The 72,089-nt window shown below is 39.9% G+C and overlaps 1 protein-coding gene and 2 pseudogenes across 1 annotated transcript; 2 read left to right on the top strand and 1 right to left on the bottom strand.

Moving 5' to 3' along the window:
* The window catches only part of LOC106968264 (centromere protein N-like), a 22,137-nt pseudogene extending 10,947 nt beyond the window's left edge, over positions 1–11,190 (top strand).
* Positions 11,191–18,714: 7,524 nt separating this feature from the next.
* On the bottom strand, positions 18,715–19,479 carry LOC106968256 (transcription initiation factor TFIID subunit 10). Its single transcript, XM_027054533.2, is given in 2 exon segments — positions 18,715–19,214; positions 19,216–19,479. Coding segments are annotated over 2 exon segments (696 nt in total). The 3' UTR covers positions 18,715–18,782.
* Positions 19,480–23,203: 3,724 nt separating this feature from the next.
* Positions 23,204–51,180, top strand: LOC128311569 (calmodulin-1-like; annotated as a pseudogene).
* Positions 51,181–72,089: the final 20,909 nt, after the last annotated feature.

Here is a 72,089-nt window from a genome sequence, read left to right as displayed (position 1 = left end):
CGTGGGAGTAGGATACCATCTTATACACATAGCAGATTCCAAGAAAGTATTTTGTGGAATGGGTGATGAGGCAAATAGTCTTCCCTTGGTTCTGGTACTTTCCACTGGACTTTTGCTTCCTGAGTCTGAACTTGCCTGTTGGGGGAAGCAAAGAATGTGGCAGAAACATGTGTCAGCAAGTGTATGCTTCTTTCAAGACAGTACCAAAGAATGAAATACGTAGGTCTGATGACTTCGAGTGTGTAAAAGTAAATGGCCCTACAAAGTGACTGGATAACACAAATGTATTTTCTGAGGGAAAGAAAAAGACAAGCTTCCTGCAGCTGTTTGCTGTTTGCTTGGAACAAAGTTCAGGTAGTCTTCATGCCTCCCTCGTGAGCGTGGAGAAAATACCCATCGCATTCCCTTTGTGTGGATCCATATGTGGACCGTGGAGAGCACATCCCATTTTTCTGCAGTGGTGGGGTGCGGTTTGCAGCGAAGTTAGCAGTATGGATCTTGAGCTAATGCTTCCCAGGCACAGTTGGAGCTTCCTAAAAGGTTCTCAGCCTGTGGGCTGCCGCCCCATTCAGCACCTTTCTCCTGACCTGCCACAGGAGTCCCTTTTAGCTTCTTACTTCTTTAGTCTCACACTTCTGTGGTGGTCATCTAGCCCTCCTGTGCTTCTTCTCTGTGCTTTCCTTTCAAAATAATCTGAGTACACTTAGTTTTATTGGGTTCTCATGTCGACCATGGAAAACAGAACTGTGTGTGGTGAAAGTGCCGTTCGCTTATAAACAAGTCTGTTGATTGTGTCTTTTGCCCATGTATTTACAGTCCTAGACTCTTGACTTCATTTGCATGTGTCATACACTAGTGCTGATGTCCCCCTAACTCCAGTTCAGTTTTCTGAAGCTCTTTGTCATTGTCCTGGTCAATAACACAGGGGGAGGTAACCTTTGTCCCTCCTCCATGAAAGACGAGGAAATGTCCGGTTAGTCTGTTTCAGAGAGCTCATGTTGAGCTCGGAAAAGACATTTTTTCTTCTGTAGCCGATGGAAGTGCAGTTACCTCTGAAAACAGGCTTATTTTGTTCCCACTCGGCGCGACAGCTTCAACCCTAGCTTTTCTTTCACTTGAGTCACACGCTAGGCCCTGCGCCACTCTAAGTCCAGGCAGCACGAGTGAAGCTTTCTGCACTGCTGCACGGGAGCCGGCCGTTCCAGTCCTCACCCCTCATGAGGTACTGTATTCATCCCTTCCAGAGTTTGCTAAGATACGGAGATTTCTGCCTAGCCTTCCCTTAAGTATAGAGCCGCAGAATAGGAAACCACTTAGCTGCAGTCCAGAAGCCCACAAGGGGGTATCCTGTAGCTTGCGGTGAAGACATTTGCCCCCTTTTGTTATCCTGTTGTCCTTCTTGGCGGGTGAGAGCAATCACAGGGAGCTGGCCCTCTTGCCTCATTCTTTTTTTGCTGGGCTTTTAGATAGTAAAGCGTCAAAATATAAAAGGAATATTTATATTTTTAAGTGTTAAATAGTTGAGCCTTTTCCTTTGCCTTGCATGTCTTTGTGCTTTCAGTGACTGAATTTATGACTAGTAAAGTTATAGTGCCCCACCTTTTAGACAAAAGGCCGCACTGGCCAGATTCGTGTCTAATTAGGTTTCCTAGCATCTCTTAGTACATGATGCCACCTAAGTGGTGGATGAAAGGGACAATATATATCCCATTTTAGGATGGATAAGTCATCTGGGATGTGTGGTACTTGAGAATACCCTGGCTGAGTCGTTGGATGACATGAAACTTTCCTGATCTGGCCATAAAGCAAGGGTGGGTTAGGAGGGATGAAGACTTCCCCCACATAAGTAGAGCAGTGCAGGCCAGGTTATGAGAGATATAGATCTCCTGGATCTGGTAGCCTGCCTGTGTCTACATGGTAGGTGAGGGGGAAGCATAAGGGTCCTTCTTCTGTCCAACCTCTTCCAAGGTGTGTGGGCCAGCTTGGCAGTAAGATAGATTCTCCGGCATCTAATAACGTATTCTACTTGTTGAAAAAAGTTTGGAGGGTTAGGTAGCAAGAGGTAAGATCAGAATCAGCTAATTGGTGCCTAGTTGTTGATAAAAGTGTCCTTGTGCCCTGAAATGGAATGAAAGTATGAACAACCTGTGTTTACTGGCGTCATTTCTTATCCCTGTGTTCCCTTCCCTCTTGTCCCTGGGCTTCCACTTGGAGAAAGTACGTGTATTGTTGACGCTTGTGTTGTAGTGTCTGTGAGAAAGTATTTATGATTTGTGTTTATGAAAAATGTGTCTGAGTGCAGCTGGGAGAAGTTGCAGTGAAAAGGTAAAAAATGAAAAATTATTGTGCCATTGAGATGCTGTCCAATTATGTGTAACTGGTATTAAAATGTGCTATTTTTAAAATTTTGAATATTTATATTGCATCAGAAAAATTTCTCTGATGTCCAAAGTTTTCAAGGTTAATAATATCTTGTTGATTGGCAAGTGGAAGGTGTCATTCTGTATAGCCTTGGATGCCCATCAGAGAGGAGGCTTACAATTTTCAACAAAATTGAGGGCATAGTGATTTCATACACAGAATCCCACATTAAAGAACAATTTCTGTCTTTTATGCACTCTAGTGTTCTATATTCCTGAGAGAATAGTTGTGTCTACTACAAAATTGGTCTAGAAGTTGTCTCTTAATATGAGGCACCACTACATGGGGCTCTGTCCCACCTAATTTTGACAGATTGACTCCATGAATTTTGTTTTTTCTTGCCTTGTCCTCCCCTCCCCTCCCCTCCCCCGACCTCTCCTGCCCTCCCCTGCCCTCCCCTGCCCTCCCCTGCCCTCCCCTCCCCTTTCTTTCTGAAATATAGTTGATACACAATGTTTCGTTAGCTTCAGGTGTAGAACATAGTGATTCAGCAATTCTATGCATTATGAAATACTCGCTGCAGTAAGTGTAGTCACCATCTGTCACCATACAGGGTTATTACAGTATTACTGACTATATTCCATATGCTGTACTTTTCATCACCATGATTTACTTATTTTATAACTGGAAGTTTGTACCTCTTAGTCCCTTTTGCCTATTTCACCTATCTCCCTACCCCCTACCCCTCTGACAACCACCAGTTTGTTCTCTCCATTTATGAGTCTGTTTGTGTGTGTGTGTGTGTGTGTGTGTGTGTGTGTTTAACTCTCTTCTCCTGGAAACTGATAAGGTCACAAAGCCCTTCTGTAAAAATATAGGTGACACTCAGCAGGTTGATCCATCCAATATGGAATGGGATCTGTGGGCCAGTAGCCAACCTCACGGATAAAGTGTTTGGTGACAAGGGATAGTTGGTTACATCAAAATGTACTAAGATCTGCTTTTTAAAAATATTTATTTATTTATTTTGAGAGAGAGAGAGAGAGAGCGAGCAAAAGAGAGAGTGAGTGCAAGCAGAGGAGGAGCAGAGAGAGAGGGGGAGAGAGAGGATCCCAAGCAGGCTCTGTGCTATCAGCACAGAGCCTGATATGGGGCTCGAACCCATGAACCATGAGATCATGAACTGAGCTGAAATCAAGAGTTGGATGCTTAACTGACTGAGCCACCTAGGCAGCCCAAGATCTGCTTTTAAATTGAGTTGCAAAGAACTGATATTAAGCATGGATTTGGGAAAACCCTAGTGATATTATAGAGGTTTTCTTCTTGACTCATAGGTGAGGGGCCCCTGCCAGTTACTTAGATGAGGAGTAATCACCCCATTCCCTATGACCAACCCCATGTTATAAGCCAGTTTGGCCGTGACCACATTGCTCATAATAGGAGGATCAGGAGGACCTAGACCCTATTCTGATATCTGTACCGTTCTGATTGATGTTAATGTAACACATTCAGCACCACCTTTCTACCCAGACTTTTCTGTTTTCAAGAATGAACAGGTCAAGGGCAGGGTTGTGGCCTCTCCTTCTCTAAATATCTGACACACTCATCCAAGTGTTTTGAGGGCTTGTTGGCATTTGAAGTTGTCACACTTTTCAGACCCTAGGGACACTGGGGCACAAGTCACTGTGGTGCCTAGAAGTCTCCATGGGCTCAGTCAGAAGTTTACTTTTGATGTGGAAGTAAGTCTCAGATTGCACTATGGACTGATGTGAGTTAATGGGTAGGCTCTTTTGAGCCAATATACCGAAAGTGCTGTAACTGATACTGCTGAATGTATTCTCGGAAGAGTTGTGATAAGAATGTGTAATTCTTCTTTTGAATTTTAAGGAATGTTCCCAATGGGGAAATGCTACAATTATAGTACTGGTGGTAGAGTAAGTAGAAAAATGGGAGCTACCAGGTTTTCCCATTGCAGCAATGGAGTATAAATAAAGCAAAGTAGGATACTGGCATGTGTTGGGGATGGTAAAAGGAGGTCCCTACACTTGTTAAGGAACTATTAGAGGCAGGAGTGTTTAAAGAGCCCAGACCATTCTACAATCATCCTGTGTCTAGTGATAGAAGCCATTGGTTCTTGACACCTCACTGCAGGTTGCCGTAAGCTCGGTGTGACAGCACTTATCTTTACCATTGTACTTGTAGATATCATGATGGTGATAAAGTCTGTTGTACAGACTGAAGGGCCTGATACACAGTGGTGAATGTGTCGATGCTTTCTTTAGATCCCACTGCAAGCAGAAGATCAGAGCTTATTTGCTTCCATGAGACTCAGAGGACAATACCTGTTCACACTGCATGCCTGTGACAGCCTGAACCCTCTAATGATTTCTCAGCAGTGGATAGGCTGAGACCTAGGGAACTGACATCTCACCAGGGGTCTTGGTACCCTCACATGATTACATTATCCTGATCGAAAGGACTAAGTGTAGCATACCACCTACCTGAGAGAGATGGGCTAATATCTGCATAACCAGGGATGGACTCTTAATCCTGACAAGTGTTGTTGGTCGGCTACCAAGATTAACTTTATGGAAACCATGGCCTGGTACCTAGAATTAATCTGAATCTATTCATGAACAAAAATGATGGCATTAAAATCTCTGGGAAATCAAAGGAGGGCAGAGTATTTGATAACTCCATTCAATATTGGATGCTCTTTATATTTCACATGAGGATCCAACTCAGCCCATTACATAAGATCACCAGATAAGCACTGAAGTTGACCAACAGCCTGCATTAGAAATGATCCATTAGGCTATACAGACAACCTTTCACTCAGGCTCCTCATCCATGCGGCGTGTTTTTAGGGAAATTGTCAGTGACCAACATTTAAGCAGAATGGATCCTGTGGCTAAAATATGTATCTTCTAAGCAATGGCACTGAATACCTATTTGTTCATGGTCCTTGCTTGAATCTGACACATGCTATACCCAATTTGAGAGACTCTTGTTAGCTTGTTGATGCTGGTGGACATCGAGAAAGTAACAAAACAAGAATGAGGATTGTTAAACCCTGGCTTTTATATTATGGCATTGGTCTTAAAGGAGAACACCAACAAAGTGAGTATTGTATAAGAAACCTACATTTTAGGTGAAAGTGGTATATTTAGGAAGTCTTAGGCTCTAATGGTGTCTCAGAGGTGCAGGAAAAAGTGTCCATTCACACTCCAGATGTAGCTGTCTCAGATACAGAGATCATGGCAGCACCTCAGGCTCTCGTGACTTCGATACACCCAGGTTTCTGAGGATGCCTGGGTCTGCTTCGTGAACTCATTGGTAAGTTCAAGACAGATGGGTCGTAGTGGGCTGTGGAAGCTGTCTAACCCCAAAGAAAACTGCTTGCAGCTATGGCTTAGAAAATGGAATTCTGTTCAGTGGGTAGAGATAGGGGCTGTGTTGCTTACTCTGGAAAAAATATCTTCCACTATACATTTTTTGCATTTTGAATCACTCATGGGCAGTCATCCATGGGTTGGCAGTCTAGTGTGGTGTCTGGGAGCGTGCTGACTGGATCATCATGTCTCAGCCCCTGCAGAGAGAAAAATCATCATCAGATTACCCAAGATACACATGTAGTTTTGTGCCTATGTGGAGATATATAGATAGGGACCCTTCCAAGATGAAAATTAATAGAATCATCAAGATCATAAAGTTCATCAGACCTGAATTGCCCAAGTGAGGGCCATGGTCACCTGCATAGACTCTCACACAGGGCCTGATAATCTATCTCCAATTCGGAATCTGGCCCCAAACCAAGACATAATAATTCCAGCACATGAGACCAAGGTGGCCTGTTAGATATCCTCAGAGCCATACACCAGTACAGAAGAGATTTCCATGTCTCATAGCCAGAAAAACTAGACCTGACACCCTAACTTCTCTCAAGTGTATCTCTGACCATGCATGCAGTAGATAGCTTCACAAAGAATGACACTGGCCTCCCTGTCTGTATCACAAATGGAGGCAGTATGCAAGGACTCTCATTTGGACTGTGTTTCATATTTTTATCCTCCTACCATATCCAACAGGACAATGGTGTCAGGAAAATAAACACAGTAGTCATCAGCTTTGTGGGACTTTCACTGGATCATTCATGCCCCGTGTTATTCCCCAGCAGCTAATGCTGTTGGAAAATTGCATGGATTCTCAGAGAAAAGACTAAGATAAGTAAAAAACCAATACTCCAGACCTAGTGGAGCACATAATTTAGAAAATAAATTTGGGCTCTAACTATGGCATATCCCCAGCTCATACCTTCTCTATAAATAGAATGTTAAATTGCTCAGTTAAGCAAAGGGAAGCAGGCCTAGAGTCAGAATTGGGAAGGAAATGCCTGCTACATTGACACCTTCCTTCAAGATGCCTTTCCTCCTTTCAACCCAAGTTTTTATGTCCTAGAAGTGTGCACTGGGTTAATGCAGCTGAACCATTTTTGGATGTTTTTGGTAACTAACGTACCTGAGGACTTTGCTGTATAATATGGAGTACTTTGATTTTATTGTTTTGGCCTTTGAAGTGTCAAGCAAAACTCTTACGTTTAAGGACCTGTTACTTATATCATCCTATTCAAGGTAGGTTTTTATAGATGTATCAGACCTACAGCACCTGAACTACACTCTTATTATAGGTAGTTGAGTGTATTTCCTCATTCATTTGCTTACCTCAGAACCAGAATGGGAGTAAGCCAGTATCCCTTTGTCCCCTCATTCGTTTATGGTCAGGGTGCATGCAAATACTGCCACATATGTGTCTGTTCCAGCTGTCTTTGGAGCAAATGCCTCCTTGTTGTTATTTACTAGAATTTCATATTGGATTATCTCCAGTTCAGACTTATCCTTCAGCTGTCATGTCGGGGTATATAGCTTCTTTTGGTATTCTCTGGGAGCCTCTTTTGTATTTTGAAAGCCTCCTGAAAAGAGTTGGCTGTTTCTTGGCTTTTGACCTTATTCCAGGTTCAGATAATAATTTGATTCTGGTGACTAATGTATGTAACCTTTCAATTTAGGGTATATCATTCTCTAGTTTTGTACTTCCTCTGCCATTTGGATTGTGATTTATATGGTCTCCAAATACTAAAGTAGAAGTATGGTCCCAACTTTTGTGTCAGCTGGTGGTGGCACTCAGGGAGCCCTATTTCCTTGTTTTACCCAGCCCTCTTTCCCACATGGTGTGGGTGATTAACTCCTCACTTCCTTTTGACAGATTTATTCCATGTGACTTTTAATTCCCTTTATCTGGGTTTCATTGCCCTTTTGGGGCAAAGATAGGTGAGACCTTGAAGGTTGAAATAGGACATGTTGCTAGTGAGAGGGAAGGAGGAGATGATGGATGTGCTCCCTGGTCATTCTTGGGCCAAGAGAACTTCGGAAACCATACTTATGGGAGAAGAGTATGTGGAAATGGATTCCATCGGATTTCTTTCACAGCTACGCCTCTGAAAGTTTCTTTTAATGACCGAAATCCTGTCTTCAGTCAGAGAGTCCATGTTCTTTTATATATATATCACTCAGCAAAATGAATGGGAACACAGGAGACATGGGGAATAGTGGAAAAAAATGAAAAGGGGAAAGAAGTGAGAAAGGGGTTGAATTGGGAGAAATCCGGAAACACAAAGATGGGTGCGGTGAGGAATCAGAGGCTTTATGCACTGGTCAAGACTTGAAGGTACCCATGATTGCCAAAGCTTTCACCTGTAGAGAAAATGGGGCACAATCCATGGAAGCATAGAAGTCCCCATCTGCATGGTTAATGTTTTCCTTGGACTGTGTGTGAAGATAATTCACAGTAAAATGAGGACTGATGTGAATTTATGGGTGAGTTTATCCCCTTTAGGAGATAAGCTGATAAAGACTGTTGTTGGGTCTAAATTTAAAATTGGATCGCCTCCAGGGGCACCAGGGGTGCCTCAGTCGGTTGAGTGTCCAACTTTGGCTCAGGTCATGATCTTGCGGTTTGTGAGTTTGAGCCTCATGTCCAGCTCATTGCTGTCGGCCTGTCAGCCTGTCAGCACAGAGCCCACTTCAAATCCTCTGTCTCCCTCTTCCTGCCCCTCCCCTGCTTGTGCTCTCTCAAAAAATACATATTAAAAAAAAGTGGATCACCTCCAGGCGACAGCTGCTGAGGAGACACATTACTGGTCATGTTGGACGTGCCAAAGAGATGGACAGAGCTGTTGCCGAGTTTATCAAGAGAACCATTTTGAAAATCCCAGTAACTGAAATGATGACAGTCCTCCAAGCCTGGGATTTTTTTTTTTTTTTGGTCTGAAAATCAATAGCAGACCACAAACTTCTGGAAGAAAAAGGAATCGCTTGTTCAGCGCTTGGTTATGCTTTGTGAGGAGAAGCAGGCAAGTGTCAATGATGCAGCCCTTGTAGACGTCATTTATACTCAATTTCCTCAGCACCGGAAAATTTGGGATATTTTTCAAATGAATAAAGGACCAGGTGAAGACATTGACCTGCTTTATATGGAACAAGTCAAAAGATCAGTTAAGAAAATTCTGATAAGTTTCAGAGATGCTGAGGAGAATGCAGTATGGATTTGAATCTCTGGGGAGTGCAGTATGGAAAGCCACACCAACACAAACTTGCTTATGTGATGTGTTATTCCCAAACTCTGTATGCCTTCTTTTTTCTCCCAGTTGAAGAACAATATACCCTTTCTGGGTGAGGCAGTGACAGTTGCTAGCAGATACCATCACATTGTGAAAATGGAGTTCAGAAGCTGGTATCTGGACTCTCTTAAGGCTATTTTTTTATTTTTTATTTTATTTTTAATATTTTATAATGTTTATTTTTGAGAGAGTGAGAGAGAACATGAGCAGGGGAGGGGCAGAGAGAGAAGGTGACACAGAATCCAAAGCAGGCTCCAGGCTCTGAGCTGTCAATACAGAGCCTGACGTGGGGCTCGAACCCACAAATCACGGGATCATGACCTGAGCAGAAGTTGGACGCTTAACCGACTGAGCCACCCAGGTGCCACTATTTAAAAATTTTTTTTTAATGTTTTATTTATTTTTGAGAGAGAGAGAGTGCGAGTGGGAGCAGGGGAGTGATACAGAAAAGGGGGAACAGAAGATCCCAAGCAAGCTCTGCAGTGATAGCAGCAAGCCTGATGCAAGGTTTGAACCCACAAACTGCGAGATCATGACCTGAGTTGAAGTCAGACACTCAACCGAGCCACCTAGGTGCCCCAAGGCTACTGTTTTTAAACGGTATAATCAGGCCTCTGAAACTTGCAACTCTACTACATCTCTACAAGAAAAAAGCCTTGGGCTAGATATAAACATGGATTCAAGGATTATTCATGAAAACAGAGTAGAAAAAGAGAGAGTCCGCAGAGTGACTCAAGAAACTTTTGGACTGGTGCCTGGGTGGCTCAGTCAGTTAAGCATCTGATTCTTGATTTCGACTCAGGTCATGATCTTGGTTCATGAGATCAAGCCCCACATAGGGCTTTTACGTTGACAGCACGTAGCCTGTTTGGGATTCTCTCTCTTCCTCTCTCGCTCCTCCCTTGCTCATGCACATGCTCTCTCAAAATAAAGAAATAAACTTAAAAAAAAAAGAGAAGCTTTTGGAGACTATCCTCAACTAAGAGTAGACTTTGTACAAAATAAGCTTGAAATGAAATTCAAAAGTAACTTAAATGGGGACATCTTGGCTGAGAGAGAAACCCTTCCGGTGCCTAATAAAGTTCTCTAGTCTGCATCTTCTGGAAGTGTTGAAACTCTTAGCACTGGCTGGTACTGCAGATGTACCACTTTCTCCATTGCTCACTTGCATACCCAATAAGAGAATGAATTATTTAAGAATTAGAGATAAGTTATAATGAGCACTGGGGTCATATGTAAGTGATGAATCACTAAATTCTCCTGAAACCAATATTACGCTATATGTTAACTAACTAGACTTTAAATAAAAATTTGAAAAAAAGATGGAAAAAATAAAATAAAATTAGAGATAAATAAGACACATGTGGTTTTATAAGCACAGTATGTCCTTGATTATATTGCATATGCATTTTAGTTAGTGGCTAGCTGGTTAGCTTTTGTTTATAAGCTTGTGTTTTAGAAATTAATCCATGATATTGACAGTTTAGAAATGTTCATTATAATTGTTGGGACTGTTTTTCCTTCTCCATTGTGTATCCCTTTTCCCCTCTATCCTGCAAAGCACAGCAATTGGGGGTCTTTAAAATGTGACAGGATGTCCTTTTTCTCATTCCTGTCTCTTCTCAATCCTGGAGAGGTCTGATTCCACTTGCTGATTTCCAGGGATTTTCTCTTAAGCCTTGGATCAGAGAAACAAAGCAGCAAGAAATTATACCCAACTCAAAACTTTCTAGGAGAATTATAAAATTGGTCCATTCAAAGGGTATAGTTGGACCCATTAAGTTATTGCAAGAGGTAGCATATCAGATGATTCAGTTCTATAAAATAATGGTTTCATTCTATAGTTTTCATAATCTGTTTTATCATAGATACAGCACTCAAACTGACCAATAGTATGCTTCTTTTTCAATAAATATATTAAAATTTGTTTTTTATGTTTATTCAGTTTTGAAAGACAGAGAGAGAGACAGAGCACAAGCAGGGGTGGGGCAGAGAGAGAGGGGGACACAGAAACTGAAGCAGGTTCCAGGCTCTGAGCTGTCAGCCACAGAGCCCGACATGGGGCTTGAACACACAAACCACGAGATCATGACCTGAGACGAAGTCGGACGCTCAACTGACTGAGCCACCCAGGCGCCCCATTCAATAAACATATTTATTTATTTTATTTTATTTTATTTTTTTAAACAATAACATAACATTTATTTTTTTTCAGGAATACTCAAAACATCCTTTATTTTTATTTTTTTTCTCCTTTATTCCTTTAGGGTTTTTTTTTTTTCAATATATGAAGTTTATTGTCAAGTTGGTTTCCATACAACACCCAGTGCTCATCCCAAAAGGTGCCCTCCTCAATACCCATCACCCACCCTCTCCTCCCTCCCATCCCCCATCAACCCTCAGTTTGTTCTCAGTTTTTAAGAGTCTCTTATGCTTTGGCTCTCTTCCACTCTAACCTCTTTTTTTTTTCCTTCCCCTCCCCCATGGGTTTCTGTTAAGTTTCTCAGGATCCATGTAAGAGTGAAACCATATGGTATCTATCTTTCTCTGTATGGCTTATTTCACTTAGCATAACACTGTCCAGTTCCATCCACGTTGCTACAAAGGGCTATATTTCATTCCTTCTCATTGCCACGTAGTCCTCCATTGTGTATATAAACCACAATTTCTTTATCCATTCATCAGTTGATGGACATTTAGGCTCTTTCCATCATTTGGCTATTGTTGAGAGTGCTGCTAGAAACATTGGGGTACAAGTGCCCCTATGTATCAGCACTCCTGTATCCCTTGGGTAAATTCCTAGCAGTGCTATTGCTGGGTCATAGGGTAGCTCTATTTTTAATTTTTTGAGGAACCTCCGCACTGTTTTCCAGAGTGGCTGCACCAATTTGCATTCCCACCAACAGTGCAAGAGGGTTCCCGTTTCTCCACATCCTCGCCAGCATCTATAGTCTCCTGATGTGTTCATTTTGGCCACTCTGACTGGCGTGAGGTGATATCTGAGTGTGGTTTTGATTTGTATTTCCCTGATGAGGAGCGATGTTGAGCATCTTTTCATGTGCCTATTGGCCCTCTGGATGTCTTCTTTAGAGAAGTGTCTGCTCATGTTTTCTGCCCATTTCTTCACTGGGTTATTTGTTTTTCGGGTGTGGAGTTTGGTGAGCTCTTTATAGATTTTGGAGACTAGCCCTTTGTCTGATATGTCATTTGCAAATATCTTTTCCCATTCCGTTGGTTGCCTTTTAGTTTTGTTGGTTGTTTCCTTTGCTGTGCAGAAGCTTTTTATCTTCATAAGGTCCCAGTAATTCATTTTTGCTTTTAATTCCCTTGCCTTTGGGGATGTGTCGAGTAAGAGATTGCTACGGCTGAGGTCAGAGAGGTCTTTTCCTGCTTTCTCCTCTAGGGTTTTGATGGTTTCCTGTCTCACATTCAGGTCCTTTATCCATTTTGAGTTTATTTTTGTGAATGGTGTGAGAAAGTGGTCTGGTTTCAACCTTCTGCATGTTGCTGTCCAGTTCTCCCAGCACCATTTGTTAAAGAGACTGTCTTTTTTCCATTGGATGTTCTTTCCTGCTTTGTCAAAGATGAGTTGGCCATATGTTTGTGGGTCTAGTTCTGGGGTTTCTATTCTATTCCATTGGTCTATGTGTCTGTTTTTGTGCCATCAATAAATATATTTAAAAGCTGGTTGAAATAAATAAATAAGGGGTCTTTTAAGTAGGGCGTTATCTCAGAGAATGTCTTTTCTTTTGTGTTTTTGAAAGTGCCTTTAAAAATAATAAAAGTATATGTTTTGGGGTAGCCAAGAAGTCACAGTGTGTCTGAATGTCCTGCCTTGTGCTATCCAGTAATGCAGGCGTGCTTGGTTCTCCCACAGTTCTCACTCCGATTTCTGTATGGTCGCGTTACATTAGAACATAGGCAGAATTGAATTTGATCACTATTTGTTGCATTAGTGTTGAGCTTATGTTAATGAGTTCAGAAAGAAAGTAACTTTATTTGTGCTCTTTTCCCCAAAAACCGACTTGGGGACTTCTTCCCATGTCTTGGAGGAAAGCCCAGCAGGGTTCCAAAGTTTTTTTTTGTTATTCTTATATAGATAAATGTTCTGTTGCCACTTCCCTTTGGTAAGAAATCTATTCCAGGGTGTTAATCCAGGTTTGCCTCAATTCCTGAACGTTGGGGAATATTTTTCAGTCCCAGATGGGACCTGTTCACAGACTGGAATCCTGCAGGTGATATGTATATATGAGTATGGAGTCAGTAATAGGCAAATACTTTTTGTCTTTCTGTTCGGAGTCAGTAATAGGCAAACACTTTTTGTCTTTCTGTTCTCAGTCTATCTATTCTCCAGTTTCTCGTCCTTTTCCCCCTAATGTGTTCCCCAGAGAGACAAGAGAAATGACATGTTGGCAAAGTTGTAATGTGGTGATAGGCTCTGAGATGTGGAGGATGCCATGATGTGATGCTTTCAGGAAATATTTCATTTTTCTTCAGGGACCTCAGACTTTATGCCCTGTCACATGCACTGACCTTTCTCTGACTCTTAGACCCTCACCTCAATCCCTAGGCCTGCTATGACCATCACTTCTGTTGTTGACTTTCTTCTTTACTAGGCGGTCCTCTTGGGTGGCTTCCCTGTGAAAGAATTCTCAGGCTTCTCTTTTTCCAGAACAACCTGTCAACCTAGGAAATCAGTATCTTTCTTTGGAACTGCTGTTCTTTCACGAGGTAGACGCTTACTTCCTTTCTCCAGGGGCACCTCAAGCCTTCACTTCTTGATGATACATGTGTGAGTCACACAGTTGTTCCTGTATCCCTCAACCTTCACAAGCGTCAGTCATTGTTTTCCGAAGCTCCTGGTCAGTGATTCACAGCAAGGGAGAAACAGTACTTAGCCTGCCCTTATGAGTGTTTAGAAAATACCCAGCACACTGACAGAATTCTCTAAAAATTCTTTCTCTTTTTCCTCTATGTTAATTCTTTTATATCTCTTTGGTAGTTTAATGGAGTACTGTTGGCAGACCTGTTTGGTATCATTTGTTTGCCATGTGGCCAGCACTTCACTTCAGAATATGAGTGTATTTGGGGCGCCTGGGTGGCTCAGTGGGTTAAGTGTTGGACTCTTGGTTTAGGCTCAGGTCACGATCTTGTGGTTCGTGGGTTTGAACCCTGTATTGGGCTCTGTGCTGACAGTGCAGGGCCTGCTTGGGACTCTCTCTCCGTCTCACTCTGCCCCTCCCCATGCTCATGCTCTCTCAAAATAAATAAACTTAAAAAAAAATAGAATATGAGTGTATTTGACACAAATTGTCTTCGCCTTTGGAGAGTGTTTTAATTTGCTAGCGTTGCCTTAGAAAGTAACCAAAACTGGGTGGCTTTAACAACAAAAACTTACTGTATCACACATGTGGGCCTCGAAGTAAAAAATGAAATTGTTGACATTGTTGGTTATATGGGAAACGAATGAAGCAGGAGGGTCTGTTCCAGGCCTTTCTCCGTGGCTTGTAGATTGCCTTCTACATGTTCACGTAGTGTTTTCCATGCATGTGTATCTCTTTCCACATTTTCTGTTCTCATAAGGACACTGGTCATATTAGTTTAGGGCCACTCTAATGATATTATTCTAACTTGATTACCTCTGTAAAACCCTTTTTAAAATAAGAGCACATTCCAAGGAATTGGGTGCTAGAACTGCAAATACGAGTTTTGGTGGGGGAGCACAATTAAACCCATAATAGATCTTCTGCCAAGTCTTTCCCTTGAGAGAGCTTGTCTTCATTCTATTCGATGCACACTTTTAGGAATGTGCATTTGCTGGGACTGGTTGAGAGACAGTCCCTGGCCCCTAGGATTTTGTGACCCACCCCGCTGTTGTGCATCCTCTTTTCTTTCTAAGGGCTCCTCTTGAGTGATTGAATTTGGATACAGTCTCAGACCACTTACCATCATAGTTTCTGCATGTGGGCATCGTTGATCGTAGCCTTTTCATCTGCAGATGGTGGAAGTGCAGTTCACTCCCAAGTCGGAATTCTATATGAGGACTCTCCGACTTTGCTTCATGGCTGGATACTGTAACAATGGTGCTTGCTTTACAGGATGAAGTATACAGCTTGGGCAGCTTCCTAGGATGTTTCCTGGAGTGTTTATTCTCTCTCTGTTTAATAGCCAGGTGGGAGCTACCATCGGAGGATGGCTTGGATTCTTAAGGAATATACGGGAAAAGAGGAATACATTATTGATGTTCAACTCCCAGTGGAGCACATGATTAAGAAAGTTAGTTTGGGTTTTAATGTAGCAGTTCCCCCAGAAGGCTGGCTTTCATTTAAATAGAACATTTAATTATGTATTTTGGGATTGGGTGGGCCAGACTCTTCATGGTAGAGTATGACTACCATACTGACTACTCTGATGAAAGAATTCTATATTTATTCAACCAAACTCTTTTATTTTTTAAAAAATTTTTAATGTTTTTACATCTTATGTATTTTTGAGAGATAAAGACAGAATAAGTGAGGGAGAGGCAGAGAGAGAGGGAGACACAGAATCCAAAGCAGGCTCCAGGCTCTGAGCTGTCAGCACAGAGCCCGACACGGGGCTCGAACTCACAAACTGTGAGATCATGACCTGAGCCGAAGTCAGATGCTCAACCAACTGAGCCACCCAGGGGCCCCTCAACTAAACTATATTATATCTTTGCTTGGGGACATGGGATAATTCCAGCAGAACCAGTTATGGTCCGTTTCTTTGTGAGATGGCCTAGCTTCTCAACTTAGAATATGATTGTACTGAGCACTAAATGATTTGCCCTTTGGATATTTCCCATACCTCTTACAGAAGGGACGTGTTGCTTTCAACATCTTGTTCAACGGAGACTTTAGGGATATGTCTGAGTCACTGCATCTTCAGTTGTTCCATCCTTAACTGTAGGCACTGTTGGTAATTTTCTAATGGAGTTTACATATTTCAAACACTCCTCCGTCTTTGTATACAGCCTTGTGGTTCCAGCAAGTGTATTGCTATGGTCACAGGGTTACTTTGAAAGAGGAGGATTACCTACACAGAAGGATAGGGGGTGACACCGTCACCTGGTGTGATGCATCCTCTTCTTTTTGTCTGAGCACACAGGTTTTGATTCATTATTTTTTTTTCCAATCTGAGCTCTACCAGTTATTGTCCCTGTGGCCATGGGAGAGACATTTAATGTCTGTGAGCCTCAGATTCTTCACTTTTACACGAGAGATATTTTATGATGCTCCCTATGTATTGAAACTGAAATGAGATGAGAAGTCTACAACTTTATATTTAGGATTGTAGGTATTCTTATTCATCATAGCAATCAGATGTTATTTTCAGTCAAAAATGTAGGAATTCAAACCAAGGGCAGTGAGCTAAGGCTCATCAGGTGAGAATCTTAGACGTTTGTGTTGATCTATTTGAATTAACTGTTTGAAAGTAGCCTCTAGTTGAATGTGGATAAATTTTGATTGTCTAACATTTGTACACATAGTCAAAGTTAGGTAAGAAGGAAGAATATGAGAAGGGCAGATTTCAAAGTGATTTTTATTTTGGATACAGAAAAAGAGAGAATGTCCACTCGTGGAAATTGTCTCTCCAGTATTCCTTACTGGCAAAATGCACGCATCTTTGTACCATAGTTTTAAAATGCAAAGGTTATGGTGTTTGTATGTGGCTTGTGGGGCAGGCCTTGTCCAGATGGAGGCCGTCCCTTAGGGGATGTGAGTCCATGAACATCTCCTGCAAGTCTTTATCTGAATGTCTTTATCTGTTACCTGTTGCATTGTGCAATATTCTCTCATTGATCTGCTTATTCTTTGTGCTGAATATTCATCTTTTCATGATGAAGGACCAGGCACTCCTTTGGGAGGCAGCACTAACCAGAGGAACTTGTTTCTGCTCTTAACGTGCTAACACGCTCCAGGGTTTATCAGTGGTTTAGGGTTTACTCATAGAACTATAAAATTGTTGTATAAGAAGTACTCTGTATATTCTGGTGGGAGAAAACACACACAGGATGTTATAAGAGCTCATAGTATATGGAACCCAAGATTTATTCTGGAGTGGGGTCAGAGTGAGTGAGTAGTCAGGGTACAGTCCCTGATCTCTTACCTGATAGGACATGTTGCTTTCAGTGTCCTGTTCAGTGCAGCCTTTCAGGGATATGTCTGACCCCCAGCACCCTCATGCACCACATCTTTAATTGTGGGCACTGCACGTGCTTCTCTCGAACGACTTTATATATTTTAAACACTCCTCTTGGTGTTTGGACATAGCGCTATTGTCACGTCAAGTGGTAGTGACTGGTCACTGCTGTGGGTTCAGGGTTACCCTCAGAGAGATTTACTAACTCAAAGGGGTATGGGGGTGGCAGTTGAATCTGGTGTGAAACACCCTCTTCCTATGTAAGAGCATACGTTTTGGAGTGGCACACCGTCAGTTCTAGTCTGAGCTCTGCCACTTCTTGAACCTGTAGCCTTGGGAGAGGCATTTAATCTCTCTGAGGCTAGATTTCTTCACTTTTACACTGTAGATAGATATTGCATGACCCTCCCTGTATGCTGAAGCTGAAATGAGATGATAAATATAAAGCCTTAGTACAGCTCCTGATACTTAATACTGTAAACTTCTCATTCATTGTATCAATCAAATGTCAGATCGAGTGTAAACAGTGTGAGTTCATAGAAAGAAAGTGTGAGCTTAGGTTGATCAGTGGAGAGTCCCAAAGGGTGGTTCTAGCTTGGGTATTTGGACATTTGAACTTTGAATGTAGCCCCTAGGGAAATAGGAACAAACTTATTAGTTCATCATTTGTGCACATAGCGAATGTCGTGGAAGGGAAGGGGAAATTTCAAATAGAATTTTCACTTTAATTCACATTTTGGAAGAAGAGCGAGAGAGAGTGGCCTTCCTGGGAAGCCTCTGTCTAGTAGTCCTTGGTAGCCAGGTGCAGGTTTTTTCCTTGATAATACTGAAAACGTCAGAGTGGTGCAGACTGGTATTTGGCTCATGGAGCAGGCCTTATCCTCATGTAGTAGTCACTTAATGGGATGTGATTTTCTGGGACTGAAAGGCCATCCATTCCTATGCTGAGAAGTCACCAAGTGTCTTTATCTCCACCTTGAGCTGTCATAGTCCGGAGAGGAGTGTTCTCCTACAGTCTTCATTATGCCTACCTGGCCGTCCGAATCCTTTGGAACATATTCAGGTGGTAATTTGTTCACCATGTCCACAGTTATGTTATTGTTTACCTTGCCTTCATGAGCGTAAGGAGAAAGTATTTTTTTTTTCCTCTGTGTATGATGATGATCATGATTTTGAGATGATAACTTCTAATGTGTTCCTAGTGCAGCCAACATGGCTGGGGGTAGGTGTCCTAACATGTTACAAGGTACAAGAATGGAATTGATGTGCCACATAGGGACAGTCTGGGGAAACTGTGGGTAAGATAATGGGAGCGTGGTAAAAAGGCCAAGTGCTGCAGGGAGTGGTTATGGCAACATCTCATAATTGGATGGATCTGTGAGTCCTTTTTCAGGCCTTTTCTTCAGTCTAACTGATGGCCCCTCTCCCCCAGGAGTGCTGTTTTCCAATTGTTTTGTGGTAAAATAAGCACCATAAAATTTACCATCTTTTTTTTTTTTTTTTGCCTGTCACAATAAGTTTATTATGAAAGCAGGCTGGTGTGGGGACAAGGGGACAGACAAGTACATTTAGGTTGGGTGGCTCAGGTGAAGTAGTGCGGCTTCTTCACACTGATGCCACCATACTCGCTGAGGGCAGGGGTCGAGTCCTCCGTGGTTAGAGTGTACTTGCGGTCCTTGCTCTTGCTTTGGGAGCTGCCAGAAGCTGTGCCCTTCATTTTGCAGTGCTGTAGGGCATCGCTGGCAGTATCTGAGATGAATTTCTGGGCAGCTAGGGAGATGAGCCGAATTATGCGTGGGTCCGAGGCCTCAAAGCCAGCGCGGTTCAGGTAGTAACCAGTCACTGCATCTGGGATCGTAGGCGTGTAATCCTCCAGCTGCATCAGGAAGTCCACCATAGGCGTGCTGGACACCACCGGCCTCACGGCTCCGTTGGCCGCGCGTAAACCCCGTTACAGCACGTAAACCCCTTTAGACGTGGCCCCCTCTGGGGGCGCCGCGCCGCCCGCCGACAGACACCGGAGCCGCCCCGCGCCGCTCGGCCGGCTCCCCGGCCCGTGCCGCCACGGGTCCCGTGCCCCCTGCTGCAGCTCCAGCCCCAGGTCCCCCAGCCGTCCCCGCAGGGTAGGCCTTGTTCTCCGCAGCGGTGCCGGCGGGCAGCGCTGCGGGGGGCCGAGACCGCGGGCGTCGGGCCGGGCCCGGGACCGAGGCGGCGGAGCCCGGCGCCGCCTCGGGGTCCGCGCTGGAGCGTGGGAGAGGCAGCGAACCAAAATGTACCATCTTAATAATTTTTAAGTGTACTATTCAATACATTCACGTTATTGTGCTACCAGCGCTACCATCCGTCTCCGGGACACTTTCATCTCATAAAACTGAAACTCTAGGGGCACCTGGGTGGCTTGGTTGGGTGAGTGTTCGACTGTTGATTGCAGCTCAGGTCACGTCTCAGGATTCGTGTATTCGAGCCCTGAGTTGGCCTCTGTGCTGACAGCTGGAGCCTGCTTGGGATTTTCTTTCTCCCTCTCTCTCTGGCCCGCCCTCGCGCGCGCTCTCTCTCTCTCTCTCTCTCTCTCTCTCTCTCAAAAGAAATAAACTTAAAAAAAAAAACCCAAAAAACAAAACAAGAAACTGAAACTCTATACCCATTAAACAAGAACTCCTCATCTCCCCTTCTTCCCACCCCCTGGAAACCACCGTTCTAGTTTTTGTTTCTGTTGTGTTTTGCTTATCCATTCATCTGTCCATGGACACTTGGGTTGCTTTTACATTTTAGCTGTTGTGAGTAACGCTACTATAGACATGGGTGTGCAGATACATCTCTTTTAGACCCTGCTTTCATTTATTTTGGATGTATATACTCAGAGATGGAATTGCCGAATCATGCGGCCATTTTTTAAAAGTTTTTCTGAAGAAATGCCATACTGTTTTTCACAGCAGTGGTAGGTACCATTTCACCTTCCCACCAACAGTGCGTAAGAGTTCAGTTTCTCTACATTCTAACCAATACTTGTTATTTTCTGGGGTTTTTTGGTAGTAGCCATCTTAATGGGATTAAAGTGGTATCTTAGTGTATTTTTGATTTGCATCTCCCTAATGATTAGTGATGTTGAGCATCTTTCATGTGCTTATTATTTTTTTTTGTTGTCGTATACTTTCTCAGAAGTATTCTGTGTTCAAGTCCTTTGTCCATTTTTAATTGTTTTTTGTTATTGTCATTTTTGTTGAGTTTATCCTATGATTTTTGTGCTCCGGCTTTTCATCCTATTTCTCTGTTCCTTCTTTGTCTTGTCTTTCTCTTGCTATCCTCGAAGTTTTAGTGTTTTCCAAGGACCTGTCTTTAAACTCCTCCTTGTCTCTGGTCCCTTCTTTGCCAAATCTTACCAGGGTGAAGATGATGTCTCCAACCCATATTTTCTCTCTAGAGCTCTCACTTTTCTTCTGGCTCCCTGCTCTAGCGTCTCTTTTTTTCTTCCAAGGTTTTATTGAAATTCCACTTAGTTAACCAACATACAGTGTAATGTTAGTTTTGAGTTCAGTGATTCAGCACTTCCATACAACACCTAGTGCTTATCACGACAAGCACACTCCTTAATCCCCATCCCCTATTTCCTCTACCCGCCTCCCCTTTGGTAACCATCGGTTTGTTCTCTATAGTTAAGAGTCCATTTCTTGGTTTGTCTCTCTCCCCCAACGTGTTTGTTTTGTTTCTTAAATTGCACATTATGAATGAAATCATATGGGTTTGTCTTTCTCTGATTGACTTATTCTGCTTAGCATCATACTCTCTATCTAGCTCCATCTGTGTCGTTGCAAATGGCCAGATTTTGTTCTATGTTATGGCTGAGTAATTTTCCATTTTGTATATATACCACATCTTCTTTATTCATTCATCAGTCGATAGACATTTGGACTGCTTCCGTAATTTGGCTATTGTCCTCTAACATCTCTTGTTCATTCCAGTCTTATGTACGATTCTGGGTGGGAATTTTGGTTATTTTTTAGGCTGGTTGTTGTGCTGCTGTCTCATTACTTTGGCATCTTGGAGTGTTTCCTGCCTTTACATGGTCAGGGATTGCTCACCACCATGTCTAGCCCATAGGAGGAGGTGCAAGGAGAAGGGGCTGAGGCGTGTAACTGGAGTCCTGGCTGTTTGCTCAGGTAAAACTTCCAGTTCTGTATAAGAAGGGAAGTAATGAATGTTGATAAATAACTAGGCTTCTCTTGCTCAGGTAGCTTTATTATTCCTCATGTAGAGGCTTAGTGTTTGTTGAGTACGAAGATCTAGCTACCAGTCCCAACCAAGGAGGGCCATTGTATGGAAGATGGCAGAGATCGTAACAATGCCAACCACGAGAAGAAGGAGCGCACGGACCTTGGCCCACTGCATCTTCGATGGGTTGTGAGTTACCAAGTAGGACTTAACACACAAGACACTTGGTTAGAATAGTGCTTTACTCATGGAAAGGGGAAGAGACACATGATCAGCATCTGTAATGTGTGCCAGTCTCCCATGGCTAGCGGGTCCCTCCTGATAACTGATGCAGGGTGATGGACTGTACACATCACTCTTGTGCTGCAATTGAAGACCTCCATTCCTTTGCTGCTGGTGGGAGCAGAGGGAGCAGATACACTGATGGGGAAGGCCAGGTGCCATATGACACATACTTAAGGAATACAAACAAGTTCACAGTTTCCCCAGGGCAGGGGAGAATCCTTCAGGGAAAAGTTTTCTTACTGGGAATAATCTGGGGCCAAGTGATACCTCAGTACCCAACGTTTTTAGGGGAATGTTCCAGGGCCAGGACACTTAGCAGACAATCCTGGGGTGGGGGGCAATAGATCATGCAAAGGTTACTTCCCCAATAGTATTCTAATCAATTTTGGGGTGTATTAGAGTAGAGAATTACTGGAGCAACTCCCTTTCTATTAGGTGACATCATGTCCTCAAGGACAGACTAGTCTGAAGGATCATCTCATTATAGTAGTGGCTTCCTTGTATTTTTTCTTCTTTCTGTTGTCCTTGACTAATAACTTTAAATATCCCAGTTATTTAAAAAATTTAAAATATTTATTTATTTTTGAGAGAGACAGACAGAGCATGAGCAGGGGAGGGGCAGAGAGAGAGGGAGACACAGAATCTGAAGCAGGCTCCAGGCTTTGAGCTGTCAGCACAGAGCCCCATGTGGGCTCGAACCCACGAACCTGTGAGATCATGACCTGAGCCGAAGTCGGGCTCTCAACCGACTGAGCCACCCAGGCACCCCATAAATATTCCAGTTATTTCAATGGAAATTTAAACTTTATACTGCTTGGGTTATTGTGAGTTCAGTTCAAAGCTATTTGGAAGTAATGTTCATTGCAGAGCACGAAAGGGAATATGGCTCTCTGGTCAAGATGGCACCAGGGCCGTCTCTTGAAATTTTTTTGGTGTGTTTCCTGGGAGGATTGACATGGAGGAGGACTCCAAAAAATGATTTTTGTAGTATTGGAATGTAAATAATCCTTGTGAAAATGTCTTTGGGAGTCTGTCTTATCAGTATAAACCTTTGCCTGACTGCCATGATGTGGTAGATGCCACATAATATTCTGTAGCCAGACTCAAGGGGACCGTGATGACTGGGAGAATAAATCCTGTGTCAGAAATATGACTAAATACTCATTTCACAATACATACACTTCTCCGGTATAATGTTCTTGTAGAATGCAAACATGCTGAAGGAAACCTTAAGATAACTGAGGTATCTAAGAAAGATAACAGGCAGAGAATCATGTATGTTTTAGGTCGGAGGCTCATCTTTACAATTGTGACTACTGAGAGCATAGGAAGGGATACTGATAAAGCCCTCCTGTATTCTGAAATAGCTGTCCTGTAGGCAAAGCAACATAATCAGTGCTGTGGAACATAGTGTTTGCTCTACATTGTCTTCCCATCAATGACCATGTGGGACATTTGTAATTTGGTTTCCCAGTTTTCACATTCCACCAGAACTACTTTGTCATGTTCAAGAAGAATGTAATTAATATGACCATACATATTTGACATGCTTTGCATGACATAAGCACACTGGAGAAAAAGTCTGCCAATAAAATGACATAGTATGTAGGATAGGAGCAAGCTGGAAATGAGGATATGGTGCCGATTTGCGTGAAAATCAAGTCTTCTCAGCATAAATGTAGGTGGAGTATGGTTCACGACCTTTTCCTCTGATCAGTTTATGGATGACCATCAAAATCATTTTATTTTAAATGGGAAAAAGTGCAATAATGTGTCTTCAGCAGACTTTTCTTCTGTATCTTGTCCCTTACACGTGATCTTTATATTTTAAGAATTTTGGATCAGATACCAAGAAATTTTACTTTTACAACCATAATTCCGTGTAACCAAGGAGAATCAGATAAAGGTAATGAAGTAGAATGATTATGGTAAAGCAAAAAATGTTTCTGTGCAAAACTTAATAGTTCCACTAGATGGTAGCAAATGGTTGTTTTATACCTTTACAGTGACTGTGTTGTTTATAAAATGATCACTTTTCCTTCTTTCTTTCTTTTTTAAGATTTTATTTATTTACTTTTCTGAGTAAAACCTATACCCAACATGGGGCTAGAACTTAAAATCCTAGGATCAAGAGTTGCATGTTCTGCCAGCTGAGCCAGCCAGACACCCCAAAATGCTAACTTTTCTAAAATTAGAAAAACAATTCTGGAAAGTAAAAATTGAATCTGAAATGCTGCTTCCTTTGGAGAGGGTAAAACACAGTTGCGTTTAAATCTGTCAAAGAAAAGGCAGATAAAACTTCTTTTCCTAATAGTCTTTTCAAGTGGCAAGAAAACATTAATTCCAAGCCTGGTTTCTGGTGGCTTTAGATAAAATTTTGCAGAAAATCGTGGGTCGTGTATGGACTATTTCTCCTAGTGTTACGAAGTTTGTATGCTTTTAAATGACCTGTCCCTGGAGTGGGGCAGCGGCAGGGGCCCAGCATGCAGTGCACACCGCCTTAGCTGCAGCAGTAGTGGCTGCCGTAGAGCCACCCCTGCTGTCACAGCCCCTGCTCTGGTGCAGCCACCCTCGCTCCCTCTGCTCGTCCTCCCTTCGCTAGCACCATGGCTGACAAGGTGACCGAAGAACAGATTGCCGAGTTCAAGGGAGCCTTCTCCCTACTTGAGAAAGATGGTAATGGCACCATCACAACAAAGGAACGTAGAATTGTCATGAGGTCATGGAGTCAGAACCCAGCAGGAGCCAAATTGCAGGAGATGATCAATGATGAGGTGGATGCTGATGCTAATGGCACCATTGACTTCGCAGAATTTTTGACTGCGATGGCTAGAAAAACGAAAGATACAAGCAGCGAAGAAGAAATTTGCGAAGTGTTCCGAGTTTTTTTTACAAGGATGGGAATGGTTATATCAGTGTGGCAGAACTATGTCGTGTCATGACAAACTTAGGAGAAACACTAACAGATGAAGAAATAAATGATCAGAGAAGTAGATATTGATGGAGATGGGTAAGTCCACTATGAAGAATTCATACAGATGATGACTGCAAAATGAAGACCTACTTTCAGCTCCTTTTCCCCTCTGTAGAAGAATCATATTGAATATTTTACTTACCTCTTGCAAAAAAAACAAAAACAAAAACAAAAGCAAAAAAACAAAACAGAACAAACCGTTCATCTACTCTTTCTCTTTCTATAAAGCAAAACTGAATGTCGAAAGTACCTTCTGTCCACACACACAAAATCCACACATATGCATTGGTGGTCCTGCCTCCTGAAGATCAAGCTACATGTCAGTGTTACTATATAAACGCTTGTACTCCCTTAATGATAGGAAAGCACTTAGTGGACTCCTTGCGTGTCCATTTGCTAACGGCCAGTTTTTCATGAATGTAGCTTGACAATTGAGCACTGTCAGGCTTTTGTATTAAAAATGAAAAATGAAAAATCAAATTTGAAACCTATTCAAAATGTGTTCCGGTTCAGTTTGTTAGTATAAATTGTCGAACCTGGTTTACTGAAAACAAACCTTTAAAATTGGCTTACCTCAGGACGCTGTGCAGAAAAACGGGTGAAGGATAGAATGTCTAAGCGCAGCCCCACTGAGCTGGCTGGCCCTCTGGTACTTCCATGCGCCCACCTGTGATGGTGGGGACACACATCCCTGCGGCATGCCGCGTGTGTTGGTTTGGTGTTGTCCGTGTTGTAGTTGCACGAAACGGGGGTGTCAGGCTGTCACGATTCGTACAAATGTTTCAAAAGAAACCTTTACCAAGGGAACGTCTTTGGACTCTGTTTTTAAAATCTTCTGAGCCATGGGTTGGAGCCAGCAGACTGGGCTGTAGCTGTGGACTTCAGCACAACCATCAACATTGCTGTTCAAGACATTATAATTTATATCCATTCCAAGTTGTAAATCCTGGTCTTTTTCCCCCAGTAAAAGGACTATTAACTTACAAAAAATAAAATGCCTTTTTCCTGGATTCCCATGGTCGGTCATGAAGTTGGTTGTGTTGCAATAAAATTTGAAATGAAGAGAACACTTGGAGGAGTTCAATGTGACCGTGGAATGATAGTATAAGTAAACATTTTAAAACAAGATTTCATCTGCTTTTGATCTATTTTCCACAAACCTTTCATTAGTTTTGCCAAACAGAGTTTCATATAGGTAGTCTGCTAGTGGCTCACGGTTTAATTAAGGATAATCTGATTAAAAATAGACATTTCAAAAGAGAGAGGATCGAAGCAAGCAAATGAGTGGTATCACATATGTATGTACCAGTTTGTTTAATGATTCACCCGTATAGAGGCATTTGGGCTGTTTCCAGGTTTTGGCTTTTACAAAGAAAGCTTCTATGAACATTCACCTACAGGTTTTTGCATGAACATAATTTTCATTCCTCTGGGATAAATACATACACAGGTTTGCAGTCCCTGAGTCATATGATATTTATATGTTTAGTTTTAAAACAATCCATCTAATTTTTCCGGAGTGGCTGTACCATTTTACATTTCCACCAGCAATATATGGGTGATCAAGTTCCTTGTCATGCTAGTCAGCACTTAGTGCTGTCCTTATTTTATATTTTAGCCATTCTGATAGGTGTGAAGTGATATTTCAATGTAGGTTCAGTTTGCTTTTCCCTGTTGGATAATGATATTGAACATATTTTCATGTGCTTATTCATCATCTCTATATCCTCTTCACTGAAATGTCTCTGTATACCTTTTGCCTGTCTTCTCATTGAATTATTTATTTTTTCACTGTGGAGTTTTTAGTGCTCTTTGTATATTATACATACTGGTTGTTTGTCCGACATGTGGCTTTCAAATATCTTGTTACAGTCTGCACCTTGTCTTTTCGTCCTCTTAACAGCTCTTTCACATAGGAGAAGTTTTTAGTTTTGATGAGGTCCATTTCGCCAAATAAACTCTTTAATGAGATTTCTTATCTGAGATTTAGCTTGTGAAGAAACACATGATAAGACAAATATTGTAGATCTATTGTAATATAATTTATGATGAGCATCTCCCATTTTGGACTAAAAACTTTAATAAAAAGCACAATTTACCTATATTTTTGTGAATAATAAAACTATGCACATCTTTTTTCTTAATTTGTATTTACTTTTTAGAGAGAGAGAAAGAATGCAAGCAGGGGAAGGGCAGAGAGAGAGGGAGAGAGAGGATCCGAAGTGAGCTCCACATTGAGAGCGGAGAGTCTGATGCGGGGCTCAAAGTCACTAGCTGCGAGATCATAACCTGAGTTGAAGTCGGGTGTCCAACCGACTGAGCGCCCAGGTGCTCCTGTACATCTCTTATTTTTATCTTCTCCCTCAGTTAGATTGAAATTTCTTTTTTGAGGGTTAGGATTGTGTTCATTCATCCTGAGTCCTCTTTGAAGTTGGGTACAAGGTCTTACACAGAACAGGTGTTCAACAAATATATTTTAATATTCCATCAAGCCATCATGGCAGGGTGTAAAGAGGTAGAGTTTGCAACAGTGACTTGAAATTCTGGCTTTGCCTCCTTGCCTGCAGTGAAAATTGGGTGAGTCATTTCACTTCTTGAGCTTCAATTTCCTTACCTAACATTTTGGATAATTATACCAAGTTCATGGTCTTCTCGTGGGTTTCAAATGAAATCACATCTGTGAGGCACCCAGTAAGGTGCGTGACACATAGTAGATTGTAAGTAAATGGTAACTATTGGAGTTACCAGGATTTCAGCTCCATAAATCCTTTTTGAAAAAAAAATTTTTTTTACATTTATTTATTTTTGAGAAACAGAGTGAGACAAAGTGTGATCAGGGGAGGGGCAGAGAGAAGGAGACACAGAATCTGAAGCAGGCTCCAGGCCCTGAGTAAGCGGTCAGCACAGAGCCTGATGTGGGGCTCGAACCCACGAACTGTGAGATCACGACCTGAGCTGAAGTCGGACGCTCGACCGACTGAGCCACCCAGGTGCCCCTCAGCTCCATAAATCCTTAAACAGAGATTATAAAGACTCAGACTACTGGGGTTGAGTCTTTGAATACATACCATGTGATGAATTGAACTGTATGAAAAGTCTTGATTGCTTTAAACCATACATTCTAAAGAAGTCATAATTACATTGATGTACACTGTCATCTAGTGCAAAATTTTTTAGTTTGGTGGTTATATCAAGGCCATTTTTAAATTTCACATCTTTATTATTTTGATTATAAAAATATAAATTGGTTCTTTTTCTCTTGATGAGAGAAAAGGGGGCTTAATTTTGATGTAAGAAACAGAGCTGTTACACACCTCAGTAGTCCTTTCTTCCCACTTGGAGCTTTGCCTACATTTTTCTTTTTAACTGAAGTATACTCGACCTACAATGTTATATTAATGTCAGTTGTGCAACATGTAGATTCAACAATCCTATACATTACTCCATACTCACCACAATAAGCTAATCAACATCTGTCACCATACAATATCATTTCAATCTTTTTTTTTTATGTTTTTAAAAATTTTGTCAGGCCAACTAGGCCATAAAAATATTTTTTTAATTTTATTTTTTATTTTTTAAAATTGACATCCAAATTAGGTAGCATATAGTGCAACAATGATTTCAGGAGTAGATTCCTCAGTGCCCCTTACCCATTGAGCCCATCCCCCTCCCATCCCCCTCCAGCAACCCTCTGTTTGTTCTCCATATTTATGAGTCTCTTCTGTTTTGTCCCCCTCCCTGTTTTTATATTATTTTTGTTTCCCTTCCCTTATGTTCGTCTGTTTTGTCTCTTAAAGTCCTCATATGAGTGAAGTCATATGATATTTGTCTTTCTCTGACTAATTTCGCTTAGCATAATACCCTCCAGTTCCATCCACATGGTTGCAAATGGCAAGATTTCATTCTTTTTGATTGCCGAGTAATGGTCCATTGTATATATATATATACCGCATCTTCTTTATCCATTCATCCATTGATAGACATTTGGGCTCTTTCCATACTTTGGCTATTGTTGATAGTGCTGCTATAAACATTGGGGTGCATGTGTCCCTTTGAAACAGCATCCCTGTATCCCTTGGATAAATGCCTGGTAGTGCAATTGCTGGGTGGTAGGGTAGTTATATTTTTGGTTTTTTGAGGAACCTCCATACTGTTTTTCAGAGTGGCTGGACAAGCTTGCATTCCCATATCAATGCCATTTTTAAAATACATTTTATACAGTTACAAGTTGAGAAATATTTGAACCTGAATAAAACAACAAATGCTTATAAAAATGTATTAATGCATAGAAGAAAAATAATCAAATAATGAAAACTTATTCTAAAATATTTATACATTTGGGATGCTTCGGTGGCTCATTGGGTTGAGGATCTGACTTCAGCTTGGGTCATGATCTCGCAGTTCGTGAGTTTAGCCCTGCATCGGGCTCTGTGCTGACAGCTCAGAGCCTGGAGCCTGCTTCAGATTCTGTGTCTTCCTCTCTCTCTGCTCCTCCCCTGCTTGCATGCGTGTGCGTGCTCTCTCTCAAAAAGAAATAAACATTAAAAAAAATTTTAAAAATAAATTATTTTTACATTTTACTGAATGTTTCATTTCTTCATAAGCATAATATAATAATCAAGCTGAATTAAATAACTCTGCTTAAGTGTAAGGTAAATATAATCAAGTGGTGGATATCAAATTAACATAGAAAATTACAGAGCAAAACAGAAATATTTTAAGTCAGTTAATGACTTAGCATTAGCTAAGAGATTTCATTTTACCTATGTTTAAATTAACAATATAACTATATTTGCAGTTGAGAAATTGCTTCTCTTATGTTGTTATAGTTAGCAATTTGTATCAACACAAGTTTCAGTTACATATTCTTGTAATCATTTTAATTTTCAAGAGTTGCAGAATTTGATTTCATTCATCTTTAGCAAATGCTTCTTGAATTTTGTGATTAAATGAGGCTGTGATTAACAAGACCCGCCCCCTCCAGATTATTTGGGAAACTGCTATAGCTATAAAAGACATCCTGCAGGAATTATGGAGTTCAGCTGGAGGTTAACTTTCTGTTGCCCAGGTAAAGAGCACTGGCTACTTGGATATTAGATTTTTTTTTTTTTCAGCCACAAAGTTCTAATTCAGTGTTTCTTAACCTGTGCCCCTTTGATTACCTGGGCCTGAACTACCCAGGCAACTTGTTATAGATTCCATGGCAAATTCCAGATAAGGTGAATCAGAATTTCCTGAAACGCTGCTCAGAAATCTACATCTTTCACAAGTACTCTAGGTGATTCGTATGTCAAGTTTGAGAATTTAGGTTTCTTGTTTTTCGTACTTTGTCACTCCCAATGCAGTTGAGTCCAAGGTTTACTGGCTGTGTCGCGGCAAGTAGGTTCTAAAATGTGAGGCAGCAGAGGCTGCCATGCGACTATACTTCTGTCCCAACAGTGTTTCACACTGGGCTCAATTTCTGATTGTCATGGCCTAAGGTGGGTGGTAGCTTCCAGTTTGTCAGCGCTTCATAACCACACTTAGCCCCCAGTCTGAGAAATTATACAAATGTACAACATGGACACTCTATGCTCCCTTCTTGGCCTTCAACTGAGAAAAACAGATATTTGCCAACTGTGGCCAGGCAGGGAAGAAGCTGGGGGAATAAATATCCCGATCTCTCTTTTCTCCCACCCTCCAGTCCCGTGTTTATGCCTCTGATTGGCCAAACTCAAGCAGAAGTCAGAGCATAAGGGAGTCAACTCATGCATTGCATGAAGATTACAAGGCACAAAGACGGAAGGAATAAGATAGAGGGGAAACAGAATATTCAGCATACACATTTAAAATACCTCAAATGCAGTTCTGTCACAGTATAGTGTATACCATGAATTGGTTAAAGCAAACCTTTTGTGAGGAGTATGTGAATCAGAGTGAGGATAGGTATGAGGAAGCTTTTTACTTGGTTTTGCCCATTCTCACCTCCAGAATCTTTACTGCCATTGCTAAATAGGGTCCGATCAGGAAACTCATTTTATACTATGTCTAGAAGGTCTGTATAACTGATCTTTAGGTAAAGAATGCAAAAGAATGATGAATACATTTATTTAATGGAACCCATAAGCATTTCAATATATGATGAATATTACATAATTATATGCAACCACTGTATTTAAAAATTTTTTTAATGTTTATTTATTATTGAGAGACAGAGAAAGACAGACCATGAGCATGGGAGGGGCAGAGAGAGAGGGAGACACAGAATCCGAAGCAGGCTCCAGGCTCTGAGCTGTCAGCACAGAGCCCGATGCGGGGCTCAAACTCACTAACCGTGAGGTCATGACCTGAGCCAAAGTCGGATGCTCAACGGACTGAGCACCCAGGTGCCCCAGATGAAAACCCTTTCTCAGGAGTGACCAAAAGAATGGTCTCTGATCTCCCAATGTCTTTATTTCTCTTTTTGCATGACTCAATCTGTTAGTTAGGATGTAACTTCTCTTGCCTGTGACAGAAATGTAAATTAACAATGGCTTAGACAAGATAGGAATTTATCTTTCTTTAAAAAATGTTTTTTAATGCTTATTTATTTTTGAGAGAGAGAGAGAGAGAGAGAGAGAGAGAGAGAGAAAGCATGAGTGGGGGAGGGGCAGAGAGAGAGAGGGAGACACAGAATCCAAAGCAGGCTCCAGGCTCCAAGCTGCCAGCACAGAGCCTGACATGGGGCTTGAACACACGAACCGTGAGATCATGATCTGAGCTGAAGTCAGATGCTTAACCAACTGAGCCACCCAGGCACCCCTCTTTCTTTTAGGTAGTAGTCCCTGGCTGGTATGACAACACTGCTCTACATGGTTGTACAGGGATCAGGTCCCCATTTATCTTGTTTTCTGTCCCTCTTCTGTACTTGTCTGTACAGTTCAAGTTGGCTGGCCATGATATTCATGTTCCAGACAGCAGGATGGAAGAAGACACAAGAGGGAGAGAAGGAAAACATGCTTTTCCCTTTAAGGGTGAGAACTAACATTTGCACACATAACTTCATATTCTGTTGGCCAGAACTTTATCACGTGGCCATGCATAGCAGCAAAAGAGGCTCAGGAATTCAGCCTTTATTTATTTTTTTAAGTTTATTTATTTATTTTGAGAGAGACAGAGACAACATAAGTGGGGAAGGGACAGAGGGAGAGGGAGAGAGAGAGAATCCCAAGCAGGCTCTGTACTGTCTGTGCAGAGCCCACTGTGAGGCTCGAACTCATGAAACTGCGAGATCCTGACCTGAGCTGAAACCAAGAGTTGGATGCTTATCTGACTGAGCCACCCAGGTACCCCAGGAATTCAGCCTTTAGATGGGCAGTCATAATAAGCACAAAATTTGATTACATCAGAATGGATCACAGGGCTGCCTGGGTGGCTCAGTCGGTTGAGTGTTCAACCGTTGGTTTTGGCTCAGGTCATGATCCCGGGGTCGTGAGATCGAGCCCTTCATTGGGCTCTGTGCTGAGTGTGGAGCCTGCTTGGGATTCTCTCTCTCTTCCCCCCTCTGCTATTCTCCCCAACTTGCATGTCTCTTAAAAAAAAAAAAAAAGAATCACAGACTTAAATGCAATACTATAAAATTCCTAGAAGATAGCATATGAGAAAATCTGGATAATATAGGTTTTGGTGGTGACTTTTTAGATGCAACACCAAAGACACAATCCATGAAGAAAAGAATTTGTAAGCTGGACTTCATTAAAATTAAAAATTTCTGTTCTTTGGAAGATACTGTCAAGAGAAAAAAAGACAAACCACATACTGAGAAAATGTCCTTATCATATGTCATCAGGGAGATGCAAAAAGAAAGCAACAATGAGATACCACTGCACCCCTATTAGAATGGCCAAAATCTAGAACACTGACAGTATCAAAAGCTAGTGAGGATGCGGAGCAACAGGAACTCTCATTCAGTGCTAATTGGAATGCAAAATGGTACAGCCACTTTGGATGACAGTTGGGCAGTTTCTTAGAAAACTAAACATATTTTGTCATATAATTCCAGCAATTGCATTCCTTGGTATTTATTCAAATGAGTTGAAAATATCCACATAAAAACTTGCACACGGATGTTTATAGCAGCTTAATTCATAATTGACAAAACCTGGGAAGCAACCAAGATGTCCTTCAGGATGTGAATGAATAAATGCACTGTGGTGCATCCAGACAACAGAGTATTATTCAGTGCTAAAATGAAATGAGCTATTAAGCTATGTAAAGAAGGACATGGAGGGAAACTTAAATGCATACTACCAAGTGAAAGAAGCCAATCTGAAAAGACTACATACTATATGATTCCAACTATATGATATTCCATAAAAAGCAACACGATGGTGGGGCGCCTGGGTGGCTCAGTCGGTTGGGCGTCCGGCTTCAGCTCAGGTCATTATCTCAAGGTTCGTGAGTTCGAGTTCCACACTGAGCTCTGTGCTGGCAGCTTGGAGCCTGGAGCCTGCTTCGGATTCTGTGTCTCCCTGTCTCTCTGCCCCTCCATCAGTCATTCCCTGTCTCTCTCTCTCTCAAAATTAAACATTAAAAATTTTTAAAAAGCAACACTATGGAGACAGTAAAAGGAACAGTGGTTGACGGGGTTTAGCAAGGAGAAAGGGATGAATAGGCAGAGCACAGAGAATTTTTAGGGCAGTGAAAATAACTCTATATGATACTATGATACTGTGGTGGGTATATGTCATTATACATTTGTCCAAACCCATGGAATGTACAACACCAAGAGTGAACTGGGATGTGAACTGTGGACTTTGGATGATAATGAGATGTCAGTGTAGGTTCATCAGTTGTAACAAATGTCCTGCTCTGATAGGGAATATTGATAGCGGGGATGATGCATGCGTGGGGGCAGGAAGTGTATGAGAAATCATTGTACCTTCCCCTGAATTTTGTTGTGAACCAGAAACTGCTTTAAAAAATAAAGTTTGTTGGGGTGCCTGGGTGGCTCATTTGGTTAAGCGTCTGACTCTTGATTTTAGCTCAGGTCATGATCTCGCGGTTTGTAGGTTCGAGCCCCGCATTGGGCTCTGTGCTGGCAGTGGGGAGCCTGCTTGGGACTCTTCTCCTCCCATTCTCTCTGCCGCTCTCTGTCCCCCCACCCCACGCACGTTCACACATGCTCTTTCTCTCTCAAAATAAATAAATAAACTTAAATAAATCAAGTCTATAAATGGAAGATACTGGGTGATAAAAGGCATAGATTGAGGCAGGGTGGCCTCAGAGGTCATCTTACTCACTTCCTTTATTTTGCATGCTGGGAAAAGGGAGGCCCAGACAGAGTGAATGAATTGTCTAACATCACACAACCAGGTAGCAGCAGAACCACAGCATTCCTGACTCTGACTCAGGGATCCTTTGGGATCCTTGTGTGACTGCACAGTTGAGCACAATCTCCATCTGACAAGATCATGCCCAGCCTTCTAGGCCTGACACAACTCATTATCTCTCTGGGGGTCCTGAGCAGGTTTCTTTCTGTTTACACGGGGTCCTCATAGTCAGCATTTTCATATGGAGAACACGAGGCCCAGTGAGCTGACTGCCCCTGCTCAGGCTTTACAGAGAGTAAGAAGCTAGCCAGAGCCTGCATCCTGGCTCTCTTCATTCCATTCCTCACTGTACCCCATATGCCTCTCTTCCCAGAAAAGAGACCTTTCTCCTTCACTTGAATGTATAATGTGGAACAGCTGCTCAAGGCACAAGACTCTAGAACATTCAGTGGCAACACCACATACATGTCACCTCTCTGCAACCTTTTTTCATGCCACAACACACAGCTTTCTTCTCTGTGCTTCTAGAACTTTGCCTATATCGATCATGGCCACTGTCAGAAAATTGGATTACATAGAATAAAGGGAGGGTGGATCTTGGGGGACAATCAGCAGCCTCTTTCAAATCTGGGTTTCTGTGGTCTTCCTCTGGATCATTCGCCATTGCCATTTAACCATCAGCTTTAGAAAGTCACTTACTTGTATCAGGGCCCTTGGTATCTGTGGAAAATGCTCAGTCTTTGTTTCCAATTTATATTTTAAATGTTGTAATGTTTGTATTGCTAAGGAAATTCAAAGGTTTGCTTCCTGCCAGCATATTGTGCTGGTTGCTGTAACTTTTTAACTGAAAATTACTTCTCATTCTGTTTGTAGAACCTGCAGCTTTTGTCCATTATTCACCCGAGCCTTCCATTTTCTAGTTTCTCTGGTCACAAGCCACTGTGTTTATGTGTCACCAGCAATTTTACTCCTTTGTGTGAGGGTGTTTTTGTTATTTCTTTGTTTATTCCTCAGGAATAGTTATTGTCTACTCTGCTCTGGGCAGTATGGGAACAATTGGATAGCAAACAAGACAAGCATAGTTTTTGCCCTCATGAAATTCATGGTCCGATGGGAGAGACAAAATTAACATCATATATATGTACACACACCTATACGTATACATATGTATGTGGGCGGGAAGGTCAGGGGAGTTTTCTCTGAAGATAGGACGCTTAAGCTGAGACCTAAAAGATAAAGTATGGATGAACTGAAGAAAGGGGAGAAGAATAGCGTTGGCAGAGAGAACAGCATGGATTAAGGTTCTGAGGAGGGGAAGAGCTTAATAAAAATTAGGAAAACTGGTGCACCTTGGTGGCTCAGTCAGTTAAGTGTCTGACCTGGGCTCAGGTCATGATCTCACTGTTTGTGACTTCAAGTCCCGCATCCAGCTCTGTGCTGGTGGTGTGGAGCCTGCTTGGGATTCTTTCTCTTTCTCTCTCTCTGCCTCTCCCCGACTTGTGCTCCCACTCTCTCTCTCCCTCTCACTCCCTCCCCCCCCCAAGGTAAATAAACTTAATAAATTAGGAAAACTGAAAGTAGATGAGTTTTAATGGAACAAAGTGGAAAGTGGTACAAGATGAGGTTAAAGAGGTTGTCTACAGGCTTGAAATTTATGGAAGGCTGTGGATGTCATTATGGATTTTATGCTGAGAACAATGGGAACTTGAAGAATTTTAAGTAGGAGAGTAATATGATGTAGGTTACATTGAAAAAAAAGTCCTTTGGCTGGAGTGCCTGGTTGGCTCAGTTGGTTAAGCATCTGACTGTCGGTTTCAGCTTAGGTTGTGATCTCACGGTTTCATGGGTTCAAGCCCCACATCTGGCTCTGTGATGACAGCGCGGGCCCTGCTTGGGATTCTCTCTCTCCCTCCCCCCCTCCGCCCTTCCCCCACTCTCACTGTCTATCTCTCAAAATAAATAAACTTAAAAAATTAAAAAAGAAAAAAGTCCTTTGGCTGCCACGCTGAAAGTGAATAGCAGGAAGGCCAGACTGGAAGCAAGAACACCAGCACGGAGTCGATCAGAATAGATCAGGTGCATGGTGATGGCACTTGATATAGGGTAGTGGTGGTAGACTCATGTTTGAGTCATATTTGGGAGGTAGATTCAGTGGTACGTGGCAATGGACTGATTATTATGGATGAGGAAGAAGAAATGATCAAATATCTGTCAGGTTTTGAAGTTTAAATACGGGCTGGATGGTACTGGCTTTTTCTGAGACAGGTAAAAGAGCATGTGGTACCAGTTTTGCAGAAAGATCAAGGGAAACTTATTGATTGGGTCTGCAGTAAAACTAGCCTTACCTAATGGGTTAAAATCTACTCCTGGACACAGCAGGCCAAGAGTTTACGCTTCATGATAGTTCCTTGATTTTAAGATGCCTTGAATTTTAAAATGCTATATTGATTTATATCAGCTTTTCATAAAGAATACTATCCTGTTAAGTGAATACATGGATATAACACACATCAATTGAACTGTTAAAATGTGGAAAATACATCTTAGATTTAAGGAAATGTGATATTTCAAGCTCACTGCAATGTAAATTATAATTGTAAATAAAGGATAATAATAAAGGACAGACCCAAATTAAAAAATTATTTTTAACTTCTAAAATAGCTCCAGGAAATCATTTTGCAACTTTCCAGAAAGGTATATATAATTGTCTATTGGATATCTTTATTGAGTGTCTCGTGAGTACCTCAGGGTTCTATGTGTTTGGAATGGAATTCACTGTTTTTCCTAAATCTTCAGCCTGCTTCTTTATCTAAACCTCCTATTTTGGTTAATGGCAGGCACCACCATCCTCTCACTTTTTTCTTTCGTTCATTTATTATTCTATTCAACATATATTTACTGAGTTCTTACTAGCAGCTAAGGACTATGTTCTCAAACCTCTTTTTATACCTCTTATCTTTCTGAGCGATTCAGAGGTTGTGGTAGCTTGGCCATGCGACTTGCTTTGGCCAGGGGGACAATAGAAAATGTGCTACAAGTGGACACTTTAAAAAAAGTGCTTGCACCATGGGGCTTGACCTTTCTTGCTGCTTTTGGGAACTCCGTGATTATGACTGTGTGACTAAGCCGCTGGATGTTTAGAGTCATGTCACCAAGCTCTTCCTATCACTCCATCTGACATCAGGTCGACAGCCAGACCAGACCTGTAGATCATCTAGCCCAGCCAAGCTGGCCCAGAGGGTCTTGGCCCAGAAGAACTGCCAAGACAGTTCCCAGAAATGTGAGAAATACTGTATGTTTGTATTGTTAAGCACCAACTTGTGGGGCGGTTTGTCATACAGCAAAATCTAACTGAGTCATGGGCTGTTTCCTTAGTGACTCTCTAGGAGTGGTGGATGAAGAAGTGTGGTTTCACATTTGTGTCCTGACATCTATTATTTTGGTATCTCGGGTACGAAGAGGTGCATTCCACCATCCTATTATGTTAGATGTTGGCTTCTGTAGTTTTACAGAAGAAAAAAATTGAGGCCCATAGAAGTTAAGTGGCTTGTCTAAGGCCACACAAGTGTTCTGTTAGAGAGTTATGATTTGAATTCACTTCTTTTTGAATCCAAAGCTCTTGATTTTTTCTGTAACATCAAACTACATTTGTCAAATATTCTGGATTAATGTTATGAAGAATGTAGTATGATTCTACATATGCAGTTTCTAAGTAACTAATTTTTTTGTAGAACAAAACAAAGCAAAATAAAAACTCCCCAAACCTGTATGTCCCATTGTACATTTTGTGTGGTTAGAGACTCTTAGCTTGAATAGTAGTTAATACATTTCAGTTCTAAAGCACTGGATTTATAACCTGCTTTTAACTAAACAGGTGTTTGTATTTACATGTTCTTATATAGATAAACATCTGTGAAGTGGTTATAAGTACTTGACATGAGTACATTTTCACTTAAGAAAGAGTCCCTTCATTCTGTCTCTACAACCTGTTTACTTATTCTCTTACATTTCCATTTCAGATTTGTGCTCAGTCCTAAATGGGCTAATACTCCACTTCTCTCCTTAGGCTTTTTTCTTTTTCTTTTCTTTTTTGGTGCAGTATCAGTTACTTCACAGAATGAAGTAGATGCTGTGGAGTGTACAAGCTCCTTTGTGGATATAAATTGAGAGTTTAAAAACATCTAAAAATATATTTATGTCATGTTTATCATATTTATAAAAGCTTCAAATTTTTAAGTAATTCCTGGAGGGCTTTAAGTATAAAAAGTAAAGCATATGTTTGAATATTATAGTTCGATACACTGATTTTTTTCCATTTTGATTAAATATCATATTAGTATAAATGTATTCAGTTACACATGTAGACAGGATAAATTTTCAGTTGCATCAAACCTGGAGGTGGAGTGAGGACTGAAACTAGTTTCTATCTTGAACTCTCTATCAGAAAATGTAATCTAGTCAGTTCCCAATAAACTCAGTCCCTTCCAGCCTCTTTTTCTCATGTCATTTCAAATGAAAACTCTTTGAGTTTGGGGTGCTTGGGTGGCTCAGTCAATTGAGTGTCCGACTCTTGATTTCAGCTCAGGTCATGATCCCAGGGTCGTGGGATTGAGCCCCGCCATGGAGCATAGTTAAGATTGTCTCTCTCTTCCCCTCTACCACTCTCCCCCACTCACGCGCGTTCTCTTGATCTCAAAAACAAAACAAAGCTCTGTGAATTTTACATTCTTCACTTTTCTCCGTGAGCTCCTAATTCTATTCTACTTCTCTTACAGAATTTTATCCTAATTTATTTCATGTTTACACGTCTCTTACTTCTCTACAGAAATGTACATAAATGAAAAGTATTTAAAAAAATTCTGTGTCCTTTACGGGGCTGAAAGTGTTAAAACACTATCTTGTGGATTAAGTAAAATTTTTCTCACAGCCATTTTCTTTAATAAATCCTTGCACATTGAATCCCATCTTGGCATGTGCTTCTGCGAGGCCCCGAAATAACACATTTGTCTTTCACTTATTGATTCATTGGAATCTTTTCTATAGTCTAGGTATGGGCCCTTTGTTTTATGCATTACAAGTATCTTTCCCAGTCTGAAGTTTGCCTTTTCACCCTTTTACTGGTGTCTTTTAATGAAAAGTTGATCTTAATTTTAATGTAACATAGCTTATTAGTGGTTGTTGCTTTTTATGTCTAGTTTAAAAGTCTTATTGCTCTGGGACGCCTGGGTGGCTCAGTCGGTTGAGCATCTGACTTCGGCTCAGGTCATGATCTCACGGTTCGTGGGTTCAAGCCCCACATCAGGTTGTCTGCTGTCAGTTAAGAGCCCACTTCACATCCTCTGCCCCCCTCTCTCTTTGTCCCTCCCCTACTTGTGGGCTCCCTTCCTTTCAAAAATGAAATAAACATTAAAAAAAAATCTTATTGCCCTGTGCCTACATCATGAAGAAATCTCCTAACTTATCTTCCAGAAGATTTATTGTTTTCTTATTTCATATTTATGTACACCAGATTATTGAATGTATTTTTGTATACTGTTGGAGATAGGAGTAAAAAAAAGTTTTTTATATTTTCCATGTAGATATTAACTGGACTCAGCACCATTCATTGAAAATACCACCCTTTGTCCTCTGCCTTGTAGTACCATCTTGTCATAAATCAAGTGTCTGCATATGTGTGGGAGTTTGTTTCTGGACTCTCAGTTCTACTCCCCTGTTCTATTTATCTCTGTGCCAATACCCTGATGTCTTACTGTCTGTAGCAGTAGAGTAGGTTGATGTCCCATAGAATGACTTCCCCCACCTTGTTTTTCAGGAGTGTGTTGATTGATTGATTTCTTTGTTATTATTTCTGCTCTAAATTTTTCCCGTAACTCTCCTTTTTTTGTTTTAATTTGCTCTTCTTTTTCTAACTTCTCGAGATGCTTAGATCATTGTTTTACAGGCCTTCTTCCTAATAGTGCATTTAATTCTGTGAATTTCATCCTAAAACGTAGCCTTAGCTACATGCGTAAGTTTTGATACATTGGTTTTTGAAATTATCATTCAGTTGAAAATACTTTGATTTTTGTCGTGTTTGCTTCTTTGAATCATGCATGGGTCATTTAAGTACTGCTTAGTTTCCAAATATTGTATATGAAAGATTTTCTAGCTGTATTTCTGTAGTTTATTTCTAACTTAATTCTGTTGTCATCAGAGACCATACATTCATATATGGTCAGCTTTTTAAATGTTCAAGTGTGCTTGAGAAGGATGTGCGCTTTGCAGTTTTGCAATTACCTATGTAGTCCTCTCCATACTATAAATTAGGTCAAGTTTGTTAGCCATGCTTTCCAAAGCTTCTCCTTAAGGATTTTTTGATCTGTTTTTTTCTATGAGTTAGTGACACAGATAAGTTAAAATATCCCACTAAGATTGTGGATTTGTCTTTTATCCTTTAGTTATGTCAAGTTTTGCTGTATATATTTTTGAAGGCATGTTATAACACGTATGGCAATTTAGAATTGTTATATCTTCATAGTAAACTGAATCATTTATTGTTATGAAATATGTGTCTTTAACTCTGTTAATGCTTTCAGCATTAGTCTATTTTGTCTGATATTAATATAGATATAGAAGCCTTTTTTGGTTAGTGTATGTATGATACATCTTTTTACCTTCTTTCAACATTTTATATTCTTATATTTAAGGTGTATCATTTATAAACAACATATAGTTATTTTTAATCTTTTAATTTGTATTTACATTTGATGTATGTATGATATATTTAGAACCACCCACATGATGGAAGATAATTTGCTTTACTCAAAATCCACTGATTTAAATGTTTAACACATCTAAAAAATACCTTCACAGCAACATCTGGACTGATGTTTGACCAAAAACTGGGTACCGTGGCCTGGCTAAGCTGACACATAAAATAAACCATCACAGATGGTTTTCTTTGCATTTGTCTAAGGATTAATGGTGCTTCTAGAATCTCTGGCTTGATGTCTTTCCTCAGTTTGGAAAATTATCAGCCATTATCTCTTTAAATAGTGCTACTCCCCAATTCTCTCTTTCATCTCCTTTGCTCACTATCCTTCTTTCCTTCTTTTCTTGGCTCTTCTGTGTCCATTCTCCCTCTCCCCAAATCCGTCACTGAGTAGTATGTCTTCACTGCCTTTAAAAAATCAAAATAAAAATAAGTTTTTGTCAGCTTTTCTAATTGGTCTTGGCTAGAGAGTTAGGTTTAATTACCTAGTTCATCATTACCAATTCTTTCTTCACCTGTGTCTAATATGTTCCTTTTTTAATTAAAATTTTTAATGTTTATTTATTTTTGAGAGAGACGGAGTGTGAGTGGGGGAGGGGCCAAGAGAGAGGGAGACACAGAATCCGAAGCAAGCTCCAGGCCCTGAGCTGTCAGCACAGAGCCCAAAACGGGGCTCGAACTCTCAGACTGTGAGATCATGACCTGAGCTGAAGTCAGACACTCGACTGACTGAGCCACCCAGGCACCCCAGTATGCTGTTCTTTACCCTGTCCATTTACTCTAATTTTTATAATATTTTTAGTTGTAGAAGTTATTCTTCAGTATATTTTCTGGTCATTTTTGATAGTCTTTTATGCCTTAAACATTTCAATACCACACTTTATTTCTTCTAATGTATTTTATTTACTTATGTTGCATTTTGTATTTGATAACTCCAGTATTTGTAATCTTTAAAGGTTTTTTTTAATGTTTGTTTATTTTTGAGAGACAGAATGTGAGTGGGGGAGGAGCAGAGAGGGAGACACAGAATCCAAAGCAGGCTCCATCCAGGCTCTGAGCTGTCAGCACAGAGCCCAATGTGGGGCTCGAACTCAAGAACCATGAGATCATGACCTGAGCTGAAGTCAGACGCTTAACCGACTGAGCCACCCACGCGCCCCTGTAATCTTTATAAGCCAATCTTCTGTTGCTTCTTTTTTCTGATTCTTACCCATAGTGGCTTGTATTTGTAGTGTCTTGTGATTTATTATTTTAGGCTCAGGTTCAATGAAATTTTATTTTGGAATATAATTGGAGACTTATTGTTGAGGTTTATTTGTTAGAAGAATTCAGGGATTGCTTTGATGAGGGGGGAATGATGTGGGGAAACCAACACGCTGTTTAAAAGCAATTACATATTCTTTGGGTAAATGCCAATAGTGCAGTTGCTGGGTGGTAGGGTGGCTCTATTTTTATTTTGAGGAACCTCCATACTGTTCTCCATAGTGGCTGCACCAGTTTCCTTCCCACCAACAGTGCAAGAGGATTCCCCTTTCTCAGCATCCTCACAAACACCTATTGTTTCCTGTGTTGCTAATTTTAGCCAATTTGACAGATGTGAGGTGATATCTCATTGTAGTTTTGATTTGTATTTTTCTGATGATCAGTGATGTTGAGTATCTTTTCATGTGTCTATTGGCCATCTGTATGTCTTCTTTAGAAAAATATCTATTCGTATTTTCTGCCCATTTTTAATTGGATTATTCATTTTTTGGATGTTGAGTTGTATAAGTTCTTTATATATTTTGGATATTAACCCTTTATCAGATATGTCATATGCAAATATCTTCTCCCATTCCATAGGTTGCCTTTTACTTTTGTTGATTGGTTTCCTTTATTGTGCAGAGCTTTTTATTATTTAAAAAATTTTTTTTAAATGTTTATTCATTTTTGAGAGAGAGAGAGCGAGTGCAAGCAAGGGAGGGGCAGAGAGAGAGGGATACACAGAATCTGAAGCAGGCTCCAGGCTCTGAGCTCTCAGCACAGAGCCTGATGCGGGGCTTGAACCCACAAACCATGAAGTCATGACCTGAGGACCTGAGCTGAAGTTGGATGCTTAACTGACTGAGCCACCCAGGCACCCCCACAGCGTTTTATTTTGATGTAGCCCTAATAGTTTATTTTTGCTTTTGTTTCCCTTGCCTCAGGACACATAGCTAGAGAGAAGTTGCCATGGCCAGTGTCCAAGAAGTTGCTGCCTGTGTTCTTATCTAGGATTTTTTAAAATTTAATTTATTTTTTTAATTTACACCCAAGTTAGTTAGCATATAGTGCAACAATGATTTCAGGAGTAGATTCCTTAATGTTCCTTACCCATTTAGCCCATCCCCCCCTCCCACAACCCCCCCCCCAGTAACCCTCAGTTTGTTCTCCATATTTAAGAGTCTTTAATGTTTTGTCCCTTATCCTGTTTCTATATTATTTTTGCTTCCCTTTCTTTATGTTCATCTGTTTGTATCTTGAAGTCCTCATATGAGTGAAGTCATATGATATTTGTCTTTCTCTAACTAATTTCTCTTAGCTTAATACCCTCTAGTTCCATCCATGTAGTTGCAAATGGCAAGATTTCATTCTTTTTGGCTGCCGAATGACACTCCATTGTATATATATATATACCACATCTTCTTTATCCATTCATCCATCGATGAACATTTGGGCTCTTTCCATACTTTGGCTATTGTTGATAGTGCTGCTATAAACATTGGGGTGCATGTGTCCCTTCAACACAGCATACCTGTATCCCTTGGATTAGTACCTAGGAGTGCAATTGCTGGGTTGTAGGGTAGTTCCATTTTTAATTTTTTGAGGAACCTCCATACTGTTTTCCAGAGTGGATGCACCAGTTTGCATTCCCACCAGCAGTGCAAAAGAGATCCTCTTTCTCCGCATCCTCGCCAACATCTGTTGTTGCCTGAGTTGTTGATGTTAGCTATTTTGACAGGTGTGAGGTGGTATCTCATTGTGGTTTTGATTTGTATTTCCCTGATGATGAGTGATGTTGAGCATTTTTTCAGGTGTCGGTTGGCCACCTGGATGTCTTCTTTGGAGACATGTCTATTCATGTCTTTTGCTCATTTCTTCACTGGATTATTTGTTTTTTGGGTGTTGAGCTTGATAAGTTCTTTGTAGATTTTGGATACTAACCCCTTGTCTGATATGTCATTTGCAAATATCTTCTCCCATTCCGTCGGTTGCCTTTTAGTTTTACTGATTGTTTCCTTCACTGTGCTTTTTATCTTGATGAGGTCCCAATAGTTCATTTTTTCTTTTAATTCCCTTGCCTTTGGAGATGGGTCAAGCAAGAAATTGCTGCACCTGAGGTCAAAGAGGTTGCTGCCTGCTTTCTTCTCTAGGGTTTTGATGGTTTCCTGTCTCCCATTTAGGTCTTTCATCCATTTTGAGTTTATTTTTGTGTATGGTATAAGAAAGTGGTCCAGGTTCATTCTTCTGCATGTCGCTGTTCAGTTTTCCCAGCACCACTTGCTGAAGAGACTGTCTTTATTCCACTGGATATTCTTTCCTGCTTTGTCACAGATTAGTTGGCCATATGTTTGTGGGTCCATTTTTGGGTTCTCTCTTCTGTTCCATTGATCTGAGTGCCAGTTTTTGTGCCAGTACCATACTGTCTTGATGATTACAGCTTTGTAGTATAGCTTGAAGTCTGGGATTGTGATGCTTCCTGCTTTGGTTTTCTTTTTCAAGATTGCTTTGGCTGTTTGGGGTCTTTTCTGGTTCCATACAAATTGTAGGATTGTTTGTTCTAGCTCTGTGAAGAATGCTGGTGTTATTTTGATAGCTATTGCATTTATTTATTTTTTTATTTTTTAATTTTTTTAAAACGTTTATTTATTTTTGAGACAGAGAGAGACAGAGCATGAACGGAGGAGGGTCAGAGAGAGGGAGACACAGAATCCGAAACGGGCTCTAGGCTCTGAGCTGTCAGCACAGAGCCCGACGTGGGGCTCAAACTCACGGACCGCAAGATCATGAACCTGAGCTGAAGTCGGCCGCTCAACCGACTGAGCCACCCAGGCGCCCCAATAGCTATTGCATTTAATATGTAGATTGCTTTTAGTAGTATTGACATTTTAACGATATTTATTCTTCCTATCCAGAGCATGGAATATTTTTCCATTTTTTTTGTGTCTTCTTCCGTTTCTTTCATAAGCTTTCTATAGTTTTCAATGTATAGATTTTTCATCTCTTTGGTTTCACCCCGTATTCCTAGGTATTTTATGGTTTTTGGTACAATTGCAAATGGGATCGATTCCTTGATTTCTCTTTCTGTTGCTTCATTATTGGTGTATAGGAATGCAACCAATTTCTGTGCATTGATTTTATATCCTGCAACTTTGCTGAATTCATAGATCGGTTCTAGCAGTTTTTTTTGTGGAATCTTTTGGGTTTTCCGCATAAAGTATCATGTCATCTGTGAAGAGTGAAAGTTCAAGCTCCTCCTGGCCTATTTGGATGCCTTTTATTTCTTTGTGTTGTCTGATGGCTGAGGCTAAGACTTCCAATACTTTGTTGAATAACAGTGGCGAGAGTGGACATCCCTGTCTTGTTCTTGACCTTAGGGGGAAAGCTCTCAGTTTTTCCCCATTGAGGATGATATTAATGTTGGGTCTTTCATATATGGCTTTTATGATCTCGAGGTGTGAGCCTTCTATCCCTACTTTCTTGAGAGTTTTTATCAAGAAAGTTATGCTGTATTCTGTCAAATGCTTTCTCAGGATCTATTGAGAAGATCGTGTGGTTCTTGTCCTTTCTTTAATTGATGTGATGAATCACATTGATTGTTTTGCGGATATTGAGCCAGCCCTGCATCCCAGGTATAAATGCCACTTAGTCATGGCGAATAATTTTTTTAATGTATTGTTGGATCTGGTTGGCAAATATCTTGTTGAGGATTTTTACATCCATGTTCATCAGGTAAATTAGTCTGTAGTTATCCTTTTTCTAGGATTTTTATGGTTTCAGGTCTCACATTTAGGTCTTTCATCCATTATGAATTTATTTTTGTGTATTTACCCAAAGAATGCAAAAATACTAATTCAAAGGGATACATGCACCCTGATGTTTATAGCAGCATTGTCTATATTAGCCAAATTATGGAAACAGCCCAAATGTACATCAACTGATGAATGAATAAAGATGTGGTATATAGATACAATGGACTATTAGTCATAAAAAGGAATGAAATCTTGTCATTTGCAATGACATGGATGGAGCTAGAGAGTATTATGCTAAGCGGAATAAGTCAGAGAAAGACAAATAGTATATGATTTCACTCATGTGGTATTTAAGAAGCATAGCAGGGGCGCCTGTGTGGCTCAGTCGGTTAAGCGTCTGACTTCGGCTCAGGTCATGATCTCACAGTTCGTGAGTTCTAGCCCCGCGTCAGGCTCTGTGCTGACAGCTCAGAGCCTGGAGCCTGCTTCACATTCTGTGTCTCCCTCTCTCTCTGCCTCTTCCCTGCTCATGCTCTGTCTCTCTCTGTCTCAAAAATAAACATTAAAAAAAAATTTAAAAAGAAGCAAAGCAAATAAACAAAGGGAAAAAAAGAGAGGCAAACCAAGAAATAGACTCTTAATTATAGACAACAAAGTGGTGGTTACCAGTGGGGAGGTGGGTGTGGGGATAGGTGAAGTAGGTGATGGGGATTAAGGAGTGCACCTGTTATGATGAGCACTGGGTGTTGTATGGAAGTGTTGAATCACTATATTGTGTGCCTGAAACCAATATTACACTGTATGTTAACGAACTGGAATTCAAATAAAAACTTAAATAAAAGCCAATTTTGGCTTTGGTTGCTTATGCTCAAGTATTAACTTATCAGAGAGGTTCTCTCTGGCTTCTCAATCTCTATATTCTTGCCCCTTATTTTTTTTATAGTCATTATCATCTAAACCTATGTTATTTACTTATTCTTCTGTGTGCTTATTGACTGTCTTATGTTAAATGTACTTACCTGTGTCACTTAGTCATGTACAATTTTAAGGTTCATTTTGGTGGATAATAGTAGCTGCTTAAGGGGCCCCCGGATGGCTCAGTCATTTGAGCATCCAACTTTAGCTCAGGTCATGATCTCACAGCTTGTGAGTTTGAGCCGCACGTTGGGCTCTGTGCTGCCAGCTCAGAGCCTGGAGCCTGCTTGGGATTCTGTGTCTCCCTCTCCCTCTGCTCCTCTCCCGCTCACATTCTGTCTCTCTTTGTCTCTCAAAAATAAATGAACATAAAAAAATTTAAAAATAGTAGCTGCTGAAGAAATTTTTAGTGGATGTTGGCTTGCTAGTCACCTACAGCCTCATTCCTATGTCATAATGGAAGCAAGTCTCAGACCATATCCTGCCACATATACAGATCTTAAATAAGTGTTCATTCTCAAGCAGGTACAAAACACTTAATTCAACCCATTCTTTAAGCTTTTTAGAGCCGCAGGCCTCTGTCTTCTCAGATGTTTTGTCTTCCACCTTGAATGAAAGGTTCTGTTCTGGCAGAGGCATAACCGTATCCCACAGGCAGGATTTTATTACCTGTGGTTAGGTCAGGCCATGAGAAATTCTCTGAAGAGTTGGACCCAGAAATGTTCAGGGATCAAGCTTTGGGTGCTATCCTTAAGTGCACAGGCAATGGGCCTTGATGCTTTCTTTTCTTTTTTTTTTTCAGTATATGAAATTTATTGTCAAAATGGTTTCCATACAACACCCAGTGCTCATCCCAAAAGGTGCCCTCCTCAATACCCATCACCCACCCTCCCCTCCCTCCCACCCCCCATCAACCCTCAGTTTGTTCTCAGTTTTTAAGAGTGTCTTATGCTTTGGCTCTCTCCCACTCTAACCTCTTTTTTTTTTTCCTTCCCCTCCCCCATGGGTTTCTGTTAAGTTTCTCAGGATCCACATAAGAGTGAAACCATATGGTATCTGTCTTTCTCTGTATGGCTTATTTCACTTAGCATCACACTCTTGAGTTCCATCTACGTTGCTACAAAGGGCCATATTTCATTTTTTCTCATTGCCACGTAGTACTCCATTGTGTATATAAACCACAATTTCTTTATCCATTCATCAGTTGATGGACATTTAGGCTCTTTCCATCATTTGGCTATTGTTGAGAGTGCTGCTAGAAACATTGGGGTACAAGTGCCCCTATGCATCAGTACTCCTGTATCCCTTGGGTAAATTCCTAGCAGTGCTATTGCTGGGTCATAGGGTAGCTCTATTTTTAATTTTTTGAGGAACCTCCGCACTGTTTTCCAGAGCGGCTGCACCAATTTGCATTCCCACCAACAGTGCAAGAGGGTTCCCGTTTCTCCACATCCTCGCCAGCATCTATAGTCTCCTGATGTGTTCATTTTGGCCACTCTGACTGGCGTGAGGTGATATCTGAGTGTGGTTTTGATTTGTATTTCCCTGATGAGGAGCGACGTTGAGCATCTTTTCATGTGCCTGTTGGCCATCCGGATGTCTTCTTTAGAGAAGTGTCTATTCGTGTTTTCAGCCCATTTCTTCACTGGGTTATTTGTTTTTCGGGTGTAGAGTTTGGTGAGCTCTTTATAGATTTTGGAGACTAGCCCTTTGTGCGGTATGTCATTTGCAAATATCTTTTCCCATTCCGTCGGTTGCCTTTTAGTTTTGTTGGTTGTTTCCTTTGCTGTGCAGAAGCTTTTTATCTTCATAAGGTCCCAGTAATTAATTTTTGCTTTTAATTCCCTTGCCTTTGAGGATGTGTTGAGTAAGAGATTACTACGGCTGAGGTCAGAGAGGTTTTTTTTCCTGCTTTCTCCTCTAGGGTTTTGATGGTTTCCTGTCTCACATTCAGGTCCTTTATCCATTTTGAGTTTATTTTTGTGAATGGTGTGAGAAAGTGGTCTAGTTTCAACCTTCTGCATGTTGCTGTCCAGTTCTCCCAGCACCATTTGTTAAAGAGACTGTCTTTTTTCTATTGGATGTTCTTTCCTGCTTTGTCAAAGATTAGTTGGCCATACGTTTGTGGGTCTAGTTCTGGGGTTTCTATTCTATTCCATTGGTCTATGTGTCTGTTTTTGTGCCAATACCATGCTGTCTTGATGATGACAGCTTTGTAGTAGAGCCTAAAGTCTGGGATTGTGATGCCTCCTGCTTTGGTCTTCTTCTTCAAAATTACTTTGGCTATTCGGGGCCTTTTGTGGTTCTATATGAATTTTAGGATTGCTTGTTCTAGTTTCCAGAAGAATGCTGGTGCAATTTTGATTGGGATTGCATTGAATGTGTAGATAGCTTTGGGTAGTATTGACATTTTGACAATATTTATTCTTCCAGTCCATGAGCAGGGAATGTCTTTCCATTTCTTTATATCTTCTTCAATTTCCTTCATAAGCTTTCTATAGTTTTCAGCATACAGATCTTTTACATCTTTGGTTAGATTTATTCCTAGGTATTTTATGCTTCTTGGTGCAATTGTGAATGGGATCAGTTTCTTTATTTGTCTTTCTGTTGCTTCATTGTTAGTGTATAAGAATGCAACTGATTTCTGTACATTGATTTTGTATCCTGCAACTTTGCTGAATTCATGTATCAGTTCTAGCAGACTTTTGGTGGAGTCTATTGGATTTTCCATGTATAGTATCATGTCATCTGCAAAAAGTGAAAGCTTGACTTCATCTTTGCCAATGTTGAACCAGCCCTGCATCCCAGGAATGAATCCCACTTGATCATGGTGAATAATTCTTTTTATATGCTGTTGAATTCGATTTGCTAGTATCTTATTGAGAATTTTGCATCCATATTCATCAGGGATATTGTCCTGTAGTTCTCTTTTTTTACTGGGTCTCTGTCTGGTTTGGGAATCAAAGTAATACTGGCTTCATAGAATGAGTCTGGAAGTTTTCCTTCCCTTTCTATTTCTTGGAATAGCTTGAGAAGGATAGGTATTATCTCTGCTTTAAACGTCTGGTAGAACTCCCCTGGGAAGCCATCTGATCCTGGACTCTTATTTGTTGGGAGATTTTTGATAACTGATTCAATTTCTTCGCTGGTTATGGGTCTGTTCAAGCTTTCTATTTCCTCCTGATTGAGTTTTGGAAGCGTGTGGGTGTTTAGGAATTTGTCCATTTCTTCCAGGTTGTCCAGTTTGTTGGCATATAATATTTCATAGTATTCCCTGATAATTGTTTGTCTCTGAGGGATTGGTTGTAATCATTCCATTTTCATTCATGATTTTATCTATTTGGGTCATCTCCCTTTTCTTTTTGAGAAGCCTGGCTAGAGGTTTGTCAATTTTGTTTATTTTTTCAAAAAACCAACTCTTGGTTTCGTTGATCTGCTCTGCAGCTTTTTTAGATTCTATATTGTTTATTTCTGCTCTGATCTTTATTATTTCTCTTCTTCTGCTGGGTTTAGGCTGCCTTTGCTGTTCTGCTTCTATTTCCTTTAGGTGTGCTGTTAGATTTTGTATTTGGGATTTTTCTTGTTTCTTGAGATAGGCCTGGATTGCAATGTATTTTCCTCTCAGGACTGCCTTCGCTGTGTCCCAAAGCGTTTGGATTGTTGTATTTTCATTTTCGTTTGTTTCCATATATTTTTTAATTTCTTCTCTAATTGCCTGGTTGACCCACTCATTCTTTAGTAGGGTGTTCTTTAACCTCCATGGTTTTGGAGGTTTTCCAGACTTTTTCCTGTGGTTGATTTCAAGCTTCATAGCATTGTGGTCTGAAAGTATGCATGGTATAATTTTAATTCTTGTATACTTATGAAGGGCTGTTTTGTGACCCAGTATATGATCTATCTTGGAGAATGTTCCAGGTGCACTCGAGAAGAAAGTATATTCTGTTGCTTTGGGATGCAGAGTTCTAAATATATCTGTCAAGTCCATCTGATCCAATGTATCATTCAGGGCCCTTGTTTCTTTATTGACCATGTGTCTAGATGATCTATCCATTTCTGTAAGTGGAGTGTTAAAGTCCCCTGCAATTACCACATTCTTATCCGTAAGGTTGCTTATGTTTATGAGTAATTGTTTTATATATTTTGGGGCTCCTGTATTTGGCACATAGACATTTATAACTGTTAGCTCTTCCTGATGGATAGACCCTGTAATTATTATATAATGTCCTTCTTAGTCTCTTGTTACAGCCTTTAATTTAAAGTCTAGTTTGTCTGATATAAGTATGGCTACTCCAGCTTTCTTTTGACTTCCAGTAGCATGATAAATAGTTCTCCATCCCCTCACTCTCAATCTAAAGGTGTCCTCAGGTCTAAAATGAGTCCCTTGTAGACAGCAAATAGATGGGTCTTGTTTTTTTATCCATTCTGATACCCTATGTCTTTTGGTTGGCGCATTTAGTCCATTTACATTCAGTGTTATTATAGAAAGATACGGGTTTAGAGTCATTGTGATGTCTGTATGTTTTATGCTTGTAGTGATGTCTCTGGTACTTTGTCTCACAGGATCCCCCTTTAGGATCTCTTGTAGGGCTGGTTTAGTGGTGACAAATTCCTACAGTTTTTGTTTGTTTGGGAAGACCTTTATCTCTCCTTCTATTCTAAATGGCAGACTTGCTGGATAAAGGATTCTCAGCTGCATATTTTTTCTGTTCATCACATTGAAGATTTCCTGCCATTCCTTTCTGGCCTGCCAAGTTTCAGTAGAGAGATTGGTCACGAGTCTTATAGGTCTCCCTTTATATGTGAGGGCATGTTATCTCTAGCTGCTTTCACAATTTTCTCTTTATCCTTGTATTTTGCCAGTTTCACTATGATATGTCGTGCAGAAGATCGATTCAAGTTACATCTGAAGGGAGTTCTCTGTGCCTCTTGGATTTCAATGCCTTTTTCCTTCCCCAGTTCAGGGAAGTTCTCAGCTATTATTTCTTCAAGTACCCCTTCAGCACCTTTCCCTCTCTCTTCCTCCTCTGGGATACCAATTATGCGTATATTATTTCTTTTTAGTATATCACTTAGTTCTCTAATTTTCCCCTCATACTCCTGGAATTTTTTATGTCTCTTTTTCTCAGCTTCCTCTTTTTCCATAATTTTATCTTCTAGTTCACCTATTCTCTCCTCTGCCTCTTCAATCCGAGCCGTGGACGTTTCCATTTTATTTTGCATCTCGTTTAAAGCGGTTTTCAGCTCCTCCTGACTGTTCCTTAGTCCCTTGATCTCTGTAGCAAGAGATTCTCTGCTGTCGTCTATACTGTTTCCAAGCCCAGCGATTAATTTTATGACTATTATTCTAAATTCACTTTCTGTTATATCATTTAAATCCTTTTTGATCAGTTCATTAGCTGTTGTTATTTCCTGGAGATTCTTTTGAGGGGAATTCTTCCGTTTGGTCATTTTGGATAGTCCCTGGTGTGGTGCAGACCTGCAGGGCAGTTCCCCTGTGCTGTGGTGTATAACTGGAGTTGGTGGGTGGGGCCGCAGTCCGACCTGATGTCTGCCCCCAGCCCACCGCTGGGGCCACAGTCAGACTGGTGTGTGCCTTCTCGTCCCCTCTCCTAGGGGCGGGATTCACTGTGGGGTGGCGTGGCCCGTCTGGGCTACTTGCACACTGCCAGGCTTGTGGTGCTGGGGATCTGGCGCATTAGCTGGGGTTGATCGGCCAGGTGCACAGGGGAGGGAGGGGCAGGCTCAGCTCTCGTATCCTTCTGTGATCCGCTTCTGGAAGGGCCCTTCAGCACCAGGAGGGAGTCAGACCCACCCCGGAGGGATGGATCCGGGGAAGCACAGTGCTGGGTGTTTGTGCGGTGCAGGCAAGTTCCCTGGCAGGAACCGGTTCCCTTTGGGATTTTGGCTGGGGGGTGGGCGAGGGAGATGGCGCTGGCGAGCGCCTTTGTTCCCCACCAAACTGAGCTCTGTCGTCCCGGGGCTCAGCAACTCTCCCTCCCTCTGTCCTCCAGCCTTCCCGCTTTCTGAGCAGAGCTGTTAACTTATGACCTTCCAGATGTCAAGTCCCGCTTGCTGTCGGAACACACTCTGTCCGGCCCCTCCGCTTTTGCCAGCCAGACTCGGGGGCTCTGCTTGGCCGGCGAGCCGCCCCTCCGCCCCGGTTCCCTCCCGCCAGTCGGTGGAGCGCGCACCGCCTCGCCGTCCTTCCTACTCTCTTCCGTGGGCCTCTCGTTTGCGCTTGGCCCCGGAGACTCCGTTCTGCTAATCCTCTGGCGGTTTTCTGGGTTGTTTAGGCAGGTGTAGGTGGAATCTAAGTGATCAGCAGGATGCGTGGTGAGCCCAGCGTCCTCCTATGCTGCCATCTTCCTAGTAACTCAGGGCCTTGATGCTTTCTAATACCTTGTTTATGTAAATGTGGACAGTGACTCTAAAATGCTTTTATCCACTCCATATTTCTTGAGTAGCTTTACCTTTATCAGGGAAAGCTCATTTCACACATTCATCATGTTAATTCATAGATCACCGATTTCATCAGAATCCTGTTTTTTGACTTTCAGTGTGCTAATTAACAAAGCATGGCACGTTGGTCTTGATAGGGTAACAGAAGAACTTGTAGTAGAATAGCCTCCTTTGGAGTATAGTCTGTGGTATTATGCTAACTGACCACTCCAGGAATATAGAATCTTGATTAAGGCAACTGATTGTTTTTAGAATTGAAGTTTAACAAAACGATACACATTTACTATCACAGTGTGTGCTCTGAAGTATTTTTCTACTTATTTTTATTATTGACATATAGTTGGCTTACAATGTTATATTAGTTGCAGGTGTACAACATAGTGATTAAACATTTCTATACATTATTCAATGTTTACCATGATAAGCATAGTCACCATCTGTCACCATACATTATTACCATATTACTGACTGTATTCCCTATGCTGTACTTTTCATCTCCATGACTTATTTATTTTACAAAGTGTCTTAAAATACCGTCATTGTAGCATCTCCCTGACTGGAATGGAAACTCCAGAAGAACAGAGTTCTTGTATTTCTTCTTACTGTATTCCAGTACTTACAGAAGCGGCTCAACAAGCATTTATTAACTGAATCTAGAATAAGATGTAATGAAAGTAAAACTCATAAAATGAAAAAGCAATTATCCTAAAAATGGCAGTGAAATTTTCTGCATTTGTGATGAAAGTAAAGCCAGAAACGATTTAAACACAGTCCATCTTAAATAAGTAGAGTATAATAATAGGTTAAAAATATGGTTTCACTTTGGCAGGCTTTTAAGGTGCTTGACTGTAAAACCAACCTAACCAAATAATAGAACAAATAGTACATAAATAATTAGTAGTTTTATTAAGACTGCCATCACCATTACAAAACTCATAAGAAAGCCACTGAAACTGCAAACATGCTGTCATAATAATAGTCTTTGCTAGTTTGGTGGTTCATTTTTAATGTTGGTATTAAATGTTCATTGTGTTTCAGTGATAAACAGCAAGTCTCCATATTTGGTCTTACTTTTCCAGAAATAGATTCCTTGATTAAAAGAATCACTTCACAAAATTATTATCAATCTAGAGCTATGTTGTCCACTTGGGTAGCCACTAGTCACATAGGGCTGTTGAGTATTTGAAATGTGCCTGCTCTGACTTTAGATGTGCTTTGAGTATAAAATGTATACTGATTTCAAAGAGTTAGTACGCAAAAAATAATGTTAAATATCTTATTAATAATATTCAATATTTGATTTCATATTTAAATTATATTATTTTTGATGTACAGTAAAACCTTGGTTGTGAGCATAATTCGTTCTGGAAACATGCTTGTAATCCAAAGCACTTGTGTAGCAAAGCGAATTTCTCCATAAGAAATAATGGAAACTCAGATGATTCGTTCCACAACCCGAAAATATTCATATAAAAATGATTACAATACTATAATATGGTACAAAATAATAAATAAAATTCAAAATATAAAGAAAAATAAACAAATTAACCTGCACTTACCTTTGAAAACTTTCGTGGCTGGTGTGAGGGAGGCAAGAGAGAGGAGGGTTATTGTGTAGGACAACTTTCTATCACTAATGGAATCCCTTCTATCTCTTGGCTCAATGGAATCTTTTTCTTTTCATGCAACGTTAACAAGGAACCTATCCAATGACACTTGCTTTTGCCACCTTTTGAGGATTTTGCGGAAATGTGACAATGTCCTGTCGTTAAACAAATTCATTGTTCACACTGCTCCAGCCTTATTTGGGTTGTGCTTTTCTACAAAATTTTGCACTGTCTCCCACATTTTAGACATCTCCTTAATCTCATTTGAGTTGAGGGATTCCTCCACCTTTTTCTCCTCCTCCTCTGCAGATGTGATGCAGATGTAGACTTCTTATAAAATCTTGCAATTTTGGCCACTCACATATCTTGTTTGTACTTCTCGATGATTTCCTTCTTAACTTCCACTGTAATCACCTCCTTCTCATCGCCTTTCTTTTCAACCTTTTTCTGCATAGGGGCCATCGTCACACTTGCACAGATGTTGACTGCAGTACACTATTAATAAACTCTTGTCATATATGTAATGTAACTGGCAGTAAGGTGGCAGAGGCAAGCAGCCTGGATTAGAAAGAAGCACAGCATTCCTAAGCTTACTTTTGTCTGGAAAAGCAAAGGACTGTCCATAGGTGCTTTGAAGTGACAAAAAATACTCTAGTGCCAATTTTGGGCACCTTCCACTGTTCTGAAAAATCACTGGTTTCTTTCAGACACTGTGGCCTGAGACTGAGCATGGGAGATGATCATCCACAATCCTGCAGCAAGGGAGGGAGGGAGGGAGAGAGAAACAAAGAAGGAGGGAGGGAGGGAGGAAGGGAGAGAAGAACCATTGGGTCAGTTGTGATCACGTGACGTTCGACAACATGTACTACTCATGTTGCAAGACCCTGCTCTTTTATCAAGATTAAATTTATTAGAAATGTTTGCTTGTCTTGTGGAATACTCACAGAAAGTTACTTGCAATCCAAGGTTTTACTGTAGTTGGTTTGGTAAAATATATTATTAAAATTAATTTCAACTGATGAATGGATAAAGAAGATGTGGTTTATATATACAATGGAATACTACTTGGAAATGAGAAAGAGTGAAATCCTGCCATTTGCAGCAACATGTATGGAGCTGGAGGGTATTATGCTAAGTGAAATAAGTCAGTCAGAGAAAGACAGATGTATGTTTTCACTCATGTGGAACTTGAGAAATTTAACAGAAGACCATGGGGGAAGGGAGGGGGAAAAATAGTTACAGAGAGGAAGGGAGGCAAACCAAAAGAGACTCTTAAATACAGAGAACCAACTGAGTGTTGATGGGGTGCGGGGGAGAAGGGGAAATGGGTGATGAGCATTGAGGAGGGCACTTGTTGGGATGAGCACTGGGTGTTGTATGTAAGTGATGAACCGTGGGAATCTACCCCCGAAACCAAGAGCACACTGTATATGCTGTATGTTAGCCAACTTGACAATAAATTATATTAAATAAATAAATAAATTAATTTCACCTGTTTCTTTTTACTTTTCAAAATATAGTTAGTAGAAAATTTAAAATTATTATTTGTGGCCAGCATTATATTTCTGCTGGATGTCACTGATCTAGATGTTATTAGAGTGATGTACAGATGGGTGTTTATTTCATTATTTATTTTAACATTTATTTATTTTTGAGGACAGAGAGAGACAGAGTATGAGCAAGGGAGGGACGGCGGGGGGGAGACACAGAATCCCAAGCAGGCTCTAGGCTCTGAGCTGTCAGCATAGAGTCTGATGCGGGGCTCGAACCCACGAACTGTGAGATCATGACCTGAGCTGAAATCGGAGGCTTAATTGACTGAGCCACCCAGGCACCCCAGATTGGTGTTTATTTTAGAGACACTAAGAGTGTGATTCTTGTTCCTGGTTACCACTAGGGGAGGAGATTCTATACCTGACTGTGTACTCATCCTCACTTTTAGACCATGTGAACCTAGGAATAGATATTAGCCACCAGGGTGTTAGAAATGATAGCTCTTTATTTTGCATTGGAGACTAAATGAGAACCTGACCTCCCTGCTTGCTTAGCAAGCAGGGTGGGGATGAGGCAGAACTCCGAGCAGAGATGCTTTCAGTGTTTCTCCTATGGAGGGGGACTTTATTTACTTTTTGAGCTTCTTAAAAATTGGTATATTCCTGTTATTCAAAAATCTGAAACCTTTCTAGTTACTTTCTGCCTCTTTCTGCTCTTTTAATAATAACAAGTATAAACTTTACAAAAATGAAATCATTACCACTTCTATCATCTTGATTTGTGATTTTATTTTTGCATGTTACTTTACATATGGATGGCATATCATTAAATAGTTGTAGTTAAATTTTTTAATGTTTATTTTTGAGAGAGAGAGGGGGGGAGAGTGCACGAGTAGGGGAAGGCAGAGAGGGAAGGAGAGAGAGAGAATCCCAAGCTGTCTCTGTGCTGTCAGCACAAAGCCTGATGTGGGGCTTGAACCCATGAACCCTGAGATCATGACCTGAACTGAAGTCGGACACTCAAGTGACTGAGCCACCCAGGCACCCCAATAGTTGTAGTTTTTAATGCACAAATATACTCATACTTTATATTCTGCTATTGGAACTTAACATTCTGTAATAGATATTTGACCATTTTCCAACTGTCATTATAATTATTTTTAAGATTGCATGATATTTCATTGTGTTGTTGAATCTTAATTAAAATCCCAACTTAGTGAGGTTTTCTCACCCAGGAAGTGTGGTTTAGCTTCTTCCTCTATTTATTTGATAGGAAAGGATGTAGGTACATAACCAGGAATTGGAAGACTCTAGCTGAATATGTATTAACAACTGTGGGGTCATTAGCATCCCTCATGACTTATCCAACCAGTAGCTTGCTGGGTGCTTACTTACTGTAACAAAAGGTATTATCACTAAGCATCTTAAATCTTTACTAAGCATTTTAATTAAACATATTAACTTGGCTTAAAATGATCTTGGAGGGCCCCTGGGTGGCTCAGTCCATTGAGCTGAGCGTCTGCCTTCAGCACAGGTCATGATCTCGTGGTTCGTGAGTTCAAGCCCCGCATCACGCTCTGTGCTGTCAGCTCAGAGCCTGGAGCCTGCTTCAGATTCTGTGTCTCCTTCTCTGTCTCTGCTCCTCCCCTGCTCATGCTTTGTCTCTCTCTCTCTCTCAAAAATTAAAATAATAAAAACATTAAAAAAATTTTTAAATGATGTTGGAACCCACAGTATGCAAATGTGTTCAAATAAGAGTTTCCTTTATTTTATTTTTTAAAGTTTTTTTTTTTTTGAGAGAGAGAGCGAGTAAGCAGAAGAGGAGCAGAGAAGGAGAGAGAATCCCAAGCAGCCTCCACACTGTCCGTGCAGATCCTGACACAGGCCTTGAGCCCACAAACCATGAGATCATCACCTGAGCCAAAACCAAGACTCAGACACTTACGCCCACTGAGCCACCCAGGCGCCCTGAGAGTTTGCTCTATATTTCAGTCTTCCCCAAGATCCGAGTGAGCTGTTACTCCATTTGTCTCATTTTTCTTTTAATTGCTTTCTTCTGTTTTGTTCAAACTGTATTGTCCACATTTTTCCTTTCTTACAGTGAAACTGGTTCTAATCTTTGAGAGCATCACCTTTTGCTGTCTTCCTTTCTTTGTCCTCTGTTCTTTTTTCTCTACACATGAATTGCCACTTTTTGTCTTCTCATGTCCATGCTTTTGGCTGAGCACTGCATTCAGGATACTAGCTCTTGTATCTCTTCCTTTATTCTCAGTAGGATAGGAAAATAATTTTCTTTCAGGAAATCCATTTACTTGGAGTGAAAGGAGGGGTTTCTTGGTAATGTTAACCAGAGGATCTCTCTTCCTCCTCTCCAACTACTACCCCTAAGCCAATCCTATGTTTTGAGCTTTTTACTGGCTACAGCCATGAGGCTGAAATCATGGACTTTGGCCATTTCAACTGATCAGTGATCCCTGAGGCTGAAATGTAAAGCAGATCTTTAATGCTTTTACTGTCCTCTGTGCTCTCAGGGAGGAAAGGGGAAGAGGGAAAGCATTCCGTGGTATTATTAATGATTCCTACGGAAAGGAGAATTCTTTATTCTTCATAAACAGTTGGTCCATTTCATTTAAAGAAAAATATATAGTGAATATTAATGGTCTGTAAGCTCTTTGTGGGTAGAGGGAACTTATGATGTATATTTGATTCCTCCTCCCCCTGCCTTCTTGTACATTGGTTTCTCAAATATTTGCTGAATGGATGAATGAATGAATGATGATGCTATTATCTTCTATAGGATATATTTTCTTACGTTTGAAATTCAAGAAGAATTGGTATACCCTATAATTCTTTTATTGTATTTTTCCTTACTTCTATAATGGAAAATTTCACCATTTTCACCATTTCACCAATTTCACCATTCTACCATACACAAAAGTAGAGAAATAGTATGATGAGCTTACATGTACCTGCCACTCAGCTTCAACAGTGCTCAGCTCATCTCCAATTTTGTTCTACCTGTATCCCTACCCACTCACTAGATTATTGCGAAGTAAATTCCAGCCATCGTATTTCATCTTTCAATATTTTAGAATATAAATTTGAAGGTGAATATGCTTACCTTTTAAAACATAGTATCATTTATCGCAGTTAAAAAGTTAACAGTAGTTTATTAGGATCAGATATTTAATTAGAGATCACATTTCCCTGATTGTTACACACACACACACACACACACACACACACACACATATTACTGTTTGTTTGAATCAGGGTACAAATAAGATCTGTACATTGGAATTGGCTAGTACATCTCTTCAGTGTATTATATATTCCATTCCAGTATAGTTAACATACAATGTTATATTAGTTGCAGGTGTACAATATAGTGAATGAACATTTCCCTACATCACCCAGTGCTAGTCACAACAAGTGCGCTCCTTAATCCTTATCTCTTATTTCACCCATCCTCGCTCTCACCTCCCCTCTGGTAACCATCAGTTTGTTCTCAGTAGTTAAGAGTCTGTTTCTTGGCTTCTCTCTCTCTATCTCTCTCTCTCTTTTTCTCTTGTTTGTTAGTTTTGTTTCTTAAATTCCACATATGAGTGAAATCATATGGTATTTATCTTTCTCTGTCTGATTTATTTCACTTAGCACAATACCCTCTAGGTCCATCCATATTGTTGCAAATGGCAAGATTTCGTTCTTTTTGATGGCTATTATTCCATTGTATGTATGTATGTATATATGTATATATGTATGTATATTCCATTGTATGTATGTATGGCTATTATTCAGTTGTATGTCTGTGTGTATGCACACACAGACACACAAACCACAAACTTCCTTATCCATTTTTCTTACAGTGGATTCTTGGGTTGCTTCTATATCTTGGCTCTTGTAAATAATGCTTCAGTAAACATAGGAGTGCACATATCTTTTTGAATTTGTGTTTTTCATTTTGGGAGGATAAATACCCAATACTGGAATTACTGGATCATATGGTATTTGTATTTTTTAATTTTTTGAGAAATTTCGTACTGTTTTTCACAGTGAATGTATCAATTTACATTTCTGCCCACAATGCACAAGGGTTCCTTTTTCTCCACATCCTTTGCAGCACTTGTTTTTATCTTTTTGATTTTAGCCATTTTGACAGGTGTAAGGTAAGGTGATATCTTACTGTGCTTTTGATTTGCATTTTCCTGATCATTAATGATGTTGAGCATCTTCTCATGTGTCTGTTGGCCATCTGTATGTCTTCTTTGGAAAAATGTCTTTCAGGTCCTCTGCCCATTTTTAATTAGATTGTGTGATTTTTTAGTGTTGAGTTGTGTAGGTTCTCCATATGTATTTTGGGTATTAACCCCTTTTTGAATATATCATTTGCAAATATCTTCTCCCATTCTGTAGGTTGTCTTTTTTCTTTTGCTGATGGTTTTCTTTGTTCTGCAGAAGCTTTTTTTAAAAATTAATCTTTATTTATTTTGAGAGAGAGACAGAGTGTGAGTAGGGAAGGAGCAGAGAGAGAGCGAGATACAGAATCTGAAGCAGGCTCCTGAGTTGTCAGCACAGAGCCCAATGCGGGGCTTGAACTCATGAACCGTGAGATTGTGATCTGAGCCAAAGTTGGACGTTCAACCGGCTGAGCCACCCAGGTGCCCCTGCAGAAGCTTTTTATATTGATGTAGTTCCAATAGTTTATTTTTGCTTTTGTTTCCTTTACTTTAGGGAGACACATCTAGAAAAAAAGTTGTTACGGTCAATGTCAGAGAAGTTACTACCTGTGTTCTCTTCTAGGATTTTATGGTTTCAGGTCTCACATTTAGGTCTTTAATTGATTTGAAGTTCATTTTTTGTGTATTGTGTTAAAAAGTGGTCCTGTTCATTGTCTTACATGTAGGCTGTCCAGTTTTCCCAGCACCATTTATTGAAGAGACTGTTTTTTCCCCATTGTATGTTCTTGCCTTCTTTGTCATAGATTAATTTACCATATAAGCATGAGCTTATTTGATTGTATTTTTTAACTTAAAAATCAATAGAATTACACCTATCCTCTTTAATTTTTTATGTTTCTGTGTATTCCTGTATAAAAGAAGATTTATGTTAGACTCTCTTTCACTTAATACAAAGAAACAAACCAAACTACATTTCAAATCAACACTTGATCCTTTCAAACTGAATTGTTCTCAGAGTAGCCTGAGTCTTCAGGGTATGTCTTATTTTTATAATTGTTATTAAATTATTATTAAAACTTCCTGTTTTAAATGTCTCCTCATTTGCTGTCCATAGCATCTGTTACTTGGATGATAATCTGGGCTATGCTTCGACATATTTTGAGAGGTTAAAGAATAGTAACATTTTTCAAGTTTTATGCTATTTCCAGTTGATCTTATTCACGGATAAAGATTGCAACCTATCAACCTGTTTAGAATGAGTGGAAACTATTGGGAGTTTTTAGATTTAATTTTATATCATACATATAAATTTATATTTGAGGTTCTATAAAAACCCTACTTTGAGGACTGAATCTTACTTCTATCAGTAGACTCTGAGGCCAAGCTTAACCAGGAATAATTTATTATATTTCAGACATTAAGCACGTATTTTCTAATTTTTCTTTAATTGATTATTTTTCAGGGAGAATTGAATACTTTGCTGTCCTTTTCTCACAGTACAGAAACTTTACATGGTCACAGTGACAGGGGAAAAACAATAAAATATAATTATTTATAGTCTGTTCTTCCTCCCTGTCTTCTAGGTATAAAGGATACTTTTCTTGCTACATCTTATCATTATTCCTTTATTTTCCCTTATCCTTGAGTTCTTATGTATTTTTCACCTGTTAGAGTTTATGTATTACTATAAGTTGTCTGAAATCAGTTTTAGAATGAAATAAAGTACAAATATAGAAAATGAAAATGTTCATTTTGCCTTCAGTTTTCTCAGAAAATTCTTTATTCATAGTTTTGTTTTAAAAAATTTTTAATGTTTATTTTTGAGAGAGAGGGAGAGAGAGAGCCAGAGCCTGAGCCTGAGTCAGGGAGGGGCAGAGAGAGAGGGAGACACAGAATCCGAAGCAGGCTCCGGGCTCTGAGCTGACAGCACAGAGCGTGATGTGGGGCTTGAAGCCACAAACTGCGAGATCATGACCTGAGCCGAAGTCGGATGCTTAACCAAGTGAGCCACCCAGGCCCCGCCCTCCCCAAGTGTTGTTATTTTAATAATAAAATAATTTATGATTTATGGTGAAATGTACAGATCCTAAGTTCAGTGAATGTACAGTCAAGTGTATACACATGTGACCGAAATCCCTATCAAATATAGAATATTTCTATCACTCAATAAAGTTCCTTTTTGCCCCAGCATTAAATATTATTCAGCAGTATCCTGGCTGTAGTTGTCCAGTGCTCCTTTGTTGAGAATTCACTGCTGAAACTGGGGTTTCAGAGTTGTTCTGGAAAGAACAGTGAATCTGAATCGTGAGACATAAGGTCAAATTTAATTGTTATAAAACATTAGATAGATAACCTTGGGCAAGTCATTGAAATGCCTTGCATCTCTTTAATTATATGTCAAAGAAAAGGGTCAAATTAAGTTAACTCTTATTGTTCACCTCAACTATCCTTTGGGAAGCCCCCTTTCTTCTTTACTTTATGAATATAGTAGTTGGGGGTTTCTTAAAGCAACTTCTTTGCTCTGGGGATCACCATCAAGAGCCAATTCAGTCACCTTTCGTGGAAACAGTGACCTTGTGTTTTCTGTTCTATCCAGAGTTTAGGTGACTATTGGCATGGCCACCCTGGAGTTTGGGGGATTTTCTTCACACCTCACTTGCCTTTATCTCTCAGTGAAATGAGAGCAACATGTCGTAGAATTGATGAGAGTCTTGCTTGGGCCACGGCAAACTGAATTGCCACTGTGTTTCTTAGGCTTTCCTCTCAGGTTGTGTCTGCTGAGGCGAGGGTTCACTTGGGGATAAAGTAGGTCCTGAATGATTGTATTCCCTTTTGATAAATAAGATAGAAGTTAGTCACGACTCTAAGAATAGTTTTGGTGCAGGGCTATTATTACACAGAAATGTGTGTTTGTGTATATGGCATAAAGGTGTTCAGAGAAAGAGGAGGTAGCATGTGGCCTAGAGGTGACTCTAGTTTGTCCAAACTTACTCCTCAAGCACATTCACACATTCTTTGATGAGATTTTGCACACAACCACCCACACCCAGAATGCATTTTATTTATAGCTAAGTTATAAAAACAACTGTCTTGTTTTCCACTCAACCTTTTTTTTTTTTTTTAAATAAAATTACTAGGACGGAACAATTGGAACTTGGCAGTGGTTTCATGTAAATTGATTGGAGTCTTGTTCGTGTTCTCTCAAAGAGTAAATTATTGGCCATTTAAGTGGGTAGTTTAGGATTTAAAATGGATATGGCATTTCTACTATAATTTAGTTTGGAGCGATTCATACTAGTCGAAAAATTTTTAATGATGTCCACTTATGAATACCTAATTTGTCACTTTTTAGAGGGTTCTCAGAGAGTCGTAGGCGTTCATGAGATTTATTATTAGCTGTTTCTTCTCTTCATGACTGGGATTCTGAACTATTTTTGAATTAAGGGAGAAACGCTGGTATGCATAATCTCCAATAGTTTGATCTTGAGAAAACGACAATAACATTTACTAATGCAGACTTTCACGGGAGAACAGAAAATGAGTATTTTGAGTATATACTGTAAAAAATCCACTTTCCCATTAAGTTTTATTAGCACTATTTGTACTTGGTTTATAAAAATTTATTGGTGCCCTTAGGAAAAAAGACCTGTGTTAATCCATTTTGGGGTAACTTTTTAGGTTATAAACTTTTTGTTCTTGATTTCTAGGTAATTATTGTTGTCTTCCTTTTATGTTCTCTAGGTAATTTTTTCAGTACCTGAACGGATTTTTCCTGTTTGGTTATACTTTAAAGTACTAATCTATTTGCAGGATTGTGGCTCAAATTCAGTGGGAAGTATTTAACCACAACCCAGAGGAAACTAACCAGGCCACAACTCATATAAGCCATGACCTTGGCCTCTTTCCTACATAGGGGACAAGAAATACTCTCGTTTCCTTTGTCACACAAAGTGATTAGAAAGGAGAAGGAGAGAAATGTATTGCCCTGATAGATTATACTATTGTTCCCAAATACTGGGTCCTGTAAATGAGAAGTTTATGTGTCCTTGCTTGTTGTCATTTGAGTTACTGTCTCACCTTGAAGGTGGAGTTTACAATACCACTACAGCAGGTGCCAATACATATGCGCAAGAAATACATGTTTGTTGTTACAGTCTTGAGATTTGTGAGGTTTCCCACTTTAGAGCAAAGCTGACTAATTCACTAGCTCTCTCAAGGTGTGAAGAGGGACCTTGGGATATTCTAGGATAGGAAGTAGAAATCTTACATGCATGTTTTGTTCTGTGGCTTCACAACTGCATGGAACCTGAGAGATGATTTACAACATTGACTTTCAACTTTTTGGCCATGACCCACAATAAAAAATGAATTTTACGTTATAACTCAGAACACTCAAATATCTGTGTTCATGTATGTGTCTAGACATAGCACATATGGAAACACATGCATAATATATTTGTAAATAGCTACATACATGGAAACAAGTTCCACAGGAAACAATTCTTACTCTTATGTGTACTCTAATCCTTTTCTATGCTGGCTTATTTCTTTAAAAATGATGCTTTTGACACACTAAATCAATTTTGTAGTCCACTAGTGGGTCTTAATCTGCAGCTCAAAAAAATAACTGATTTAGAGAGAACCCTTCATTATAAAATGACAAAGAGTTGAAAGAGAGTGTACTTACAGCTACACTGCCATTATTTGAAACTTGACAAAATTTAGATGCACTTGTAAAGTTCGCACACTTGAAATTTTTTTTTTTATCTATTTGTAAGGGAAGAATGCAGGCCACTCAGCTATGAAATAAAGAGCATTAAAGTTTGTCACTGCTTTACAATTTGCAACTGATACATGAGCATTAAAATTAGTAGCTGACAAAATCAAGTCAAAAGGTCTATGTGTAAAAAACCCTTACAGAATCACAGAGATTGGCAAGAACAAACCAAAGATGAAATCTCATAAAATGTTAAATAAGAGAGCTTGTGTGTTAATCGTGTTTTTGCTTCCATTTCCATTCTGATTTTTAAAAATCGATTTGTTCTGTTACCGACGCCCATGTTCAAATCTCCCATTGTATGTATGCTTTTGTGTATCTTGCCTTGTTGTTCTGTCATTTTTTGCTTTAATTATTTTGTTGCTGTATATTATTTTGTATTTTATCTTCCTGGTAAACTGTACCTTTTATTTATATAAAGTGATTAACTTTATCTCTGGGAATACTTTTTACTTGCATATTTTCTGACAGTACTATAGTGACTGGCGCTTTTATTTATTTGTTCATTTATTTATTTAATTTTAAGTAGGCTCCCCACCCAATGTAGGGATTGAACTCATCACCTTGAGATCGAGAGTCAAAGGCTCTACCAACTGAGCTGGCCAGGTGCCCTGCTACTGCAGCGTTCTTTTCATTATTTGCACGGTATAGTTTTCCCTATCTTTCTGCTTTAGCATTTCTCTATCCTTAGTTTTCAGATATTGTCTCTTTTGATTAAAACCTAGTTCCTTGATTAAAATGTGGTTTTTCTAAGAATATTTGTCTTTTAGGTGGGGCACTGGATTGATTTATATTTATATTAAAATAATAATAGGTCTTGGTCTTATCCTATTTCGTGCTTTATATTTCTCTCTTTTATTGCCTTATTTCATATTGAGTGCTTTTTAAATCATGCTATTTCTTTTCTTTCTATTAGTTTTGAAAGTTATACATTTTTTCCTTTCAGTAGTGTCCCTAGAATTACAGTATGCTTATTACCTAATTTATCAGATCTAAAATTAATAGGTTCTTTTTTTTTTTTTCTCCTGGACAACATAAGGGTCTTAGAACACTTTTAATTTCATTATTTTTTCCTCCGTTATAAATTATTCTTGTTTTGTATCTTAACTATATTTTAATCTCAAAGAACATTACTATTGTTGTGTTTTAAAAATAATATGTATGTATTTTAAAGTTTATTTATTTTGAGAGAGACAGAGAGAGAGGGAGAGAGAATCCCAAGCAAGCTCTGTATGGTCAGAGCAGAGCCCGATGCAGGGCTCGGACTCACGAACTGCAGGATCATGACCTGAGCCAAAATCTAGAGTCAGATGCTTGACCACGTGAGCCACCCAGGTGCCCCCAAATAATACATTTTTAGATTTACCCACATACCCATTTTTTTTTTGCTATATATTCTTTGTTCCTTCTTAATTATTTCTTCTGGAATATGTTTTTTTTCTCCTGAAATACATCCTTTAGAATTTCCTTTAGTAAGATTTTTTTGGGAGGAAAATTCTGTCAATTTTTGTTTGTCTTGAACTGTTTTCAATTTACAGTCACTCTTGAGAATTATCAAAATAGAATTGGTGTTTATTCCCTTTCAGCACATTGAAGGTATCATTCTGTCTCTCTCTGGTTTCCGTTGCTCTTGTTAAGGAGTCAGCTTTTGGTCTCATTCATTTGAGTGGGGTGCATTCTGTTCTTATCTTCCACTGGTTGCTTTTGAGATCTTGTCTTAGGTGTTCTGCAGTTTTACTATGATGTGTCTGTGGTAAAAGTCCTTATGGATATATCCTGGTTGGGACTCACTGAGCTTCTTGTATTTGTGAATCTGTGTTTTTCATTAATTCTCATCCACTGTTTTTTTTTCTTCTCTCCTTTCTTTTTTTCCCTGGAACTCTACTTAAAGATATATGAAACCATTTCACTCTATACTCCATATAATCTCATAAATGCTTTTATTAATTTTATTTATTTTTATATTTCTGTGGAGCATCTGGACATTTTCTTCTGATCTATGTATCAGTTTACTAATTCCCTTTTGCTATGTGTAATCTACTTTTAAACTCATACACCGAGTTTTAAATTTTGGATTGTAGTGGTTATTGCTGTAAGTTTTTTGGCTACATTTTCAAATGTCTTTGGACACATTATGATTTCCAGTAAAGATAATTTCAAGCTTGCCTTTTATTTCCTTAAGCATAGTAAGAATAGTTATTTTAGTTCTGTGGCTTATAATTCATTCCTTAATTTGAAATCTTTGAGAGTTTGTTTCTACAGACTCTTAATTATGTTATCTTGTTTCATGGAGCTTTGTTTTTTTTTCAATGTTATGGTCACTGTTCTTGAAAAAGGTATGGGTTTCTTTTTTTGATGTTTATTTACTTTTGAGAGAGAGAGAGAGAGAGAGAGAGAGAGAGAGAGAGAGAGAGATAGAACAAGCAGGGGAGGGGCAGAGAGAGAGAGGAAGACAGAGGATCTGAAGCAGGCTCCACCCAGACATCAGGGAGCCTGATCCGGGCTGGAACTCGTGAGAACCACACCACGAGATCACGACCTGAGCTGAAGTCGGACACAACTCACTGAGCCACCCAGGCACCCCAAGGTATGGGTTTCTATTGAAACCTAGGAATGATACTCCTTTCTCCAAATAGAATTTGCATTTATGTATGCTATATGCCTACCATCACTAACAGTGGCTCTCAAACTTGACTGTCTGTAGAATCATGTGAGGAACTTTAAAAAATGCCCAAGGTGAATGAACTATAGACTATAATTTTTTTTAGACTATAATGATAAAAAATTTTATTAAGTTTTTTACCTTAATTCCAATATAGTCAACATCCAGTGTTACATTAGTTTCAGGTGTATAATATAGTGATTCAGCAGTTCTATACATTACTCAGTATTCATCATGGTACGCGTACTTGTAAATCCCCATCACCTATTTCACCCATCCTCCCCCCACCTCCCCTCTGGTAACCATCAGTTTTTTCTCTATAGTTCAAAGTCTGTTTCTTGATTTGTTTCTTTTTTTTCCTTTGCTTTGTTTCTTAAATTCCTCATATGGGTGAAATCATATGGTATTTGTCTTTCTCTGACTATTTCCCTTAGCATAATACTCTCTGGTTCTACCCATGTCGTTGAGAACGGCAGATTTCATTCTTTTTTTATGGCTGAATAATATTCCATTTTATCTCTATGCCACATCTTCCTTATGCATTCATCTATAGATACACGCTTGGGCTGCTTCCATAATTTGGCTATTTTAAATAATGCTGCAATAAACGTAGGGGTACCTATATACTTTTGAATTAGTGTTTTTGTATTCTTTGGATAAATATCCAGTAGTGATATTACTGGGTCGTAGGGTAGAACTATGGAGTATTTAAATCGGAATTTGGAGTAGTCGAATCTGGCATCAGTAGTTTTTAAAGCTAGTCAGGTGATCTCTGTGAACATCCAAGGCTGAGAACTGGAGATATAAAATAACGTCTCTGCTTGAAGTTTTTTGGCCCTCCCAGGTGATTTGGATTTGGGCTGCAAACCTGCTGGTGGCTTACTTGTTAATACAAAGTCTCAGAGATTTTCCCTTCGGCCACTGCTTGCTCAAGACCAAGGCAACTTTTTCCTTGTGGTTCTATCTCTTTGGAATCTGTGCTTAATGTAGGGAGGGTTTCCTAGTTGATTACCCACGTTGAGTGGTACCTGGACTTTAACTTAGGTTCTCCTTGAATAGTGAGGCTATAAAAAAAGTTTATGGTTTCTGGGTAAGGGAAAATGTGTTTAGATCAAATGCAGTTTCTGTAATCTACTTACCTCTTTGAGTTCATATCTTGTCTTAGATTTTAATCTTTCAATTTCTCATTTTCTTGTCATCTCTTCAGTCCTTTTAGGTTTTTTCTTTGTAAATTTCATGCATTTGTATTTATTTGAAGCCAGAGGTTATTCCAAAGAGTCTTTCCCACAATTACCCAAAATGGGGGGCCTTGCCACCTGATAAGCAGACTGTCAAACAGTGCTGTGGTTTTTCACACCACCTTTATCCCCGCCTCCCTGAGATACCACTTGGTTTGGTCAGTTTAGTAGCATATTGAGGATTCCAGGTTGGTTCTTAACTTTGTTCCCTACAGCTTCAGATTCTTATATCTGCTAAGTCAGTTTACCACTTACTAATATTCTTTTCAGCATCCAAAATTTTGTTGCATCTATCTCTTCTCCTGTTCTCTTTGTCCTTAAAGGGCTATGTTTTCCAAAAATGTGTATTTACTCTTCTTTCTTGAGGGACCAGAGAAACAGAGTTAAATGCCTGTGTGCAGTCTCTCGGTCTTCCATGTTTAACTGGAAGTCTCCTTATGTGCTTTTTAACATACTCTGTCATGACTTCCATGGTCATGCCTCTCTCTGACTCACGTGGGATAAATCATCTGGTTTTAAGTGTTCATGGGATTAATTTGGGTCACTCAGATAATCCAGGATAATGTCCCCATTTCAAGGTCCTTAACTTAATCACATTTGTAAAGCTTCTTTTGTATGTAAGGTAACATTCACAGGTCCTTGGGATTTGGGTATGAACATCTTTGCGGGCCATTACTATGCCTGCCTACACCCATGGTAGTTAACATGATCTCTTCTGATTCCTGAACATAATTAGATTGGGCTAATTCATTAATTCTGATGTCTTTTTATTCCTGCTGTTCTCTCTTGGTTCAGTTGGCATATGATAACTGTTTTCTAATGTCAAGAAAATAACAAAGATGAGGAATACAGGGTTATAAGGGATTTTGAGAGAGTATTTAATTCACCTACTTCTGACACTTGTGAGTCATATGCAAAGCACCTTTTACCTTATTCAGTTATTCATTCATTAATCATTTGTTCTAAGCAAAAGGTAACAATGGTGGGAACTTAAAATGCTTTTTGAATTCTTATGGTGCTGCCCAAAGTGTTGGTTTTATCATGTAGAATTTCTTCTGGGAAGTTTTCATACTGACCTCTAAAGAATATCCATAGGGTCTGATGATTGAAATTCTAAGTAAAAAGATGAATTGTATTGAAGGTGGACCTTGCTATTTCTTGTTGGAAGAGCCTCTGGCTAATGCTTATGCATTATGAAATTATAAATTGAAATTGGTTCACTTTAATCTGTCAGGGTCTTGGCATGCATTAGGATTCATCAACATTTACTTCCATGTAAACTTCATTTCTTTAATTGCATGTTACATTTAGTATCAGTAACAGAAATCACAATTTTATGTTCACAGGGTGTAATATCATCGTCCTTTTTCCCTGTTAGCCAGCAAATGCTTCATTCCTATGTTGGGAAATAATGCATTGTGTCATTTGTCAGTGTTATTTTCAGTCCGACTTTTCCTCTTTTTAAGCTCATTATTCTTCTAGGTTCTTACTTAGGAGCTGTCTTCTACCCATTCTAGTTCACTATTTCTGGCATTGTAATAATGCAGTCTCAGTCCTTTATAGGTGAGAAAAGGACAAAAACTACCTGAGCACCCATTGTGTTCTGGGCAGTGGGCTGTGTCCATTAACCTGTCAGCATTTCCTCAGGTGTGTTGGGCAGAATTAAGTGTGTTCACAGATATTCTGTAAAAACACCATTCTACAGTCAGATAAATTCAGGGAAGGCTGGATTAAATGAAATTAAACTGGTTTGTTTAACAGGAGCCCAGGTGGCTTGGTCGATTGAGCGTCCAACTCTTGATGTCAGTTCAGGTTCCCCCGCCCCTCTACGTAGCTCATGCTCTCTCTCTCCAAAATAAATAAGTAAGTAAGTAAGTAAGTAAGTAAGTAAATAAATAAATAAAATAAAGGGAAGGGAGACTTGTTAGGATCTTTAATATCTAAATATACATTTTGATTTTCCCAAGGAAATACTTTATTTGATCATTTTAAGAGATTAATGTTCTTCAGAAGTTTGGGAAATACATATATTAAACCCTCATAATTGCCCTTTCAGATAAGTATTAATACTGTTTTTACAGGTGAGGAAACTAAGGTTTAGAGAAGTTGTTAATTTTGTCAAGATCAGAGAACTATGAGGTGGAGTCTAGATGCAGACTCAGATCTGTTCTGTGTGAGAGTCACAGTTTTCTCTTCCTCTCTCTTGCTCCCTCCTTTCTTTTTTCTTTTCCTTTTATCCTTCCTTTAAGATTACATTTATCTGTTTATTTGATTATAAAATTAACATATACGTCTACTGAAGACTCTGGAAAAACAACAGAAGTATAACGAAAAAAATAAAAATTACTCATATCTCCCTTCTCTGAGATAATATCAGAGTTGTAACATTTTAAATGTTTCAAACACGTGTAAATTATACCTTATGTAGTAGGGTATTTTTTTTAACAAAATCAAGATCATACTTCACATATTTTTAAACTTGTACTGTCACTTAATATAATGTAATGAAATAATCTTCTCAAGTTCAATTTTAATGACTGCAAATTATCCCATGTCAGAGACACAACACATTTATTTAGCGAGTTCTTTGTTGTTGGACATGTAGGTGCAGCCAGTTTTTCACTGTTAGAACCATCACTGTTACGAACAGCTTAGCACATTCCATCTTTCTTGTCTGATTATTCCTTTGGAATGAACATACACTGTAGTGTAGGGGGGAAGCTTGCTCTGGCCAATATAGGCTCTTATGTATTTATTTTTATTTCCTGACAATTTTATAAATAAAACATGCTTTTCTTGGTTGGCTCATTATACTTCTGTTATGCCCTTTTGACTGTCATTAAGCTTCCCTCCCATCAGTTGGACTTGTGTCCTGTGCGTTTTTCCATGGGTGAAGATTATTATGCGTCCAGCTTTCTTGATGGTTTTTTCACCTTATGATAGAATTAGGCAAATTAATAACTGAGGTGAGGAATACAATCTGCATATGACGACAAACAATCCACATGGATATTAAACCTATAGCCGTGGTTTCCTTAGCTTCCTGTTTTCAGTATA

This window comes from Acinonyx jubatus, chromosome X (genome assembly GCF_027475565.1).
Source record: "Acinonyx jubatus isolate Ajub_Pintada_27869175 chromosome X, VMU_Ajub_asm_v1.0, whole genome shotgun sequence".
Classification (NCBI taxonomy): domain Eukaryota; kingdom Metazoa; phylum Chordata; class Mammalia; order Carnivora; family Felidae; genus Acinonyx; species Acinonyx jubatus.
Note: the sequence above shows the minus strand (reverse complement) of the source record. Positions and strands in the feature narration are given on the sequence as shown.